Here is a 72089-nt window from a genome sequence, read left to right as displayed (position 1 = left end):
TTCAGGGTTTGTGCTGGGCTAAAAAGTGCAGCAATAAGGTCTCTCCTGATAACAGGTGTGTAAATCGGAATTTGTTGTTCAGCTGATTTTAGGTGAATATTTTAAAGTTCCAAAACTCCACACTTAGGAAAATTTCCAAGTGAAACCAGTCAATGTTAGCCTATGGAAGAAAAGTGAGTTGTCGGCTTTTAGGTAAGTACTTGACTGGCAGAGATAAGGTTCTGGGCATAGACTCAGGGGTCTCCTAGGGTCAGGTAGGTACAGTTGGTACCCCTTCAGCGGCACAGGGGCAGCCGGGTAGTTAGGCCCAATGTTATCCAATGAGAGGCAGGGGGCCTTCGGTTGGTGGCTGCTGGCTAGCAGGCCAAGCGGCTGTGGGAGCTGAGCTCTTGGTCACTTGCTCAGGGCAAATGAGGAAGTAGGATAGGACAAAGATTGCACTGCCAGGGGCACTCGGCGGCTGGGTGCAGGGTGCTTTTGAGCCGTCGGGCACTCAATGTTATTCAATAGAGATCTTGAAAAGGGAACAAAGGCTGCAGGCTCGGGGACTGAGGATCTTCTGGAGCGACCAACAATTCGAGGGTAAGTTGGGATTTTGGAGGGTATATAGGTAGGGTAGGTAGGCACCCCGGAGTTGGGCTCAGGAGGCCGGAGGACACCGGTGCAGGGGTGTCTTTGGACGTCAGGAAATCTTACCCTCTGCTGGTCGCTGTTAGAGGGGTCCCTGGTTCTGAGTGTGCAGGCGTCATCTGGGTCGTCGAGGAGGGTCCTTGTGCACTGGATTCCAGGTCAGAATTTCCGGGGGGAAGTCCTCAGGGTCTTTGTCCACTCGGACACAGGGCAGGTTCGCTGGGTGCAGAGTGGGCTGGATTCGCATTTCCTGGCTGGCACCAGGGGTATTGCTGTTTGAGCAGAGCCACTGCTCGTGGGAGTCCAAGTCTCTAAGAGGGTCAAGGCAGACTGGTCCTCCAGGGTTCTTGAGGTTGCTGTCCGCAGGAGATGCTGAGATTTAGCAAGAGTAGGTTCAAGGATCAATAGGCCTTTAGGGCTGGGGCCAAATCAGTTGGTGTTGTCCTCTTGTTAGCAGCTGCATGGCAGGTCTTCTTCTTGGTCTTCTTTCTTGTTTCGAAATCAGGATCTGAGGAAGGAAGGTTCAGGGTGCCCCTAAATACTAATTTTAGGGGCGTTACAGGTAGGGGAAAAGCAGGGACCAATAGGTCCCTCTCCTGGGGTGAGTACACACCCTATCCTGCTTCCTCTCCTGTGGGAGGGGGGCAGGAGCCTATCCCTGATTGGGCAGGGCTCCCCATCTTCAAGATGGCTGGGGCCCGGAGTTGAGCTTCACCTCGCCTCTCCCACCTGAGGGGTGGGGTTGGCACAGACTGGCACACCTCCCTTCTGGATGTAGGATATCCCACCAGTCTTCCCGCCAGAGTGGGGGTCAGAACTGGTGGGGACCAGTTGCTGAGTACAGCAAGTGGTCTGGAGAAGCTCACACAGGATGTATGCCTTTGAAGCTTCCCCCTGCCCATCCTGGGGTGGAGACCTAGCACCTCACCCAGTATGTGCATTGTTGCAGGCCCAGGAGAGCGGGGGGCTTTCCACCCAGGGGTCCAGCAAAATATCTGTTGTGTGGCAGCCTAGGCAGCCTCTCAGACCAGACGTGGATTGTAGGTTAGGTTTCAGGGGGCATCTCTAAGATGACTTCTGTAGTGCATTTAATATTGAATCCCACATTAGTATCATTGTGGGTTTAATGTGCTGAGAAGTTTGATATCAAACTTGTCAGTCTTCAGTGTAGCCATTATGGTGCTGTGGAGTTCGTAATGACAACCTCCCAGCACCATATACTCTTAATGGCATCACTGCACTTACAGTGCCCAGGAATGGTCCAGGCCACACTCAGTCAAAGCACATCAGTAATTCAGCAGAAAAGTAGGGGCATACCATGCAAGAAAGATGGCACTTCCTTATACAACCCCCCCCAAACGAAAGGTGATGATACTTACCCTAGGGAGTCTTCATTGTCTAAGTGGAAGAACCTTCAAAGTCCATTCCCTGTAGGGAGATGGGCCATCTTCGTAGTTTTGGATTTTCCCCTTTCATCTGCATTAGCCATCTGAGAGGTCTGTGGTCAGTTTGAACCAGGAAGTGAGTTCCAAACAGGTAGGACCTCAACTTCTTCGGGGACCAAACCACAGCAAATGCCTCCCTCTCAATGGCACTCCAACGCTGCTCTCTAGGGAGTAGCCTCCTGCTTATAAAAGCAACAGGTTGGGCTTGGCCTTCATCATTGGTCTGGGATAGGACCACTCCTATACCTAGCTCAGAGGCATCAGTCTGCACAATGAACTGCTTGGCCTAATCTGGCGCTTTTAGAATTGGTGCTGAGCACATTGCTTCTTTTAGGGTGTCAAAAGCCTTTTGGCAACTAACAGTCCAGTAGATTTTCTTGGGCATCTTTTTGGAGGTGAGTTCTGTGAGGGGAGTCACAATGGATCCATATCCCTTCACAAACCTCCTGTAGTACACAGTCAAGCCAAGGAATGCCATGACTTGGGTCTGGGTGGTTGGAGCTGACCAGTCCATGATATTCTGGATCCTGGGTTGTAAGGGCTGTACCTGGCCTCCACCAACAAAGTGTCCCAAGTACACCACAGTGCCGTGCCCTATCTGGCATTTGGATGCCTTAATAGTTAGGCCTGCAGATTGAAGGGCTGCTAAAACCTTCCCAAGGTGGATCAGGTGATCCTGCCAGGTGGAGCTAAAGGCAGCAATATCATCAAGATACCATGTACTAAAGGATTCCAACCTAGTCAGGACTTGATTCACCAACCTCTGGAAGGTGGCAGGGGCAGTCTTTAACCCAAAAAGCATTACAGTAAACTGATAGTGCCCATCAGGTGTGGAGAATGCTGTTTTCTCTTTTGCTCCTGGGGCCATGCCAGTTTGCCAGTACCCTTCAGTTAAGTCAAAGGTACTGAGAATTTTGTCTTCCCCCAATTATACAATCTTTAAACACTGTTTGTACAAGGGTGCTACACTATAATGGTGTGTTGGCTACACACTCTAATATACCAAATGCATGAACAGGAGTTACCCTGCTCTAGTGTGCACTGTACCTGTTGAACATCTCGTTCAAATTAATTTAGACCGTTTTTTACTATTTTCATAACCTCAACCGATGTTGTTCAAAATGTTAATACTTCACACATAACTCTTCACAAAATATTTTCTTTAGTCATAAGCACTTTTACTTCTTCATTTGTATGATTCATTAATATGTTGTATCATCACATTTAATGTATATTCCATCTATTGTACAAAAAATCTTTTCTTCATCCAAGCATCTTGTGCTTAATTATTCTTAATATTTCTTCAATACATCCACAGTTGATAATAAACCAAATTTAGACGATGGCCCAATGCATTTCGGAATGCATGTTCCTTCTTCAGGGGAATTATTCTGCAAATAAACATTTCACATTGCTTAACATGTATACACTGACATTAATCTTATATTAACCTTATATAAAAGTACGGGGTCACCATGTACTATGCAACTATTCATTTACAAAAAATTGCGAGTTACTAGAGGTAAAATCCAAGTCATTTGAACTTAAATTCCTTCTCCATAAAGCTGTCCATACATACATGATAAATGTTATTTTACATATAGCTTATTGTAAAGCTTTTATCTAAAAAACCAAGATGAGACTTTGTAATACACAATTCTTTCAAATGCTGTGTGCATGCTAGCCTCTGTGCTAAATTTCTCGGCATGCATTATACTAACTTATGTTACATTGGTCTAACATATTGCATTCTTACACTGTTTACCATGTTACGCTAACTATAAACACATGTGTTATCTTTACTTTGGAGTTATCATTTATTGTCTTAACTATACTACCGGTCTTTGATGCACTCACCAAAGGTGCTGTATTATAGTCTCTTCACCTCCTACGTACTGGTGTTATGTCTTGTAGAGAAAATGTAGCTCTGGTATCTGAAACTAAACACGTAATTTCCTTGAGTAAACGTACTTACTCTTACATTTTCATTGTTTCAAAATTCTGCACCCGAATTAACTCAGGTGCTGCGCACCCACAACACTCACCACTGATCCGTGTTAACAGGTAGCCTTCTTATCCCATCTGTAGAGTTTAAATCTTTTGTCCGTAATTCCCCATTTCTAAAAATAAACAGGAAGGTTTGCTTATTCTACCGCTTAGATTATTGCGGAACTGCTCCGTTAAATTACCGTAGCTTCTTTTGTTCTTACCTTCCCAACTGTGTGGCGTCTCCTCTCTAACTGTGGAGTCCTTCTCTTTCCAAACGCTACTGACTCCATTGATCACATAATTAACTTCCTATGAGGTCACGTGGACCAGGAAAGCTGGTAAATGTAGTTTAAACTCAAGACTATGCGATCCTTGTTTAACCTAACTTGTATCAATCCTATGTGTTTTGTCACACTGCCTTAATCAGCGTCTTTGATTGTATTACAACACATATTCCTTTGTGTGTTAAAAGAACTTCACTTTATCGAATTGAAAATTACATAAACATCGTTTATCTTATTTAGATAACTCCAATGCAATACATCATCGTGTTGTACACAAATAGATAATATTTACTCATAAACATTTTTTACGTGAATGATTTTCCAAGAAAATACATACATAAATCTTGTAGTTCCTCTGTTTTTGTACTATCCAATACATATTTTGTGGCAATTCTTCCATAGTTGCCTTTCTAATCCATTACCATCTATACTCAAACACTTCATACCGCCTGAATCTACTGGTAGTGTCACATCTTGAATAATACAGTTTACTTATTTGCTCCAAGGTCAACTTACTCAATTTTTCAAGATTTATCGGTCAAAATGTAATATAAATCGACGCGAAGTATATACTATTAACAAATATATTCAATGTAACTTCAACGTATTTATATTAAACATTCTATCGTCATTTCTGTACTCATTTCAATTACAAGATTTCAATGCCTACTGCTTACAGAAAACAACTCGTGTCTATTTTGTCATTTAATCCTTTCGGCTGCAGTGTCTGTAAAAACTCAATCCAAAACACCTCTCTCTGTAGAAGTTTTTTGCTGTTGTCAGTACCCTCATATTTCATAACCACTTCTACTATTTGTGCTCTTAATTGTGCTATTGTGTGTGTTGCTTCTGTCCAATGCACAGCTACACTCGATGTCATGTTCTTAAGTCTTATGGTACTTTTATGCTCTGATAACCTGAGTTTCAGTTTTCTTTCTGTCTTTCCTATGTATGCTTTACCGCATGGGCATTTTAAGCAGTAAACAATGTTAGCTGTGTTACAGTCCGAAGTATGTCTTAATTTAATGTTAACTCCTGTCACCCTATAGGGTTGAGGCACATAGGGAGTCGTTTGGGACCCACCCACCTGTACAGGTTTTTGGGGCCTCTTGGAAGACTCAGACTTTTTGTCTTGGGGATTCTCACCACCTTTCCCCTGGGGAGGTTTCGTGACCACCTTCTTTTTGTCACCCCAGTGGTTGTCCTTGTCACCCTAATCTTGACCCAATGGTCTGCCTTATTTCCCAATTCTTGGGTGAAATTAGACCTAGGTCTACCAAATGCTGGTCCAACGTTTCATTTGTGTAATTACTCAATATGTGTTCCTTCATAAACAAATTGTAAAGTGCAGTAAATTCATGCACATCATGTCCAGCTAACCAACCATCCAGTGTCTTCACTGAGTAGTCCACAAAATCAATCCAGGACTGGGTCTGGGTTTTGTGAGCCCCCTGAATTTAATTCTGTATTCCTCAGTGGTGAGCCCAAATCCCTCAATCAGAGTGCTCTTCATGAGATCATAGGACCCTGCCTCTGGCCCAGAGAGGGCCAGAAGCCTGTCTCTGCAGTTACCAGAGAACAGTTCACACAGGAGTTCCTCCCAGAGAGGTTTCTTTACTCTTCTCATTTCACAAGCCCTCTCAAAGGGTCTGTGTCTACTCTGGCACAGGTCAGGTTCGGCTGGTGCAGAGTGGGATGGATTTGCGGTTCCTGGCTGGCACCAGGAGTAATGCTGTTTGAGCAGAGCCACTGCTCGTGGGAGTCCCAGTCTCTAAGAGGGTCAAGGCAGGCAGGCCCTCCGGGGTTCTTAAAGTTACTGTCCGCAGGAGATGCCGGGATTTAGCAGGAGCAGGTTCAAGGATCAACAGGCCTGTAGGGCTGGGGCCAAGTCAGTTGTTGTCGTCCTCTTGTTAGCAGCTGCACGGCAGGTCTTCTTCTTCTTGGTCTTCTTTCTTGTTTTGAAATCGGGATCTGAGGAAGGAAGGTTCAGGGTGCCCCTAAATACTACTTTTACGGGCATTACAGGTAGAGGAAGGGCAGGGACCAATAGGTCCCTCTCCTGGGGTGAGTACACCCCCTATCCTGCGCCTCTCCTGTGGGAGGGGGTCAGGAGCCTATCTCTGATTGGGCAGGGCGCCCCATCTTCAAGATGGCCGGGGCCCGGAGTTGTGCTTCACCTCGCCTCTCCCACCTGAGGGGTGGGGTTGGCACAGGCTGGCACCCCCCTTCCTGACGTAGGATTTCCCGCCAGTCTTACCGCCAGAGTGGGGGTCAGAACTGGTGGGGGACAGTTGCTGAGTACAGTAAGTGGTCGGGAGAAGCTCACAAAGGCGGTATGCCTTTGAATATTCCCCCTGCCCATCCTGGGGGAGGAGACCTAGCACCTTGCCCCGGATGTGCATTGTAGCTGGCCCAGTAGAGGGGAGGGGTGTCCACCCAGGGGTCCAGCAACATGTCTGCTATATGGAAGCCTCGGAAGCCTCTCAGACCAGACGTGGATTGTAGGTTAGGTTTCAGGGGGCATCTCTAAGATGCCCTCTGTAGTGCATTTTACATTAAATCCCAAAATGGCATCAGTGTGGGTTTAATGTGCTGAGAAGTTTGATATCAAACTTGTCAGGCTTCAGTGTAGCCATTATGGTGCTGTGGAGTTCGTAATGACAACCTCCCAGCACCATATACTCTTAATGGCATCACTGCACTTACAGTGCCCAGGAATGGTCCTGGGTACTGTGGGGGCAGAGGGTTCATGCACCTGTGCCCACACCACTGGTATAGGGTACCCAGCTATAGGGGTGACTGATGTATGTCAGGGCAGTGGGTTTGAGGGCATGACACACAGGGTTGTGTGCCATGTCGACTCTTTGTTTAAGTCTGCACCAGGAAACTCAGTCTACAAAGGCAGGGTGTCGGTGTCAGGGCGCAGGGCCCCTAAAGGTGGCACAATAAGTGCTGCAGCCCTTAGGGGTCTTCTCTGGTCACAATGTCCTGGGTACCTAGGGTACCATTTACCAGGGGCTGACATGTGGTCAGTAATGCCAATTGGGTTTTATCTTCAATACAGTTTTAGGGAAGGAACACATTCCCTGGGCACCTGATTGGCAGGAGCCCAGGGTACACTCAGTCAAAGCACATCGGCAATTAAGCAAAACAGTGGGGGCATACCATGCAAGAAAGATGGCACTTTCTCACACAAGTCTCTCCTTGGTAAGAGGAGATTCTCGTTGCACTGTGAGCTAGCTGGTACAACAAGGCCATCATACCTAGTGGGGGTGTTCAGAATCAGTCTGACACCAATCCTACAGTGTATGCTGTCCGAACTTGCAGATCCTGTACAGATTCTATAGGAACTACACTGCAATTTAGGTGAGAAACATGTTGACCTTGTTTTAGACTAACTTACTCACTATGCCAACTAGAACCTTGATATCCTACATTTTTAATTAGGTCAGTGAGCTCAATCATTAAATAGTTTGACCCTGAGCATCACAACACCTATTTTAACTCACTCTTTATCCCCACTCTACACACACCACTTGAGCCCACACACCCCCACTTCACCAGACGGCTCTGACAATATCTCCAGCAAAGAGACCCCTAGTGGGTGCCAGTCGAGCATTGCAGTGCCAGACCAACGAGGAGTTTGCCCCATGATGTAGCATGACACCCATTCGGGATTGTGAGGGTCCGTCCTCCTATAGGAGCACATTTCTTCCCCTGGAACGCTAGTCTTTTAAATGTGTCCTGGTTTGAGGAACTACATACCTCTTTGCCTACTGGACCAAAAAAGCTCTGGGTTCCTTTTTTGTAGAGTTTCACTAACTCGTACAGTGTTATAGCAGGGCCTCGACATATCACACAGAGACATGGGAGTAACGAATCGGACTACCACACCAATCAAATGTTATCTGAAAGCGCTGTCTAACCACTATATAACGTCTTTTGTTTACCATAATATTACCTTAATGTCGATATGTTTTTTTCCATTGTGTGTCACATTTTCTTAGCATAATTTGTATTTTTTAATTGTATTTTTTATATTTTTTAATTTATATAGTATGAATGGTTTTAATATAAAATGTGATTTATTATTTTTTTGTTGTTAGGTATTTAAGTGTTTTTTCTACAAAATTACTATGAGTTTTAATGGTATATGTACTGCTTCCAAAGTTCAATACTTTCCCTACTGTTGCATAGATTGAAGTGTTAATAGTAAATTCAACCCTTCCAAAGTCCAACACTTCCCTACTGTCGCTTATATCGTAGTGAAAATAGTAAATATACCTCCTTCGTAATTCAACCCTATCTCTACTATTGATTAACTGGCCAAAGAATTGTAAACATAACCCTTTCGAAGTCCAAAACATTCCTGACTGTTGCTTAGACTCTGTCATGCACTCACCTGGTCCCAACCACGGAGACAACACTGGGCCTGATGCTGGACCTCTTATCCCACCTGAGGACAATGCAGATCCAAGAACCGAAACCTCAGAGTCCACAATTTCCCCTGCAGGGAAGGGGGGGTTGGGATAAAATAAGAAAAGAGAAACTTCCGGTACTGGAACTGATCAGCGGTTGCACAATACTGCATAACAGGATATATCACTTAAGAGACCTTCGATGCTTGCAAGGTATTCTATTCTGCAGTTCTTGTAAAGCGCTTAGCTACCTGGAGGCCTCACAGCACTAGAAGAGGTCCTCACAAAGCCAGCTTAACAACCAGACTAAGGGCCCGAATCCGATCTCGCTTGTAAAGCCCTCTGTACGACTCGTATCCGAAGGGCTTTACGAGCGAACCGTGCACCTGGAGTCCAAGCGAGCGAGTATGATGCATTCACAGGCTTACGGGCTCAGTTCGCTTGGACTCCCATTGAACTCAATGGTAGCCTGTATACTGGACGCGTAGACAGGCTCCATTAGCAAAAAGGGGTGGGTGAAAAAAGCGTACACCCTGTGGCGAGCACCCCATGGTGCCTGTGACACAGTGCATGCATGGGAAGGGGGGACCGATGGTTACCCCCACAGGTACAAATCTGAGGGCTCCAGGGGATGGGGTGCCTGCTACAGGCCCCAAAAGAATGATTCCGGCAGCTTTTTTGAGCCAGAGGCCCCGACCCGTTCCGGCTGATCAACTCATGCATCGTACTTGGTAGCTCGGAAATTTGACTCATTGCTCTGCACAAGTCAACCATGTTGTAGTCGTCTGGAGGGCTTTGCTGACCAGTACGGGTCGATCGAAGCAAGAGGCGTTATTCACATCGTACTTGCTCGCACATACAGCGGTGCAAGTCATTCAGAAACCGGGGCTATGAATTGGACTCGCTCGCTACGGATCCCATTCGGAGCCCTTCAGAGTAAGATCGGAATCGGGCCCTTAGGAAGTAAAAAGTCACGTTTTCACGACCTTAAGAAAGAATAACTTATTGAATAGCTGCTGTAGCTCTGGGGGAAGGGAACTTCAAAGTTTTGAGGCCTGATAGGAAAAGAACTGACCTCCCCAACAAGATCTTCTCAGTATGGGAACCTGCAGCAAATGGGTGGAGGAATAGTTGAGTGACCTTCCAGGAATGTATGGGTTAGTTAGCGATATTAACAGAGTAGGACCTCTCTTTTGACACCCCCTATGTAAAATGCATAGTTCCTTAAATTGAACACGCTCCTCCACAGGAAACCAGTGAAGATCTTTCAATGCCTCCCTATCAGATTAGTGCCTAGGAAGATTCATAGGAAGCCGAGCTGCAGCATTCCATGTGATCTGAAGCCTTTTCATCATATATAGAGGAGAGCCAAGATAAAGAGAATTGCCATAGTCCTGGCAAGACATGACAAGGGCCTGGACAATGAGACTTTTGGCTAAGAAGGGTAGCAGATTTAAGACCTTTCTAAGAAGTCTAAGAATGGCAAAGCAAATGACTGCCTGTTTGGGGCTCAGTGGTGAAAATAGAATCCAACCATACACCAAGACTCTTTATCACCTCTTTAGGAGTAAGCAATCCTAGCAGACAGTCAGGCACAGGAGCTGGAAAATTCTTACTAAGGGCCTGATTATGAGTTTGGCAGTGTCGGAGTGGGCCGCCACACCAGCTGCCACTTCCACACCGCCAAACTTGACCGCCGCCAACCCACCATATTAGGAGTTTTCTCCTGGTCTGGCGAGGTGGTCCTATGCAGTGAGCCTTAGAAAGGCACCGCAATGGGAACACCAAAGCCTGTTCCTGCATGGCATGGACTGGTGCAGTCCATGCTGTGCAGGACCTGGGGTGCATGCACACAGGAGGGCACACCATGTGCCCTCCTGCATGCACCCTATGACCATGAGGGAACAGGGGACCCTGTAGGGCCCCCTTAGTTTCCTCACCGCCACATTTTCATGGCAGGCTCACCATCATGAAATCTGTGGCGGTGAGGGAAACTCGTAATATGCTTGGCGATGCCACATAGGTACTGCCAAGCATATTGTGGGCCTCAGACTGCTGCAAGACCAACAGGAATTACGGATCCCTTGTGGTAGCAGTGTTCCCATGGCAGTCCGACTGCCAAACTCTAAATACGGCAGTTGGACTACCGGCGCGGCAGTGGTTGGACCACCGGTGCGGTGGTAGCCACACCACAACCATCCAGAAAACTCATAATCAGGCCCTAAGATTGTACCATGATTTCGGTCTTATCCCCAATGATCTTAAGCTTGCAATTGACCATCCAGCTGGCCACTTTCAAAAGACAGGGGGACAGACTAAGGTAGATGTGATAGATATGCACTGGACCAGAACCTCTGGCTTTGCAATGACATTCTTGGATGTATAATTTAATGGACAATAACTCTCATTTGGCAGCTGAATAATTCTTCACAGTCAGCAATAATTATTTACATAATGGGGAACTGGATGCATGTGTTCTGTTGTGCTATCGTTGTGACAATATATCACTCACAGCTTTCTGAGAGGCATCCACCTCCTCATGAGTAAACTGCATGGGGTCTAGTTGTCTGAATGCTGGGGTTGTGGTGCATCTCTCCTTAACTAAGTGAAAGGCATCGTTGGTCTCCTGGGACCGTTCAAAAAGTTCCTGCTTGCTAGCCAATTTGGCAAAAGGAGAATGTTCTTTCTCAGGCTCCAAGAGAGCGCTATTATAGCAATGCATCTGACAGTAACAGGATCTCAAGATGACTAGATGGAGTGACCACTCAATAGAAGGATTCTGTAACTGAAGCCAAAGGAGGTCTAAAATAACACTAAAGGTAGGTGTGTCAATGAGGTCAAAGGTCAAGGTCTCAGTACACCCTTTCTCACACACTAAGGATAGCGGAGTCGTTTGGTAAATACTCATCACAGAAGAGAGCTCAAAGCCATTTACAGCTCCAACAGGCTCTGGTTAATTTTTTTTAACCAGTGGAATATGTACAGAACTGGCCAAAGCTAGATCTAAGAAATTCTCTGTGGCCCTGGAATCTACAAGCATAGGTAAAACTTGCCTCTGTTGGTGTGCAACTAGTATCATTAAATGTCGTGGAACTTCATGTGAGGTATTAGCCAGGTAAATGACCCAAATGAGTGACTCCTATGTCAACTGTTCATGCAAACTATTTAAGCATAGTGTCAGAAATCAAGGCACCAGCCTTCTGAATTCCCTTCTGTTTGGCAGGACATTCTCATGCAAAATGCCCTGCTTCACTTCAATACAAACACAGATGTAATTTGTTTCTTCGTTCTTTTTCCTCGACGGTCAAAGGACTGCGCCAGCCCCCAACCTACATGCATTCTGTGTTATCCTGATTCTTAGATTCTGATTCTTTCTGCTCAGACAGCACAAATGGCAGTCTAGGCTCCTATCAGGGGTGTTCTATTAAACTATGGTCAATCCTGACAACTAAGTTAAGGAACTCTGAACAATCTGAGGGTATATCTTTACATGTTTGTGTATAACCCAATATGTGTCTCTAAAACATTGCTAAGAAAGTACGCACACACTTTTTCTAACTGCCTTTATTTGTAGAGCTAAATTGCTTCTGCCCTGTTATGTAGATATGCAGAAGTCATTGAGTTATGAGTTAAAACTTGCACTTTTATCAGTCACAGTAATCATTTATATGACGTTTGTATTTCTAATGAGCATGCTATGGTTAATAATTATCCCTTCAATGGTATTTTGTGTCATTTGTCCTGGTGGGTATCCGAATGTATTTCATTTTCATGTTTTATTATATTTTTTTAATCATAACAAGCCAGGAGTATATGTTATAAAACACTAATAGAAATGTGAAAATTGTTCTGTAAATCAAATTGAATTAAAACAATATTAAAGAATCGTGGTATAGGATAAAGATCTGTATTGTGCATGCAACTTCCCTGGCAAGGAGTTCACATAGCATGCTTTCATTCTATTCTCCGAAACAGCATGATACGAGGGACACTTCACCATGCTGTGTTTTGGGGAATTAAATGCAAAAAGAACATGTGATGGACAGAATGCTGAACAATGTCAAACATTCACCCCACTACAGAGATCTGGGCCTAAATCCATTGTTTTTTGCTCCCAGTGCCATTCCAGTTTAAACACAGTCATATGCAAATCAGTTTGATCCTGGTCCCCAAGAGCCCTAATTGCCAGGCCAGGTCCTCCCTGGAAAAGAAACAAGCATCTTGGGACCGGTTTCGGGGTTTCAGCCCTCATCAGCCAGGATAGCTTGACTCCAATGGCATGGAGTGTTTTTGGGATCCCATTAAGAATATTATTGAGGGCCTGTACTTTGATGCCCAGGATGAGTAGCAGACAAGGGACTGTAATAGGGCCCCAGTGATTCCCCAATTGCATCCCCGCATACCCTTGTGCTCGATTCTCCCACCCCCTCCACTTCTCTTACCACGGTCACGAATTTCCCTCTCACTTCCCAGCCGACCTCTTGACCACACTGATGGACTATTTTGGGTTACAAGTGTCTATGATGCGGCCGTCACACCCGACCGCTACCACACAGCGATGTATATACATTGGATTGCCTGAGTGGGGGAGATACACACTAGCACATCTGACATGGCATTGACCGCAATGGGCAACCAGGTTTAGAACCGAGACGTGATGTAACAATGCATTTCATGAATAACCCTGTGGAGATACCACACACTGTTATAATGTGAGTTAATGAATGATGCACGGTTCATGTTTTTTGTGAAAACAATAAAATATATTCAAAAAAGGGTTGCTATTGGAGCCTCTCCCCGAGAGGGCCATCTCCCTCACGTACTGTAAGCTATGTAATAATCTCCCCGATCCCTTTAAGTCTTTGCGGTCCAAATGGGAGGCTGACTTGGGCCCCTTGGACGAGGAGGATTGGCGCTTGGCCTTAATGTCCCCAAGGGAATCGGCTATATGCCATAGATTTAGGCTGATCCAATTGAAGGTGCTACACAGAGCATATATGTCTGCCCTTCCCTTGACTAGAATTGGACGGCGCCCTGATACCCTGTGTCTGCGGGGATGTGGCTTCCCCGGTACCTTCTACCATGTTTTGTGGGATTGTCCAGTGGTGCAGCAGTTCTAGAATGGAGCGATCCGAAAAATGAGCAGCTCCCTTGGTAAACCGCTCTTGCCGACACCCAAGGAATGTGTCCTTAACATCTGGGGGGCCAACGACCTGACTGACCCTGAGTTACAATGGGCGGCGCTAAGCTTCCTGTTGATCAAGCGCTCTATAGCGATGAAATGGGGCTCACCGGACAGAATATTGGTGGTGAGCTGGGTGGCTGAAATGGATCGCTGTATGATCGCTGAAAAGACAGTATACAAGACTTGAGGATGCCCCAAAATGTGGGACAAGAAATGGGGGCACTGGAATGCTTATCGGGGGGAGCTATGTGATTCTCCTACGGCGGAGCTGGCCATGTCCCGAGATGGCCCTGTGGGAGGACCTGTACTGTAACCATGTAACTTTATTTGGTTTGTGTATGACTCAATGTACAATGCAGTACCCGTGACTGTTTTCTGACTCTGCTTTCTTTGTTTCAGTTTAAAAAACAAAAAACCAAGTCGTCATTACATCCTTGTGGAAACTGATAGTTCTGTATGCACTTAACTCTGCTACGCCGCCGGACCCAAGGGTTGTCGGCTGAAGGGCTGAGTTGATTTAAGCTGGATTTGATGTGGATTTGATTAGATATGCCGGCCCCTGGGTTGTAGGCTTTGAGTTATGTTTTTACGGAACTGACTAATAAAACAAAAAAAAGAATGCAAGCGCTCCATTTCCATTGCGATCCCTACTTGGGTCCCCTCCCCCAAATTACTCCTTATGGCCACCGCAAGATATACCTCCAGACACTGAAACATGCTTGGTCGGCGTATGGGCTCTATGCTCCACAATGCGTCCACCCTCCCTCTTCGACACCTCCCACAGAGTCCAGCCATCCATGAACAAAAGGCACTCAAAAGGCACTCATCCAACAAGCCCTAAAAGGGCTCTCCAAATGGGGGGCTGCTACACTGAAAAAAGATTCAAACTGCAGGAAGAGTTCTTGGGCAATGCCATGCATACCCACCTTGACACTTTCCTGTATTACCGCATAAGAGGAGGCCTCAGAATGCACACCTTAAGTTTTCTAAGAGAACCGGCGACATGCCGAGTTCTGGAGTCCCTCGCGGCCACCTCCATGAAGCAGATAATTTTTAAACTCTTAGTAGGCCTCCTTGAAGGACACGCCGGCTTGAACATATACCGCACACATCCAATGGGAGCAAGGAACAGGACTGAAATTATCGGAAAAGGTGTGGTCCTTCTGTTGCACCCAGACAGGTCTGTGTCCACTAGCAGCAGGCTCCATATTATATACTATAAATTCCTGAAGGTGGCGTAGTACACTCCTTCACAATTGCTCAGACTGGGCCTGTGAAAAACATCTAATTGTGCCAGCTGTGGCTCCCCAGATGCATTGTTCTTACATCTGACATGGACCTGCGGTGATCGGTCATGAGTTTTTCATAGACCTGTGGGTTGTGGTACTAAGGTGGGTATAGGATATCTCTGTGACCAGCAGCAGATACACAGCTTTGGCATTGCTTTTGGCAAAGAGGGAGGCTGCATGCTGCTGCGACCTGTGAGATAGCCCAAATACAAGACGTGGTTGGACTTACTAATATATTGTAATGAACAGCTGAATGTTTATGCCACACTACTGCCTCTGTCCTCTAGACCCAGAGATATATCGGGACCAAAGTACTGGGGCGCCTTAGGGGAAACAAAGCCTTGACTAGGCTAACACTTGCTATATTGCTGATAAGTGGTGGTCTAACTCATACAGTGAACTGTAGGCAAAGGGGTGTACAGTTCCTCAAAACAGGAAACATATAAAACACTAGAGTTCCAGGGGAAGGAATGTGGTCCAATAGGAGCACAGGGCCTCACACACCCGAATGGGTGTCATGCTACATCATTGGGCTAGCTCCTCTTCGGGCCACAGATGCAATGCTCAACGGGAACCCACTAGGGGTCTCTTTGCCGGAGATCTTTTCATAGGCCTCTGGTGAAATGGTGGGTGTGTGGGCTCAAGTGGTGTGTGTAGAGAGGTGATGAAGAGTGAGCTAAAATAGGTTTTGTGATACTCTGGCTCAAACTATTTATAACTGGATTCAGTAAGTAAAGGTATTGTGTTTCTCTAAAGCAGAGCCGGGGTAGGTCTCACGCCAGACGCTACTTCGCATACCTCTGCCATCTTGGCATGGGGCTTTGACCAATTCCCTAACTGGGTTGTTGTGTTATATACAGGCTAGGGTACAATACTACTGTTTGACCTGTTATGTGGCTGGTTACTCTAACACAATACCTTTACTTACTGAATCCAGTCACACTGTAATGAAGGTTTTTTGCCTTAGGTCCTGAAGAATAGCCAAATGATCATTCTCAACATATTTTGTTATATTCCATATAGATACACTGATATAGGCCCAGGTAACATCGTAACCCATCACCTATATTCTTCCCTACATTTCATACATAACGGTTTACAGGAACTGACATTTTACCTAGATACGACACTGCATTCAGAACACCGGTTTTCCCTCATGCAAAATCTCATACATTATGCATGAGGATTCTTGGAAGCCCAGCAGGACTACCATCTCCTGTATAATATCTAGGTATAAAGTTCATGCCCAATGTCATCCTAAGTCCGACATAGTAATACAGTGAGGTAGGACCCCTGGGGAGACCTATGGGTATAAATACAACATATCTTGCTAAGATAGAGAGAAGAGACCAAGACTTCCCGGCGGACACATTGGCCAGAGATGCTGAGGTTCCTGCATGCAGACACTCCAGCTCGCAGTGGTCTGAAAACTTCCCTTGCGGGGTGACCAACTCGAGACCAGGACAGGGACCCACAGTCTCTCACTTCAGGTAAAGGGGTTGACTTTATCCTAGAGGGATTCTTGGTTTAACACCTACACACACACTAGGTACACTTAGGTAGATCTAGTTAGGGAGGCATCGTAGGAGTACGCATCTTTTATTGACATGTATTTTATATACTCGTATGTATTCGTGATTATTGCAAGATGGTAGATCTTTATCATCCTTTTACTTTTAATAGTGCTTTTAATCATTTATATCTGTTACTGTCTAGCGGTTGTTGCAGCTCATCTATTTTACACCAGAATAACAACTGTTCAATAAATACTTATTGAAAACATCCAGCCTGTTTATTCTGTGGATCTCTCTAAGGTAGACTAAGTAAGCACTAGTGACTGAGCGAAAGGTGGTACATTGTTTCCATGGTTCTGAGTGATCAGGGTTGTCATGTTCGATGGTTGCCAAGAACTATTTGTAGGAAAGAGGCTCTATATATACTGGACCAAAGTAAGGTAGAGTGTGTGTGTAGAGTCCCCAGTCCCCAGAGGTTTGGCAGAGGCTAAAGTTAGATATAACCTTACTCTCTAAAGTGGTAGCTTGGTCGACCAGTGAGTCAGTATCAGAGGACAGTGTAAAGCATTTGTTGTACACACTCAGTCAGCAAATAGTCTCACACACTCAAGAACTGAACTCTAGGCCAATTGTTTTGTATCAAAAGATATAGTTGTTTTATTTTAGAACCAACACGGTATCAAAATAAACTTTATCAGGAAGAGTTACTTTAGTTAAATACTTTTCAAATAGGCAATAGACTTTTTGAATGCAATAGTTACAGTTTATTGCAATAGGCAACACAATTTCAAACACAATGCTAACATTGAGCTCAATGGGAATTTCTAGTTGAATGCAATTAGTTACTTTGTAGATTACTTTTCTAATCACAGGACTGGATCCTAGATTCAGTCCATGGACACAAGCTGTATACAGTTAAGTGAAAGAATTTTGGTTACAGTAGTGATTTTTAAGGAATATTACTGTATTTTAAAAAGTTGACACTTGGAAACTTTTTTAGTTGAAATTACCAATGTTATCCTATGGAAATAAATTCAATTTGCAGGTAAAGTATGTTCACGTTACATTTGTAATCCAGTACTGGACTCCTAGGTTCAGCACTGGGACCTCTATCTAAAACAGGTAATTAATTACGTTTTGGTAGTTGGTACGATTTTTAAAGAATATTTGTAGTTTGCAAAAATCGACACAAAAGAAATTTCACAGAAAAACAGTCAATGGTTTCCTATGGAAGAAAATTCATGTTACTGGCAAGTACGGTTAAAATTAGTTTTCAGGGTTTGTGCTGGGCTAAAAGGTGCAGCACTGAGGTTTCTCCTGATAACAGGTTAGTAAATCGGAATTTGTTGTTCAGCGGATTTTAGATGAATATTTTAAAGTTCCAAAACTCCACACTTAGAAGAATTTCCAAGTGAAACCAGTCAATGTTAGCCTATGGAACAAAAGTGAGTTATCAGCTTTTAGGTAAGTACTCGACTGGCAGAGTTAAGGTTCTGGGCATAGACTCAGGGGTCTCCCAGGGTCAGGTAGGTACAGTTGGTACACCTTCAGTGGCACAGGGGCAGCCGGGTGCAGGGGTAATTAGGCCCAATGTTATCCAATGAGAGGCAGGGGGCCTTCGGTTGGTGGCTGCTGGCTAGCAGGCCAAGCGGCTGTGGGAGCTGGGCTCCTGGTCACTTGCTCAGGGCAAATGGGGAAGTAGGATAGGACAAAGATTGCACTGCCAGGGGCACTCGGGCGGCTGGGTGCAGGGTGATTTTGAGCCGTCGGGCACTCAATGTTATTCAATGGAGATCTTGAAAAGGGAACAAAGGCTGCAGGCTCGGGGACTGAAGCGACCAACACTTCGAGGGGTAAGTTGGGATTTTGAAGGGTAGGTAGGCACCCCAGAGTTGGGCACAGGAGGCCGGAGGATGCCGGGTGCAGGGGTGTCTTTGGATGTCGGGAAATCTTACCCTCTGTTGGTCGCGGTTGGAGGGGTCCCTGGTTCTGAGTCTGCAGGCGTCATCTGGGTCGTCGAGGAGGGTCCTTGTGCACTGGATTCCAGGTCAGAATTGCCGGGGGGAAGTCCTCGGGTCTTTGTCCACTCGGGCACAGGCCGGGTTCGGTGGGTGCAGAGTGGACTGGATTCGCAGTTCCTGGCTGGCACCAGGGGTATTGCTGTTTGAGCAGAGGGTCAAGGCAGACTGGTCCTCCGGGATTCTTGAGGTTGCTGTCCGCAGGAGATGCTGGGATTTAGCAAGAGCAGGTTCAACGATCAACACGCATGTAGGGCTGGAGCCAAGTCAGTTGGTGTTGTCCTCTTGTTAGCAGCTGCATGGCAGGTCTTCTTCTTGGTCTTCTTTCTTGTTTCGAAATCGGGGTCTGAGGAAGGAAGGTTCAGGGTGCCCCTAAATACTAATTTTAGGGGTGTTACAGGTAGGGGAAGAGCAGGGACCAATAGCTCCCTCTCCTGGAGTGAGTACACCCCCTATCCTGCTCCTCTCCTGTGGGAGGGAGGCAGGGGCCTATCCCTGATTAGGCAGGGCTCCCCGTCTTCAAGATGGCCGGGGTCCGGAGTTGTGCTTCACCTCGCCTCTCCCACCTGAGGGGTAGAGTTGGCACAGGATGGCACACCCCCTTCTGGATGTAGGATATCCCACCAGTCTTCCCGCCAGAGTGGTGGTCAGAACTGGTGGGGGCCAGTTGCTGAGTACAGCAAGTGGTCTGGAGAAGCTAACACAGGCTGTATGCCTTTGAAGCTTCCCCCTGTCCATCCTGGGGAGGAGACCTAGCACCTCACCCAGGATGTGCATTGTTGCAGGCCCAGGAGAGCTGGAGGCTCTCCACCCAGGGGTCCAGCAAAATGTCTGTTGTGTGACAGCCTAGGCAGCCTCTCAGACCAGATGTGGATTGTAGGTTAGGTTTCAGGGGGCATCTCTAAGATGACTTCTGTAGTGCATTTAATATTAAATCCCACACTAGCATCATTGTGGGTTTAATGTGCTGAGAAGTTTGATATCAAACTTGTCAGTTTTCAGTGTAGCCATTATGGTGCTGTGGAGTTCGTAAAGACAACCTCCCAGCACCATATACTCTTAATGGCATCACTGCACTTACAGTGCCCAGGAATGGTCCTGGGTACTGTAGGGGCACAGGGCTCATGCACCTGTGCCCACACCACTGGCATAGCGCACCCAGCTATAGGGGTGACTGATGTATGCCAGGGCAGTGGATTTGTGGGCATGGCACACTGGGATGTGTGTCATGTTGACTCTTTGTTTAGGTCTGCACCAGGACACTCAGTCTGCAAAGGCAGGGTGTGGGTGTCAGGGTACAGCGCCCCTAAGACTGGCACAATAAGTGTTGCAGACCTTAGGGGTCCTCTCTGGTCACAATGCCCTGGGTACCTAGGGTACCATTTACCAGGGTCTGACATGTGGCCAGGGATGCCAATTGGGTTGTAGCTTCAATACAGTTTTAGGGAAGGAACACAGGCCCTGGGCACCAGATTGGCAGGATCCCAGGGCACACTCAGTCAAAGCACATCAGCAATTCAGCAAAAAAGTAGGGGCATACCATGCAAGAAAGATGGCACTTTCTCACACAACCCCGCCCCCCAAACAAAAAGTGATGAGACTTACCCTAGGGAGTCTTCATTGTCTAAGTGGAAGAACCTGGAAAGTTCATCTGCATTGGCATGGGCAGTCCCTGGTCGGTGTTCCACTTCAAAGTCCAATCCCTGTAGGGAGATGGACCATTTTAGTAGTTTTGGATTTTCCCATTTCATCTGCATTAGCCATCTGAGAGGTCTGTGGTCAGTTTGAACCAGGAAGTGAGTTCCAAACAGGTAGGGCCTCAACTTCTTCAGGGACCAAACCACAGCAAAAGGCCTCCCTCTCAATGGCACTCCAACGCTGCTCTCTGGGGAGTAGCCTCCTGCTTATAAAAGCAGCAGGTTGGGCTTGGCCTTCATCATTGGTCTGGGATAGGACCGCTCCTATACCTAGCTCAGAGGCGTCAGTCTGCACAATGAACTGCTTGGCATAATCTGGCGCTTTTAGAATTGGTGCTGAGCACATTGCTTCTTTTAGGGTGTCAAAAGCCTTTTGGCAACTAACACTCCAGTTGATTTTCTTGGGCATATTTTTGGAGGTGAGTTCTGTGAGGGGAGTCACAATGGATCCATATCCCTTCACAAACCTACTCTAGTACCCAGTCAAGCCAAGGAATGCCCTGACTTTGGTCTGGGTGGTTGGAGCTGACCAGTCCATGATATTCTGGATCTTGGGTTGTAAGGGCTGTACCTGGCCTCCACCAACAAGGTGTCCCAAGTACACCACAGTGCTGTGCCCTATCTGGCATTTGGATGCCTTAATAGTTAGGCCTGCAGATTGAAGGGCTGGGAAAACCTTCCCAAGGTGGATCAGGTGATCCTGCCAGGTGGAGCTAAAGGCAGCAATATCACGCTGTACTAAAGGATTTCAACCTAGTCAGGACTTGATTCACCAACTTCTGGAAGGTGGCAGGGGCAGTCTTTAACCCAAAAAGCATTACAGTAAACTGATAGTGCCCATCAGGTGTAGAGAATGCTGTTTTCTCTTTTGCTCCTGGGGCCATGCCAATCTGCCAGTACCCTTCAGTTAAGTCAAAGGTACTGAGAATTTTGGCTGCCCCCAATTTGTCTATCAGCTCATCTGCTCTTGGAATAGGGTGAGAATCTGTCTTGGTGACAGAGTTGGGCCCTCTATAGTCCACACAGAACCTCATCTCTCTCTTTTCACCCTGTTGATGAGGTTTAGGGACCAGAACCACTGGGCTAACCCAGGGGCTCTCAGACGGTTCAATAACCCCTAACTCCAGCCTCTTGCTGACTTCAGCCTTGATTCTTTCCTTGACTTGGTCTGACTGGTGATACATCTTGTTTTTGACAGGAGAACTGTCACCAGTGTCCACATCATGGGTACACCAGTGAGTCAGGCCAGGGGTCAGGGAAAGAGGCTGGCATACTGTTGCAAGATTTGCTTGCAGTCAGTCTGCTGCTGGGCAGAGAGAGTGTCTGAAAAGCCAACCCCATCTACTGACCCATCTTTTGGACTGCAGGAGAGGAGATAAGGGAGAGGTTCACTTTCTTCTTCCTGTTCCTCATCAGTCACCATTAGCATGGTGATGTCAGCCCTGTCATTGCAGAGCTTTAGGCGGTTCACATGGATGACCCTTTTGGGAGTCCTGCTTGTGCCCAGGTAAACTAAGTAGGTGACCTCACTCTTTTTCTATACGATAGGTTAAGGGCCCCTCCATCTGTCTTGGAGAGCCCTTGGTGCCACTGGCTCCAAAACCACACCTGATGCCTAGGTTGAAATTCAACCAGTGCAGCTCTTTGGTCATACCAGTGCTTCTGAAGCTCCTGGCTGGCCTCAAGATTCTTGGATGCTTTTTCCATGTACTCAGCCATTCTGGACCTTAGGCCAAGTACATAGTCCACAATGTCTTGCTTGGGTTCTTGGAGAGGCCTCTAACAACCCATTTCACAAGACAAAGTGGTCCCCTTACAGGATGGCCAAACAGAAGTTCAAAGGGGGAAAACCCTACTCCCTTCTGTGGCACTTCCCTATAAGCGAAAAGCAGGCATGGTAAAAGGACATCCCATCTCCTCTTGAGTTTTTCAGGGAGCCCCATGATCATACCTTTCAATGTCTTGTTGAACCTCTCAACAAGTGCATTGGTTTGTGGATGATATGGGGTAGTAAACTTGTACTGCACTCCACACTCCTTCCACATGTGCTTTAGGTAAGCAGACATGAAGTTAGAACCTCTGTCTGAAACCACCTCCTTAGGAAACCCAGGGGGACTCCCAGGAGGGCCTTGGCTACTGCAGGAGCTGTAGTAGTCCTAAGTGGAATTGCATCAGGGTACCTAGTGGCATGATCCACTACCACTATAATGAATGTGTTCCCTGAGGCTGTGGGAGGTTCAAGTGGACCCACAATATCTACACCTACTCTTTGAAAGGGAACCCCCACCACTGGCAGTGGTATCAGGGGGGCCTTGGGGTAGCCACCTGTCTTGCTACTGACTTGACAGGTAACCCAGGAGCTAACAAACTCCTTCACCTATTGGTGCATCTGGGACCAGCAGAAGTGACTCACTAGCCTTTCCCAAGTTTTGGTTTGCCCCAGATGTCCAGCTAGGGGGATGTCATGAGCCAATGTTAGGAGGAACTCCCTGTACTTCTGTGGCACCACCACACTTCTGGTGGTTCCAGGAGTGGGGTTTCTTGCCTCAGCATACAGTAAGCACTCTTCCCAATAAGCTTGGTGGGTACCACTGACATCTCCCTGTGCTTCTGAAACAGCTTGCTGCCTCAGGCTTTCACGAGTGGGACAGTCTTGCTGACCCTGGCACAGTTCTTCCCTAGTGGGTCCCCCTGGGGATAGGAGTTCAACCTGGTAAGGCTTAAGCTCGATGGGCTCAGTTCCCTCTAGGAGAGGGGTTCTGTGAGGTTTTATGTGCAGAAGCTGGTCCCCCAGTCTTCTTGCTTTTTCTCTTGGTTGGTTGGGCCATACTTTCATGCTTCAAACCTACTTGTTCACCCTTCGTTTTGCTCGGTGCTCTTGTTTGCACTCACACCAATTCAGGGATACACAGCAGGGCTGCATGGGTTTTCAACTCAATTTCAGTCCAGGCTGAGGTTTCTAGGTCATTTCCAAGCAGGCAGTCAGCTGGTAATTTCTGAGAGACTGCTACCTGTTTCAGGCCGGTAACCGCCCCCCAGCCTAGTGTCACCATAGCCATAGGATGAATGGTGGTGACACTGTCAGCATTGGTGACTGGAAACGTTTTTCCAACTAGGTATTGCTCAGGGGAAACCAGTGTGTCTCTCACCATAGTGACACTGGCACCTGTATCCCTCAGAGCTTGTATTCTGTTCCCATTCATCCAGGGGTACTGCAAATACTTCTTTAAGTTGGGTGGCCACACAGCTGCATTGGCAAACTCAACCTCCCCCTTGGAAACTAAACTTGCTTAAGTGTATGTCCAGATTTGCTCTGGGCACTTCTCTGATCCCAGTTGTAGACTTACTGCCCCTGGAGTAGCTGTACTGGGTGCCTTAGGGGCTTCGTTATGGGGCAATTTTTGTCTACAGTTAAATGTCCCAATTTCTTACAGTTGTTGGAGGGATCAACGTTCTCCCCCCTATAGGGTTGAGGCACATAGGGAGTAATTTGGGACCCACCCACTTGTACAGGTTTTTGGGGCCCTTTGGAAGACTCAGACGTTTTATCTTGGGGATTCTCACCACCTTTCCCCTGGGGAGGTTTTGTGACCACCTTCTTTTTGGCACCCCCAGTGGTTGTCCTTGTCACCCTAATCTTGACCCAATGGTCTGCCTTCTTTCCCAATTCTTGGGGCGAAATTAGACCTAGGTCTACCAAATGCTGGTGCAACTTTTCATTTGTGCAATTACTCGATATGTGTTCCTTCATAAATAAATTGTAAAGTGCAGTAAATTCATGCACATCATGTCCAGCTAACCAACCATCCAGTGTCTTCACTTAGTCCACAAAATCAATCTAGGACTGGGTCTGGGTTTTGTGAGCCCCCTGAATCTAATTCTGTATTCCTCAGTGGTGAGCCCAAATCCCTCAATCAGAGTGCTCTTCATGAGATCATAGGACCCTGCCTCTGGCCCAGAGAGGGACAGAAGCCTGTCTCTGCAGTTACCAGAGAACAGTTCCCACAGGAGTGTCCCCCAGAGAGGTTTCTTTACTCTTCTCATTTCACAAGCCCTCTCAAAGGGTCCTCAGGGTCTTTGTCCACTCTGGCACAGGTCGGGTTCGGCTGGTGCAGAGTGGGCTGGATTTGCGGTTCCTGGCTGGCACCAGGGGTATTGCTGTTTGAGCAGAGCCACTGCTCGTGGGAGTCCCAGTCTCTAAGATGGTCAAGGCAGGCAGGTCCTCCGGGGTTCTTAAAGTTACTGTCCGCAGGAGACGCCGGAATTTAGCAGGAGCAGGTTCAAGGATCAACAGGCCTGCAGGGCTGGGGCCAAGTCAGTTGGTGTCGTCCTGTTGTTAGCAGCTGCACGGCAGGTCTTATTCTTGGTCTTCTTTCTTGTTTTGAAATCGGGATCTGAGGAAGGAAGGTTCAGGGTGCCCCTAAATACAAATATTAGGGGCATTACAGGTAGGGGAAGGGCAGGGACCAATAGGTCCCTCTCCTGGGGTGAGTACACCCCTATCCTGCTCCTCTTCTGTGGGAGGGGGGCAGGAGCCTATCCCTGATTGGGCAGGGCTCCCCATCTTCAAGATGGCCGGGGCCCGGAGTTGTGCTTCACCTCACCTCTCCCACCTGAGGGGTGGGGTTGGCACAGGCTGGCACCCCCCCTTCCTGATGTAGGATTTTCCGCCAGTCTTCCCACCAGAGTGGGGGTCAGAACTGGTGGGGACCAGTTGCTGAGTACAGTAAGTGGTCTGGAGAAGCTCACAAAGGCGGTATGCTTTTGAAGATTCCCCCTGCCCATCCTGGGGGAGGAGACCTAGCACCTTGCCCAGGATGTGCATTGTTGCAGGCCCAGGAGAGTGGAGGGGTCTCCACCCAGGGGTCCAGAAACATGTCTGCTGTGTGGAAGCCTCAGAAGCCTCTCAGACCAGACGTGGATTGTAGGTTAGGTTTCAGGGGGCATCTCTAAGATGCCCTCTGTAGTGCATTTTACATTAAATCCCAAAATGGCATCAGTGTGGGTTTAATGTGCTGAGAAGTTTGATATCAAACTTGTCAGTCTTCAGTGTAGCCATTATGGTGCTGTGGAGTTCGTAATGACAACCTCCCAGCACCATATACTCTTAATGGCATCACTGCACTTACAGTGCGCGGGAATGGTCCTGGGTTCTGTAGGGGCAGAGGGTTCATGCACGTGTGCACACATCAATGGTATAGGGTACCCAGCTATAGGGGTGACTGATGTATGCCAGGGCAGTGTGTTTGAGGGCATGGCACACAGGGTTGTGTGCCATGTCGACTCTTGGTTTAAGTCTGCACCAGGACACTCAGTCTGCAAAGGCAGGGTGTGGGTGTCAGGCTGCAGGGCCCCCTAAAGATGGCACAATAAGTGCTGCAGCCCTTAGGAGTCTTCTCTGGTCACAATGCCCTGGGTACCTAGGGTACCCTTTACCAGGGGCTGACATGTGGGCAGGAATGCCAATTGGGTTTTATCTTCAATACAGTTTTAGGGAAGGAACACATGCCCTGGGCACCTGATTGGCAGGAGCCCAGGGCACACTCAGTCAAAGCACATCGGCAATTAAGCAAAAAAGTGGGGGCATACCATGCAAGAAAGATCACACTTCTCACACAATTCTCTCCTTGGTAAGAGGAGATTGTCGTGGCACTGTGAGCTAGCTGGTACAACAAGGCCATCATACCTGGTGGGGGTGTTCAGAATCAGTCTGACACCAATCCTACAGTGTATGCTGTCCAAACGTGCAGATCCGGTACAGATTCTATAGGAACTACACTGCAATTTAAGTGAGAAACATGTTGACCTTGTTTTAGACTAACTTACTCACTATGCCAACTAGAACCATGATATCCTACATTTTTAATTAGGTCAGTGAGCTCAATTATTAAATAGTTTGACCCTGAGCATCACTACACCTATTTTAACTCACTCTTTATCCCCACTCTACACACACCACTTGAGCCCACACACCCCCACTTCACCAGACGGCTAGGAAAAGATCTCCAGCAAAGAGACCCCTAGTGGGTGCCCGTCGGACATTGCAGCGCCAGACCAACGAGGAGCTTGCCCAATGATGTAGCATGACACCCATTCGGGAGTGTGAGGGTCCGTGCTCCTATAGGAGCACATTTCTTCCCCTGGAACTCTAGTCTTTTTAAATGTGTCCTGTTTTGAGGAACTGCATACCCCTTTGCCTACTGTTCATTGATACAATGAGCATCTGTGCTGGACCAAAAAAGCTCCTGGTTCCTATTTTGTAGAGTTTCACTAACTCGTACAGTGTTATAGCAGGGCCTCGACATATCACACAGAGACATGGGAGTAACAAATCTGACTACCACACCAATCAAATGTTATCTGAAAGCGCTGTCTAACCACTATATAACGCCTTTTGTTTACCATAATATTACCTTAATGTTGATATGTTTTTTTCCATTGTATATCACATTTTCTTAGCATAATTTGTATTTTTTAATTGTATTTTTTAAAATATTTTTTAATTTATATAGTATGAATGTTTTTAATATAAAATGTGATTTAATAATTTTTTGTTGTTAGGTATTTAAGTGTTTTCTCAACAAAATTACTATGAGTTTTAATGGTATATGTACTGCTTCCAAAGTTCATTACTTTCCCTACTGTTGCATAGATTGAAGTGTTAATAGTAAATTCAACCCTTCCAAAGTCCAACACTTCCCTACTGTTGCTTATATCGTAGTGAAAATAGTAAATGTACCTCCTCCGTAATCCAACCCTTTCTCTACTATTGATTAACTGGCCAAAGAATTGTAAACATAACCCTTTTGAAGTCCAAAACATTCCCGGCTGTTGCTTAGACTTTGTCATGCACTCACCTGGTCCCAACCACGGAGACAACACTGGACCTGATGCTGGACCTCTTATCCCACCTGAGGACAATGCAGATCCAAGAACCGAAACCTCTGAGTTCACAATTTCCCCTGCAGGGAAGGGGGGTTGGGATAAAATAAGAAAAGAGAAACTTCCGGTAATGGAACTGCTCAGCGGTTGCACAATACTGCATAACAGGATATATCACTTCAGAGACCTTCGATGCTTGCAAGGTATTCTATTCTGCAGTTCACGTAAAGCGCATAGCTACCTGGAGACCTCACAGCACTAGAAGAGGTCCTCACAAAGCCAGCTTAACAACCAGACTAAGGGCCCGATTCCGATCTCGCTTGTAAAGCCATCCGTACGACTCGGATCCGTAGGGCTTTACGAGCGAACCGTGCACCTGGAGTCCAAGCGAGCGAGTATGATGCATTCACATGCCTACGGACACAGTTCGCTTGGACTCCCATTGAACTCGATGGTTACCCCCACGGGTCCAAATCTGAGGGCTCCAGGGGACGACGTGCCTGCTACAGGCCCCAAAAGAATGATTCCGGCAGCTTTTTTGAGTCAGAGGCTCCGACCCGTTCTAGCTGATCAACGCATGCATCGTACTTGGTAGCTCGGAAATTGGACTCATTGCGCTGCACGAGTCAACCATGTTGCTGACCAGTACGAGTCGATCGGAGCAAGAGGTGTTATTCACATCGTACTTGCTCGCACATACAGCTGTGCAAGTCATTCGGAAACCGGGGCTATGAAATGGACTCGCTCGCTACGGATCCCATTCGGAGCACTTCCGAGCAAGATCGGAATCGGGCCCTTAAGAAGCAAAAAGTCACGTTTTCACGACCTTAAGAAAGAATAACTAATTGAATAGCTGCTGTAGCTCTGGGGGAAGGGAACTTCAAAGTTTTGAGGCCTGATAGGAAAAGAACTGGCCTCCCCAACAAGATTTTCTCAGTATGGGAACCTGCAGCCAATGGGTGGAGGAAGAGTTGAGTGACCTTCCAGGAATGTATGGGTTAGTTAGCGATATTAACAGAGTAGGACCTCTCTTTTGACACCCCCTATGTAAAATGCATAGTGCCTTAAATTGAACACGCTCCTCCACAGGAAACCAGTTAAGATCTTTCAATGCCTCCCTAGCAGATTAGTGCCTAGGAAGATTCATAAGAAGCCGAGCGGCAGCATTCTATGTTATCTGGAGCCTTTTCATCATATATAAAGGAGAGCCAAGATAAAGAGAATTGCCATAGTCCAGGCAAGACATAACAAGGGCCTGGACAATGAGACTTTTGGCTAAGAAGGGTAGCAGATTTAAGACCTTTCTAAGAAGTCTAAGAATGGCAAATGACTGCCTGTTTGGGGCTCTGTGGTGAAAATAGAATCCAACCCTACACCAAGACTCTTTATCACCTCTTTAGGAGTAAGCAATCCTACCAGACAGTCAGGTACCGGAGCTAGAAAATTCTTACTAAGGGCCTGATTATGAGTTTGGCAGTGGGCCACAACACCAGCTGCCGCTTCCACACTGCCAAACTCGACCGCCGCCAACCCATCAGATTAGGAGTTTTCTCCTGGTCTGGCGGTTGGTCCTATGCAGTGAGCCTTAGAAAGGCACCGCAATGGGAACTCCAGAGCCTGTTCCTACATGGCATAGACTGTGCAGTCCATGCTGTGCAGGACCTGGGGTGCATGCACACAGGAGGTGCCCTCCTGCATGCACCCTATGACCATGTAGGGCCCCCTTAGTTTCCTCACCACCACATTTTCATGGCAGGCTTACCATCATGAAATCTTTAGCGGTGAGGGAAACTCGTAATATGCTTGGCGATGTCACATCGGCACTGCCAAGCATATTGTGGGCCTCAGACTGCTGCAAGGCCAACAGGAATTACGGATCCCTTGTGGTAGCAGCGGCCCTATGGCAGTCCGACTGCCAAACTCTAAATACGGCAGTTGGACTACCGGCGCGGCAGTGGTTGGACCACCGGTGCGGTGGTAGCCACACCACAACCATCCAGCAAACTCATAATCAGGCCCTAAGATTGTGCCATGATTTCGGTCTTATCCCCAATGAGCTTAAGTTTGCAATTGACCATCCAGCTGGCCACTTTCAAAAGACAGGGGGGCAGACTAAGGTAGATGTGATAGATATGCACTGGACCAGTATCTCTGGCTTTGCAATGACATTCTTGGATGTATAATTTAATGGACAATAACTCTCATTTGGCAGCTGAATAATTCTTCACAGTCGGCAATATTTATTTACATAATGGGGAACTGAATGCATGAGTTCTGTTGTGCTATCGTTGTGACAATATATCACTCACAGCTTTCTGGGAGGCATCCACCTCCTCATGAGTAAACTGCATGGGGTCTAGTTGTCTGAATGCTGGGGTTGTGGTGCATCTCTCCTTAACTAAGTGTAAGGCATTGTTGGTCTCCTGGGACCGTTCAAAAAGTTCCTGTTTGCTAGCCAATTTGGCAAAAAGAGAATGTTCTTTCTCAGGCTCCAAGAGAGCGCTATTATAGCAATGAATCTGACAGTAACAGGATCTCAAGGTGACTAGATGGAGTGACCACTCAATAGAAGGATTCTGCAACTGAAGCCAAGGGAGGTCTAAAATAGCACCAAAGGTAGGTGTGTCAATGAGGTCAAAGGTCAAGGTCTCAGTACACCCTTTCTCACACAATAAGGATAGCGGAGTTGTTTGGTAAATACTCATCACAGGAGAGAGCTCAAAGCCATTTACAGCTCCAACAGGCTCTGGTTAACTTTTTTAACCAGTGGAATATGTACAGAACTGGCCAAAGCTAGATCTAAGAAATTCCCTGTGGCCCCGGAATCTACAAGCATAGGTAAAACCTGCCTCTGTTGGTCTGCAACTAGTATCATTAAATGTCGTGGAACTTCATGTGAGGTATTAGCCAGGTAAATGACCCAACTGAGTGACCCCTATGTCAACTGTTCATGCAAACTATTTAGGCATAGTGTCAGAAATCAAGGCACCAGCCTTCTGAATTCCCTTCGGTTTGGCAGGACATTCTCATGCAAAATGCCCTGCTTCACTTCAATACAAACACAGATGTAATTTCTTTCTTCGTTCTTTTTCCTCGACGGTCAAAGGACTGCGCCAGCCCCCAACCTACATGCATTCTGTGTTATCCTGATTCTTAGATTCTGATTCTTTCTGCTCAGACAGCACAAATGGCAGTCTAGGCTCCTATCAGGGGTGTTCTATTAAACTATGGTCAATCCTGACAACTAAGTTAAGGAACTCTGAACAATCTGAGGGTATATCTTTACATGTTTGTGTATAACCCAATATGTGTCTCTAAAACATTGCTAAGAAAGTACGCACACACTTTTTCTAACTGCCTTTATTTGTAGAGCTAAATTGCTTCTGCCCTGTTATGTAGATATGCAGAAGTCATTGAGTTATGAGTTAAAACTTGCACTTTTATCAGTCACAGTAATCATTTATATGACGTTTGTATTTCTAATGAGCATGCTATGGTTAATAATTATACCTTCAATGGTATTTTGTGTCATTTGTCCTGGTGGGTATCCGAATGTATTTCATTTTCATGTTTTATTATATTTTTTTAATCATAACAAGCCAGGAGTATATGTTATAAAACACTAATAGAAATGTGAAAATTGTTCTGTAAATCAAATTGAATTAAAACAATATTAAAGAATCGTGGTATAGGATAAAGATCTGTATTGTGCATGCAACTTCCCTGGCAAGGAGTTCACATAGCATTCTTTCATTCTATTCTCCGAAACAGCATGATACGAGGGACACTTCACCATGCTGTGTTTTGGGGAATTAAATGCAAAAAGAACATGTGATGGACAGAATGCTGAACAATGTCAAACATTCACCCCACTACAGAGTTCTGGGCCTAAATCCATTGTTTTTTGATCCCAATGCCATTCCAGTTTAAACAAAGTCATATGCAAATCAGTTTGATCCTGGTCCCCAAGAGCCCTAATTGCCAGGCCAGGTCCTCCCTGGAAAAGAAACAAGCATCCTGGGACCGGTTTCAGGGTTTCACCCCTCATCAGCCAGGATAGCTTGACTCCAATGGCATGGAGTGTTTTTGGGATCCCATTAGGAATATTATTTAGGGCCTGTACTTTGATGCCCAGGATGAGTAGCAGACAAGGGACTGTAATAGGGCCCCAGTGATTGCCAGTGGCAGAGATTAATTCAAGTATTTCCTCCATCACCTTGTTGTTGTTGCAGTTGAGCCCTAAGTCCGACGAGTATGCCCAGACTTGGGTCCTGTCCTCACTGTGCCACTGGAACCAAGCTATACCTGGCTGATGAGCCCTAATCAGGACAAAACCGTCCAAGTTTGCTTGTATTCTGGTTCATAGAGGACCAGGCCTGGCAGCTCGGTCTGGACTGTTCCCATGAGGAGCAGGGTCAAGACTGATTTGCATATGACTGTGTCCAAACTGAGATGGCATAGTGGGGTAAACGGTGGACTGGAATGCAAGTCTGAGAGACTGGCAGTTGCTGAGATTAATGAAAGCATTCCATATTTCACCTGGTTGTTTGAGCAGCAGGCAGAACAGTCCTCAGTGACAAGTTATGGACTTAGATACACGTTTGTGGTAAATACTGACTTCTACGCAGAAGCACAGAGAGGCGAAGTAAAAAGACTCATTCATTCTAAAGTAAACTCACAAACCGTGCCTTAAATGTACATTTAGATGTTTATTAACTACTAAAAACACTACACGTGGATATAACCAGAACAGACAGACTCTCACAAGTGCCACAAAAGGCCAATATTTGTCTCTACAAAGGGAGGAGAGTAGGGGCCTCCGCAAAACACCTATCTCACTGGAATGGTTTGACACCTTGGGGGTATTCGAGGCTGGCAATGACAATGATGAGGAGGATATTAGTGAATAGCCAATGGGGGTGCTGTTATGCCCCTACTTATTCTCCTATACGCTGCCGCGACCAATACCTACGGTGCACCATGAGGGGACACGGGTAGCTCGGACCCGTCTGTCACATTACCCACCCAATCTGTGTATTAACCTCAACTATGTGTAAATGACTAGAGTGTGACCCACATAGCGATATTTCAATCATGTGCCTATTTAGAGAGTGGAGGGTGGGAACTCACAGGGGCGGAGGGTGGGATCCGAAATGAACGGGGTTTGTTAGTTTGTTACAAAATGAAAAAATCGAACTTACCATGTTTATATATATGCTTTGGGCGAACGTATACATGTGACACGGAGTTTAACGCTAGTATTGTATATACGCACCTGTATACTGTTATTGCTCTCAAACTTTGCTAATAAAAAGATTTAAAAAAAAAAAACAGTGTCTGTCATCAAAACCAGGTAAGACCCAGACTTGCATGGAGCATGCTTGACAGTATCTAGCTATTTTAGTTAACAAGTCAGGAAACACTTCCATACCACTCAAAAGAGTTATAATGCCATTCTATTGTTGAATACATGTAATAAATGAGTTGACATAAGGTTTATCAAGATCTGAACCACAGAAACATGACATAATGTGCATGAAAGATAATTCAAATTGATCAGAATCAGGTCAGGTCATGAACGATGCTGGGAAATTGTTCTTGATCCAGTCTGCATAGAGATGATTTTCTTTTTTTAAATGTTATTATTTTTTGCACTTCTTCATTTCCAGTATGATGGTGTTATGACTGCAGTTGTGCTGAGAGCCACTGGAGGTAGAGAGCTTGTTAGCCACATAGGTGGGGTTGATCGTTGTGATGGATTTGTAGATGATGCAGATGGTTTTCAAGATGAAGTGGACTGGCAAGAGGAGTCAGTGGAGTGTCATCCAGATGGACGAGATGTGGTGATATTTCTTAAGGTCCTTGATGAGGTGCATTGCAGCATGTAGGATGGGCACCAGTGTGGAGCCTGGGAGGTGGCAGAGGAGTACATTCACAGCATCCAGATGCAAGAGTACACAGACTTACATAGCAAGTCTGAAGTTGCTTTCTGAGAAAAATGGGTTCATTTTCTTTAGTAAGCAGAGCTGGTAAGAGGCAAATTTGATTTTCTTCGTGATGTGCTTCTTGTAAGTTAATTCAGTGTCCAAGGTGAATCTGACAGACTTGTTCTTGGGTGAAAGTTGGGGACCAAACCCACCCTCATTTATGTCATTTAACCAGATGTGCACGAGTTGTTGCTTGTCGTTCTTGGCAAGAAGCAGGAAATTTATTTTGGTAGGGCAGTGCTTCAGGTAGGTGCTGGACATCAACATCTGGTTGAGATACAGGCATTGGATGTTTGAAGCAAAGTAGGCTCATCAGTCAGTCAGTAAAGTCCCACAGCACTCTAGGTACAGTCAAAAACATGTTAGGTTCTAACGGACCGTTTTAAGATGCAAGAACAACAGGAACAATGGGTCAGACCTTTGATGATGGGAAGATATGGAAGTCACCCAAATGCAAAAAGCTATCTTAGATGATTTTCTTGTGTACATATGTTTACTTTAATTGCTGGAGCTGTACTGTTTCACCTGAGAATGAAATCTGTGGATTATTAACCCAGAATATACCACGTATCCTGACACAGAGGTTTAATCTTTCTATAATGGCCAGTGAAGAGAGCACACACGATATGTGCTAAGAAGCTTGATGCACCTTTTCTCTTCTTTGTGCTACAGTGCTGAGCCATTTTAACTTCAGACTATGTCAATTGTCATTGAAATGATTGTCCTCGGATTTACTAACTGCAGCTGAATTCAGTCCAGAACAGCTCTAGATCATGCGAGAATCTTTGAAACACTTCCTTTCTGTTCTGCAGCACAGTTGTAAGCAAAGGCAACTGTAAACCAGATCTTGAAGACACTAGAGAAAGAAACTCTACTCTAAACAATCAGAGGAGTTAAGTTGAAAATTGTTCCCGCATACGTTATCTAACCCTGCCACTCTTCAGGTTCGAAGATGACATGATGACAGGAAGCAGTACTGAAGACACTACTGCCTACTTAGTGTGGCTTGCAAGTTAGAACGATACTCTGAACCCGCTTGCTCTAGTTCCTTTAGACAAAGCGAAGTATGGGCATCATAACAGCGTGTCAACAATAAGAGGACTGATATTGAGAATGCACTGCAAGGGAGAATACGGGCAATGAACTACAATTCCCAACAGGCCACAAACTTGCATATTCTTAAAATATGGTGGCCATCTTGGATTATCAGGTATAGCTTTCCTTATCGTTCATGGTCTCATTTGCTAGGCAGTCGTAACACCTTGCTGTTGCAGCCAAGACCGCGCTACATGGATCGCAGAGTGATTGGACAAAATAATTGGAAAAAAATATATTGTGATACAAAAATATAGTTTCAAAGATATCTGAATATCCAAAAAATAATGGAATATTGAAGGTAAAATTATCGTTTTTAGTGTTGTTTTTCATATCATTGTAAAAATATTGGTGTATGTAATATTGTTTGTGTTAATTAGTATGTAATTTATTGTTTGGTGTTTTATTGTGTAAGTGCCTTAATTTCTGTATTTGTATTTTTAGTTAATTGTAGTTAATGAACTACAATTCCCAACAGGCCACAAACTTGCATATTCTTAAAATATGGTGGCCATCTTGGATTATCAGGTATAGCTTTCCTTATGGTTCATGGACTCATTTGCTAGGCAGTCGTAACACCTTGCTGTTGCAGCTAAGACCGCGCTACATGGATCGTAGAGTGATTGGACAAAATAATTGGAAAAAAAAATATTGGGATACAAAAATATAGTTTCAAAGATATCTGAATATCCAAAATATAATGGAATATTGAAGGTAAAATTATCGTTTTTAGTGTTGTTTTTCATATCATTGTAAAAAATATTGGTGTATGTAATATTGTTTGTAAGTGTTAATCAGTATGTAATTTATTGTTTGGTGTTTTATTGTGTAAGTGCCTTAATTTTTGTATTTGTATTTTTAGTTAGATAATATTTTAGTTAGGAAATTGCTGAAATGAGTTTAGTTGTATGAATGTATGCAATTAATTGTTGAATTTGTTTTCAGTAGCAGGATATTGGGGTTTTAGAGGATAAGGAGATTTTTAAAAATGTATGGTTTAAATTTGAAGTAAATTAACTTTTTATGATATGCAAATTAATAATTTAGAATGTTTAATTTTATTTCATTATATTATTATCTTTTAATTTGATGTTAATAAAATGATATATTAATGGAAATATTTAAAAAAATATATAAAATGTTAAAACATAAACATTTGAATTCTTGGAGTTTACATTTTTGTTTTAAAGGAAATCAGTTTTGGTTTATAATAAACCAAAGGTTAGTATTTTGATTTCCTTTTTTTTTTTTTTTAGTTTCCTGTAGGATTTCTTTAAAAAATACTTTTTCAGGTTGTTTCATAGATCCTACATACGTTGGATTGCTTCAAGGGATTTCTTTTTGATTTGTTATAGTTTAGCATTTTTGGAGGGTGTTGGATTTTATTTACTTCATTTTTGATGGATTAGTATTTTTAATTACATGGATAAAGAGAAAGATCTGCAACAAGAGAACAGTAAGTTTTCGTTCTTTTATTGGTTAAAGTTGTTTATAGTTTTATTTTATTGGTTGATTTAGTTTGAATTGTTTTGATCAGTTTAGTCCTTCTATGGTTACTTCTGATTTAGGTTTTATATTTGAGGTATGATAAATAGTTTGATATTTTTGGATATAAATTCATTTATATATACATATATATTTATTACTATTTAGGATGGTGTTTAAGTGTTTGTGGTTAGTTAAAATTGTTTTGGGGTTGCATTGTTAGTATTTTAGATATATAATTTTTTGGGGTGAATTGTAAATATGTTCTTGATGTGATATATTTTTATTTAATTTAAATATGTGTATAACATGTTTTGGGTGTATTTGAAGTAACTTTGTTGTGTAAAAAGTGTTTTTTTATATATCTATGTATTAATAATTATTTAATTATTTTGACAATAATACTGTAGTTTATATTGTTTGATTCAATATTTTTGATATATTATATGTTTATATAAAGGTAACGATATTTTTGTTAATGATAATTTTGTTTTCGATAGAAGAAAAAATCAAAATATTTGACAACGATATTTGTGCTCTCAATACTTGGGTTTTTTATAGTTAAGTATAGGAAGAAAATATTTTTGTAACTGATATTTAATTTCTGATATTTTTGTGTTACAATATTATATATGTCAAAATTATATCGGTGATTAGATGTTGGATTTTCCTTGCCAAGACCTATTGCTGCCTAGAGATTGTTTTGGATGGACATTGTGAAAGCAGAGAAAGTGGTTTTGTTGATGAAAGCTAACTTATTTATTTAAACTCTTTAAGACTGTGTATGTTACATTATACTAAGGATTACTTTGTGATGAAAAAAGGAAGTATTCGTGGATTGGACTTCATTAGAAGCACAAGTAAGGTAGACACTATAAGACATCTTAAACACAAGAATACATCCTAGTGTGCATATAGTGAGATATTCATTCTTTGTATGTTAGTTTTTAGGAATCACCAATTCCACATCAAAGTACAGAGACACAGATATCCCTAAGGTATATCCATTCACAATTACAGTAAAGCTTAGAACGCTTAATTACAAATATTTCAAAATACCTATTTTTTTGTAGAGATCCACTACACCCTTAGAACTCCTTGACCAACCGAAGTGACAAAGCAGAGTGCTATAGTTCTGTGACTCTGTTTTCTCTTTTATCCCTTTCCCCCTTTCCTGCTTCTGCCAATGGCCCTCATCTTCTTCTGTATGTGGTCACCGATGGAGGTTGTGAAAGAGTGAAAAGAGCATTGCTCCTGTTGGATTCTACACACAAGGTTAGTGCATTCTGACATATGATGCTTCTCCAGGGATTTATTAACTGTCCACTATTCAATTATCTTCTATTGCTAGCAAGTACCTATATTTGGTATTTTCCTATGCATTGTAAGCCACAGCTATTTGTTTCAAATGCACATGGGGCTTCCAAATCACTTTAGGACAGCACTGTCACCTCAATGGCACATGTAGCACCCCTATCAAATAATAATTATATGTTAAAATGTACATATGATAATGATGGTTATAACACAACTGATCTGGCAATGACCAAATGGAAAAAGCAATAAGGCACTGAAGTAGCACAAAGGGTTAGGTTGAATTAATTTGATAAAATTATCATGAAAGCATTCATTGACATATTATTCTGATTTACTTTAAAAAATACAATGGAAAGTTATTTAAATAAATGTGCAAAAATACAAGAAATACTGATACACTTGATGTCTCAATGATCTAGAAAAGAGAGGGTTTTCATCTCCCAGTGGTATAAAGAAGAGATGGTTTTCATCTACGTGTTTCGACACTTTATGTGTGTCTTCATCAAGACAATACCATCTTGTTTCTTCAGATCGAGGAGACAGAATAATGAAGGTAGGTTCAACCAGGATAAATCAGTTAGACCTCTATAACTGAAATATTGCTGTGAGGTAGATATCCTTGGTTATTAAGAGCGGATCCTGTAAGGTGTTCAAGTCAGTTGATAGTTCATAAAGATAAAAACTTCACCGATATCTAAGTCCGAATGGGTCTCGTGATATTTTGAAATTCAATCTTTTTCGCATATATGTAGTTGTTGGTTGTGTCTGTTTGAACCGGTTTGGAACTGTGGACCCAAAAACCGAGTCCTAGGTGTGGTTTTAGCCCGGGTCTGAGCGCTACCAGATATATTGATGCCGGGAAATTCTCGCGGTTAGGATTAAAATGGAGGGACGAGGTTTGTATACATACAAAGTGATGCCAGATCTCTGTCTCAAAATGCGAGCTGTTCGTGATGACGGCGTCTCGTCACTGATCCAGTAATGGGGGTGAGTGAGAGTTCCCGTAGTTTAAAATATTGGCGGGGAGCGAGGCTCGTCTGTGTGCTGGTCTGCTCGGTTCGTAACGGTGGCGTCTCGACACTAATTCAGCGATAAAGATCACTTTGTATGTATACAAACCTCGTCCCTTTCGGTCATTGCCAGATTTTGTGTTTTGCCTGGGTGTGTTTATTTGTCATAAATTGTTTTACCCTGACCCAGGAATTTTATTCCATTCAGGGGTCCCTGTTATTTACATATTTATAAACAACTGATTACAGTATAAGAATTCAATGGTGTTGGCACATTACTGCTCTTTTTTTAAGCATTCATTCTTAAATGATTGATGTGACTTGGCTATACATGTTCAAAGATAAAGTATTCACTGTTTATTAATAAACATGATCATGCAGCAAGACATACCTACTCATATTGGATATAAATAACTAAAAGGGTCCTGACTCACAGAGGTAAATTTACAAGTGTAGACCTACTCCTACATCTAGGTGTACCTCAACACTTTTTTAATATTCACCATTTCCGAATGGAGATTTACACCAAGCTGTAGGCTTTCATGTTTCAACTATTTAAATTAGGTGGTGGAGTCTCCCACAACTGAACCTATGAGTCTAAACACAGGGGGCCTCATTTATGAGGCCTTGCGTCAGTTTTGCGCTGTGGATGCGTCACTTTTTGTGACGCATCTGCGGCGTAAAACATGCGCCTTGTTGCGCCATATTTAAAAAGTGACGCATCTAGGTAGATGCGTCACTTTTTAAACTCCTGTGCCACATTATACCTGCGTCAGGTATAATGTATGCAGAGGGGGCGTTCCCCCGCAAAAAGCCTCATAATAGTGACGCAGTGAAATCTATGAGATTTCACTGCGTCACTTTTAGGATGCTGTTGCGTCAAAATCTTGCGCCTGCCTCACAGCAGGCGTAAGACTGACGCAAGCCCTTTCACATGGGGCTTTCCCCATGTGAAAGGACGCATTGCTGGAGATGCGTCACTTTTGTGACACACTCCAGCAATGCGTCACTTTTGCGCTTACAGATGCGTCAGAAATACTGACGTATCTGTAAGTCCTTGCGACATGATGCGTCATACATTAAATATGACACATCATTGGTGTCGCAAGGAGTGCGCAGTGAAAAGTGACGCATCGCTGTTTTCACGCAGCGATGCGTCACTTTTCATAAATGAGGCCCCCGGTTAGTAACTTTCTATCGGTTGGTGGAGACCTCTGCCACTGGTGCAGGGATCTCCCTATAGACAATTATGGGGAAATGTAATGAATTAATTAAAGAAACATATATATATATATATATATATATATATATATATATATATATATATATATATATATATATATATATATATATATATATATATATATTCAATGAAAAAACCATTGGTTTTAGGCCATATATAGTTAGGGGTTTGCATTTACAAAACCTTATTTTACTCGCATAAAACCATTGAAATTCCATATATAGTTATAAGCGCTAACTATATATCGCGCACCCGCAATCCACTGCTGATGATGTCACATATTACATCATTCATGACATGGTTAGTGACATCACTGATGACATCACTGATGACATCTCAAATGACATCACTGATGACATCACTGATGACAACATCCAGTGACTGTATGTTTCTGTAAAGTTAAAATATGTCTTACATATTGAAGAATGAGTGGATGTATAAGTGTCTGGATGAAGGATTTAGTAGGTGCATGACTGACTGTATGAGTGAGTGATTAAATGTGTCTCACTGAGTGCATGGGTTAGTGACTAAACTGTTTTAATTTGTGCATCATTATGTCTGTTGTTCTGTAAACTGCTGCATGTGTTGATCAGTAGCTATATGAGTAACTGTATGGGTTATTCATTGGTTGTCCAAGTATTTGTATGGGAAACTGAGTGTGTGTGTATGGGTGGCTGGGAGGTGTGTGACTGTACATAGATGTGTGAGTAGTTGATTCACTATATGTATGGATTCAAAAGTGTATGTGGAAACAGCTGTATGGGCCGTTGACTGTGCATGAGTGTATTAGTGAGTGAATGGATATCTCAGTGCTACATGTCAAATTAAGTACATATGTAAAACACAGTACATGTGAGAGTTGACATCTATAAATAACTGTGCATAAGAGCCAGTGAATGTGTGAGTGGCTGTATGGATCATTGTGAACATGTATCAGAGATTGTATAAGAGAGTAAAGTAAATATGTGTTAGTATATGTTTGAATAAGTAAGGTGTGTATAACTGTATAGTTGAGAAAATGGAGGTGTGATTGATTTTTGGCATAACTGACTAGGTGTGTGAGTAACTCCATGGATGAGTGACAGTCTGTGACTGTCTGTTTACACTGATTGTATCTAAGGTTATATTAGAGTCTGAAGAGGTTCATGATATTATCACATGAATGATATCATCAGTGATGTTATCAGTCATGTCAAATGAGATGTTTTCAGTGATGTCATCAGTGATGTCACTAACCATGTCATGAATGATGTAATATGTGACATCATCAGCAGTGGATTGCGGGTGCGCGATATATAGTTAGCGCTTATAACTATATATGGAATTTCAATGGTTTTATGCGAGTAAAATAAGGTTTTGTAAATGCAAATCCCTAACTATATATGGCCTAAAACCAATGGTTTTTTCATTGAATTTTCAAGGTTTTGTAAATGCAAATTCCTAACTATATATCCACTATAACCTATGGTTTTTTCTGTGAATTTCACTGGTTTTTTAATAGCAAATATGAAAAGCTTTAAAATGTCAAGTACGTGATAAGTAAAAACATTTTCGTATTTATGCACGCTGATGTGCTTTGAACGCTGCCCCCCCCCTCCCCTCTTTTCTCTTAGTAGTACTCTCTCTTTGCAGATACTGAACGGTAGTTAACGCAGGCCTTTGCCCCCGTTGTAATCCGTCGTGCCTGCTTGTCTCTCCATTTGATTGATTGTTATCCAAGCATTTACTGTTTTAGAATTGGTTCTCTTTGGATCATTCTCTATTTACAAACAAGCACAAAGTCGCAATACTCTGTTTAGTCTTTGCAGATAGTGAAAAATCGTGTAAAAAAAAAAAAGTAATCGAGCAAAATCAGTAGGCCACTAATTGGATCTCTTTTTGACCTCGCTAAAATAGAAATATTAGGAACAACCCTTCTTGAGAAATACGAAAATAGTGAGATGAACTGAGCTCCACACCATGAGGGCTGCAAGACAGCTCGACTCCGTCACCCACCCCGCCCAAAATAACGACAAACCCTATGCAAATATTAAAAATATAGACAACACACCAGCAAAGAAACAGGGTAAAACATTTTATTAAATAACTATTTACATAACTATTTTATACTTTTTATTGCCCGATCCGGCTAGCTCAATCGATCGAGCATGAAATTCATGCACTCTGATAGCAAGCGTTGCTACTGATGCTATGCAGACCAAAACTGGTTTTCAGTTTGTACATTTTTCTAGATTTTTCAATCCAAGGTTGGTTGACTTTGTAGAACGATGGCTTCAGATTTTCAACATACGGTGTGGTGGCGCGGACTTGGAGGGGGCGCTTCGCTCCTGCCCCCTCCCCAAGTAAGTTTTTCATACGTGAAAGTACGTTAATGGTTTTGGTCCCTGAGTTGCTTCAATGTCACTGCCATTCTCAAATGGCATAAGTTCTGGATGTTGGGTGCCATAGTTAAGAGTTCTGAGCAGTGCTTGTAACACTGTCTGAAGCTTATTTCCACCTACTGCAGCTTCACTATTCTCAAAGTAAGTGAGTGTCGTTTGTGGACCTGACTGCATTAGAAAACAATGTGATATGTTACCTTCCTAAACAGCTTGACGGAGGCCCCTGAGGGGCGGTGTGATGGCCATGGACTCGGAGAAGACGCTTGGCTCCGACACCCTCCCCAAGTCTTATAGCACTGGTGTAGCCTGAGATCGCCCCGACATAAGCGGCCGGCTCCCGGGGTCCGGCGGAACTTTTTGCCTTTTGATGACTCTTCAATTCTGGACCTTGTCCCACAATCCGTTTGACCTGAAGACACGCTGTAGTGGGGCGCCCCTTTACCGTTTCAGTTGCCATTCCGCCCGCTTTTGCTACACTGTGCCTCTTCCGCCATTCTGCTGTTTACCGCCCGCTCTTGCGACTACAGCGTCTCGCTCATCATGTAGTTGAGTTGCTCCCGCTCTTGCGGTGCAGCGATAGGCGGCTGCCACAGGACTCTCAAAATGGCGGCCGGCTCTTCGGTTTTGGGCCTGGTCCACTAAAATGGCCCTGGGACACCTTTGAACTCGGACGCTTCCCTGATAGGGCTTGGGTCCCATTCTCGAAAGCGTCCCCTCAGCCGTGAAGATTCTACAAAAGTCTTGGGGGCCTCCGACTCCAGCAGGCTTCTGGTGGGGAGCGGCTGCCATGATTGCTCGTGGAATGGCCACGACGGAGCTACGAGATGGTAGTGCTCTCATGCTGACGCCAGGTTAAGTCTGAAAAATCCAGAAAGACTGTAGACTACCAATTCGATCAGTTCCGGTAGCGCCCCAACATGACCCGGAAGAGAAGAACTTGCCCTCCCCTCTTTGACTGATGGTTCTTCTTGCCTGTCCCCTCTGTTGTCATTTAACAGAACTTTTTGGACTGCTGAAAGGAGTTGTGTTCCGAACGCTGGTTGGTGGAGACATTTTGACTATATTCTTGACCTACGTTGTCGCGTAATGCGTTATATGACACGCCGCGTTAGCGCACCCGGAAGTGATCCGAGGCGCGGCGCGCAGCGCGTAACGTAAGCATAACAGGTCATGTGACTTGTTAATAAAACTTTTCATTGGTTCATTTTGCTTTTGTTATTTTAATGATGAAAAGCTTGGTCATATGACCTAAAAATTACGCTTTTTATTGTTTTCGAACATTATTTTTTTTAAAACATATATGTTATAATATTCCAGGCTAATGTACTTTCCCGGAAAATTTACAACTGTCCTGCAAGTAAAATATATTCCTTTTTCGAGAAAAAGGGCGTTTCTTCGTTCCATGACGGAGCCGTTGAGTAAAAGAGACTCGGCCTGCTGTCTTAGTCGCCGATACGCCTGATTATCAGATTCTTATCGATCACTTTATGTTGCAGAAATGAAAAACACAACTGCCCTTGACCATTTATCTTTACTGCGTTCCTACATATTATACCTTTTATCCGTCATGTAATTGGACTGCTTTATTTCACTTGCCTTTTACTGATTCGAAAACAGTGACTAAAAGTAAAAACTTTACCAATGTAAATACTACTACCGTGTTTTGTTTTAAAAACCTTTATTGTGAAAATGTCAGTATACAAATACGGGCCTATAACCACGTGGGCCGGCCACGGAGCAAACTGAAATCGTATATGATGAGGAGACATTTACACTGAAGAGGAACGTAACGAGCGGGCCATTAGGTTGCAAGAACAAAGGTGTCTAACAGTTGCGGAATCGGTGGACGTACATTTTGTAATTAAAATACGACAGGGCCACTTACAATAACATTTTCTAGATATACATTTGCGGGCAAGGAGTTACGAGTCCCATTTATACCGGCGCCATTTTGTGCGAGGCCGGGCAGGTCCAAGATATAGTCAAAATGTCTCCACCAACCATCGGCCAGACCAGAACCCCTTTCGGCCCTTTATGCTACAAGATGGTGTCTTCCATTCAGAAAATATTGTTGGCAGCATTTTGAAAGGAAACAGAAACAGCCGTTCTCCTAGTGAGTTTCACATTGTTACATTTAGGAAGAATGTTGAAGAGTAGTATGTGGAAAATCTGAAGCAATTTTTCTACAAACTCTCAATCAGACTTGGATAGAAAAAAAAATCCTGAAGAATGTACAAACTGAAAACCAATTTTTGTCTGTATAGCATCAACAGCAACGCTTGAGTCAGCTTTGTGTCAAGCCGCCATTTTCATTCAATCAATAGCGTCCCCCTGCACACATTCAGGGACCTGGTCGTGTCTTCAGATGAAACGGATTGTAGGAAAAGAAGCAGAAAGGAAAAGGAAAAAAGTTCCGCCGGACCTCGGGAGCCGGCCGCCTATGTCATGTGCGACCTTTGGCCACACCAGGGCAATAGTGAAGCTGCAGCAGGTGCAAATAAGCTTCAGACAGTCTTACAAGCACTGCTCAGAAATCTCAACTGAGGCACTCAACATCCAGGACTTGCCATTCGGATCTTGGCGCCTTGTGCTGGTTCCGACCTATTCACACATCGGTCCACTACTGACATCACCTTATAAGCCAACGGGGCACCCCACGCCGACTTTCGGCGCAGCATTGTAGGATGGCCACACCAGTGCGGCAAATTGCTGGACACAACCTCGGTGCCATCCGGATCTCGGCGCGTTCGAATCACTGTACCGCAAGAGTGACCGCAACTCAGCTGGACACGCCGTCTTTCGGCGCAGCATTGTAGGATGGCCACACCAGTGCGGCAATTTGCTGGACACCACCTCGGTGCCATCCGGATCTCGGCGCGTTCGAGTCACTGTACCGCAAGAGTGACCGCAACTCAGCTGGACACGCCGTCTTTCGGCGCAGCATTGTAGGATGGCCACACCAGTGCGGCAATTTGCTGGACACCACCTCGGTGCCATCCGGATCTCGACGCGTTGTGCTGCCTTCGGCCTATTCGCACATCGGTCCGCTACTGACGCCGCCTCACGTGCCAACGGATTTTCTACGCTTTTTGTAGCCCTATGCCGCATCACAGGTCATGTGACTTGTTTATAAAACTTTTCATTGGATCATTTTACTTTTGGTTTCCGAAAGATGGAAGGCTTGGTCATATGACCTAAAAATAACACTTTTCATTGGTTTAGAACATTTTTTTTTCCCAAACGATGAAAGCCCCACCTTGTTTCTGGATCATTCAGACTGAAGCTGGCGTCAGCATGAGAGCACCACCATCTCGTGGCTCCGTCGTGGTCATTCCGCGAGCAAACATGGCAGCCGCTCCCCACCGGAAGCCTGCGGGAGTCGGGGGCCCCCAAGACTTTTGTAGAATCTTCACGGCTGAGGGGACGCTTTTCGAGAATGGAGCCCAAGCCCTAGCAGGCAAGCGTCCGAGTTCCAAGGTGTCCCAGGGCCATTTCAGTGCACCAGGCCCAAAACCGAAGAGCCGTCCGCCATTTTAAGAGTCATGTGGCAGGCACCTATCGCTGCACTGCAAGAGTGGGAGCAACTCAACAACATGGTGAGCGAGACGCTGTAGCCGCAAGAGCGGGCGCAACTCAGCTGGATGGCCGCCACCTAGGGAGGCCCGTTTACGCCGCCTCCCCCACGCCCCCGTCCCCCCCCCCCCCCCCCCCCCCCGGGCCGCCGCATGCAAATTTTCGGAGCAGCATTGTAGGATACCAAAACCAGTGCGGCAGTTTACTGGACATCACCTGGGTGCCATCAACATCTCAGCGCGTTCTGCTGCCTTGGGACTATTCGCACAACAGACCGCTACTGACGAGGCCTCCCCCCGCCCCACCCGGGACGCCCCACGCCAATTTTCGGAGCAGCATTGTAGGATCCCAAAACCAGTGCGGCACCCAGGCGACATCACCTGGGTGCCGTCCAGAACTCTGCACGTTGTGCTGCCTTGGGACTATTCGCACAAAAGACAGCTTCTGACCATTGTTGCTTTTTTGGGTGAAAAATGTTTAAATGTTTTTACAGTTTTAGTTCCGTTCATTATAGTTAAATGTTAATAAAGTTTTAAAATCTAACTTTGTTGGAGTGCTATATATGTTTAAAAAATCGGGTGAATGGAGCCTTGAATCGGGTTATTGTCATGTGTGGGCTTTGCAAGTGTACTGCTACAAGATCGGACATTTCAAACTCAAATGCACGTTCTTTTTCTTACCTTTCCGAAGCATGGAGCGCAATAGCAGGCAGAGAAAGTGTGATGCACGTGTTGAACACTGCCTGGCCTGGCAAGTTGCTGGCAGTGCCCCCCCCGCCCGCTCCTGAAAGAGGGCACACACACACCGCCGCCCCGAGTACTTCACAAATCTTTAAAAGACCATGCGCTTGTTCATGAGGCTTAAATGGTTTATCACCCCTTCTAGAACCCCTGCATCGGCCCTCTGACGTTTCCTGGAAGAATTAGCACGTAACACAATAACAACCCCTGTCAGCTGAAACCCCCGAGAAATCATGGGGCATATTATCAAGGGGGTTTATTTCCGCTTTTTGGGCTTTAAAAGCCAAAAAAAAAAGAGATACAATTATCTCCCTATTACCAAGCTGTCGCTAACACCAGTTAGTGACAGCTAAAAGGTGATAGCGACCATCTTGGGCCCCGCTTTGCATATCAGTGATATTTATCACTAATGACATGCAAAGTGGGCGTGCCAAGATTTTAGCGACTGGAAACAGTCCCTAACCATCGCTATCTCCTATTACCAACTTTTGGAGATATTCGCGCTAAGCGCGAATATCTCCAAAAGCTAACACCTGCCCTGAGCAGTTTTAGCCATGTTATCCAATGGGAAGTGGATAACATGGCTAAGAGCATTTGCTGGATAATGCATGAATATCGCTGACTTTTCAACGATATTCATGCATTGCGGCCGTTTTTTATCGCATTTGCGATAAACCTTGCTAATAGCAAGGTTTATGTGCGATAGAATTCGCCGATGTGCGGCGATAATTTTTGTCTCTAAACAAGTTAGAGACAAAAATTATCGCTAGTTGTTGGTAATATGCCCCCGGGTTTTTGCTTGCAGGAATCGGGAGGCGGGAGACTAGCACTGAAATCAGTAGTCTCACGCCTGAATCGGGAGGGTTGGCATGTCTGGATACTCTACAGCTGGGGCCATAAACTACATCCGCAGGGCTAGGTGATAGCCTAGGTCCGGCCTGGACAATCGGACACAGAGGAAGAGGAGTGTCAGAGGGTGCGGTAGTGAATAGGGTGAAAGGGAGGTGTCGGGCGGGCACAGGGTGTGATTCTCAGAGAAGAGCAGCGCAGATGGGGGGAAGTACATGGCCCATGCATGAGAGAAACAGCGGGGGTGACCAGTGCGTGGGGGAGATGCTTGCGAGGGTGGGGAGCCATGCTGAGGATCGGCGGCGTGCAGAGAGTGGCCCTGGTCAAGGCATCTAAAATGGCTGCCGTGCACGACAAAATTGTGGCATTGGACAAAAACGCAAGATGGCGCAGACAATGGTTATCAATAAGGATTCATTTATAACAAAATATTTACTCGCAGTGACAAAATGGTGGTCAACACTTCCTGATTTCCATCGAATCGAACGTTAACAAACGTCACGCAGCAAAAAAAAAAAAAAAAAAGCTCACGCACAGAGCAGTTTTTAGCCATGTTATCCAATGGAAGGTGGATAACATGGCTAAGAGCATTTGCTGGATAATGCATGAATATCGCTGACTTTTCAGCGATATTCATGCATTGTGGCCGATGTGCGGCGATAATTTTTGTCTCTAAACAATTAAAACGAAGCACAAAATGGCGAATTCCCGTTTCGCTACCAGTTTGCGGCCCAGTTCGCGGCCCGTGAAGCGCTTCTACCGTGAAAAATCATTTTTTTTTTATTTTCCCCACGGGACCCTTTAATAACCCCAACAACATTCCTAGGGGGTCAAGAGGGGTATACCTTGCCCCCTTTCATTAAATTCCCCCTTCGTTTTTCACCTCTTCTTCTCTCTCGATCCTACCGAGAGATAAGATGGCGGCCGCTCCGGACTGTTTACAATGTTGACAGACACCGGAGAGCCAATCAGCTTTCTGTTATCCAATGGAAGGTGGATAACATGGCTAAGAGCATTTGCTGGATAATGCATGAATATCGCTGACTTTTCAGCGATATTCATGCATTGTGGCCGATGTGCGGCGATAATTTTTGTCTCTAAACAATTAAAACGAAGCACAAAATGGCGAATTCCCGTTTCGCTACCAGTTTGCAGCCCAGTTCGCGGCCCGTGAAGCGCTTCTACCGTGAAAAATCATTTTTTTTTTATTTTCCCCACGGGACCCTTTAATAACCCCAACAACATTCCTAGGGGGTCAAGAGGGGTATACCTTGCCCCCTTTCATTAAATTCCCCCTTCGTTTTTCACCTCTTCTTCTCTCTCGATCCTACCGAGAGATAAGATGGCGGCCGCTCCGGACTGTTTAGAATGTTGACAGACACCGGAGAGCCAATCAGCTTTCTGCGCGCAAAGTTCCGTTTCGCGAAAAGTAAGCGGACCGGATCGCTGCCCGGAGCGCTGTTACAGATATATATCTGGTTTTGAACGTTAATTTCCCAAAAACTACTGGAGCACATATATTGAGACCTAGCAAAGGCACATCGGGCTAACAGTCCCTACAATTTTGCCAAGTTTCGTGCAAATCCATTCAGCCGTTCGAGCTAAAAGTGAGTCCAACCGCCCTATGGAAAAATGAATGGGAAAAACGCGTTTTGGGACCCCCCTTTTTTCTCGGCCCCCCCTTGACGAAACCCCACCAAATTTTCAGGGGCTGCTCAGAAACAAAATGTGCCATTTTCCTGAAAATTTCAGCCGATTCCGTCCACAAACGCCAAAGTTATTAGACATAGAATTTTCAAAAATCCCATAGGGAAAAAATCCTAACTATATATACCTACTGGCGATAACAATATATATATATATATATATATATATATATATATATATATATATATATATATATATATATATATATATATATATTGTTTTTATTAAGTGGATTATCAAATTGTTTAAAAAATAGTCACAAATTATTCTCAACTTTCATCACAAAAAGACACAATAAATGCATACAATTTAAATTTAGAAATACTTTAATTAAGCTGACATTAATTCCAGTTGTGTCTTAGTTTAATTCCCTGCCTTTCTGCCTGATATCAATGGCAGTGTGTTGCAGTTCCTGTGGCTGGTCATATATGGTGCTTGACTTACTCTAAGGGTGGAGCACATGTAAGCTTGTTTTTACACTATTAAGGGTGTAGCAAGTCTATAAGTATATTTTGTGAAATACAATGTAGTATGTTTTGAATCTTTAAAGGAGTTTACATTCCGCCCCCTCGCTTTCCTGGCCTTTCATTGGTTCATGTGCTTGCCTCTTACTTTTCCTCCATTTCTATTGGCTGTAGCATATTTTCCTGCATTTACCGATGACTGTTCATTGTCTGCTTCTCTTATCAGTTTCCCGTAGCCAAAATACTGTTAACATTCACCTTGGTGGAACTAGTTTTTCATAAAGTTTTGCCTCTTTCTGCTTTTTTGTCTTGCAGCAGATTTAGATAGAGGAACGTATTACCTGGAGAGATTAAAGGGGAAATGTACCAAATTTCCACGCAATGCAGAGCAGCCTTCTGCGAGGTTGCACTGCATTGCGTGACAGGAAAGGACCAGGAGAGTGCCATATTTTCAAAGATATGACTCTCTCCTCCAATTTCCCTTGCACCGGCGCTGATTACAGCTGCTGTGCGTCACACACCACCTTAGTGCCATAGCGTTAGGGTGGGTGTGTGTGAGTGTAGCATAGGTTTTGTACAGGAAGGATACCCTTCATGTAAAAAATAGTATGCCTAGACACGAGGGAAAGCTTTTCCCACTTTGTAGGCGGGCTGCACAGTGTAGCACGCATGCAAAGTCAGAAAAGGAAGGAGAAATTAACCTAGTTTAAAAGGGTGCAGTTTTCACACGCTAAACCCCATCTACTGTGTTTAGTAACTTGGGTTAGCATGAGAAACCTTGGGTAGTGCTATGCGCTGCTTCGCCTTACTTTTATGTCATTTCCAGCACTAAACAAGTTTTTGTGCCGTTTTGCGTCACTTTTGTGATGCAAGCACAGCGCAAAAACGTAGTAAATCTCCCCCTATGTGATTTGACCAGAACCACATGATGTTGACAGCCGAGAGTCAACCCAGGATCCCCAGCTCTCGAGTCAGCTGCCTTTCCTGCTGCGCCACATCCTCTTCACTCCCATGATACTTGTCAAGGAGCTCTTTCCTTTGTTTCAGATGGTGATTGATAAAAACAGCTTAGTATTCATCACATAGGCAATACCGATGCATTACCAATGCTTGTTTAGTGGGTAAGTAGTGGAACAGAAGTACTACTTTACATACTCCAGAATGCAGTTTATAAATCAGCCCCAGTGTGTGTAGAAACTTACTTGTCTGTCGCTTGGTACACAGGGCAGTCGCCTACATGAACAGTATTACTAGTCAGATAACAGCAATTGTTTGTGCTCTTGTGGACACCAAAGGGTAGTGTATGAGTTAGGGAGTGATGTCTCTGAAGCCACACTAGGGCAAAGTGATGAATTGAATACTCAGAATGTTTTCCTCTTCACTACATGTGTTCTGTCTCAGGGTCCAACCTCTTTTCCTCCAATACCGCATCCCATTTCCCTTTCCTTTCTTCACCAGAGAATCTGTTTACCAACTTTGGTCTATGTTACATAGGCCCACCAGAAATATCAAGCTGGTCACATATGCATGGTTCCTCCATGCTAAATTCATGCACATCTGCTCCATCTCTGCCATGAACGATTCCAGACCGACAATTCATAATCTGCTTGAGTTAACGCTGTGCGGATAGTCACAATTTTGCAACCACTTGGATGCACTCCTAATCCACAGTACAACTCTAAACACTGCTCTGAAAATCACGAAAGCAACTAACAGCATTTATATGTATGGTTTTGAGCTCACAGGATAAGGAATTGTTAAATAAGGACTTTTCTAGCGAGTGCTAAATTTATAGAATAAAGTATGGGACTCTCAACTTCAAAGTATTGCTTCCTTCGGAGAACTGGAGGTACAGTCCATGAACATGAAAGAGTGTGGTTAATCTGAACCTTCAGCGTTATCCCACTGGACGAAGTGGAAAGGAAGTAAACACCATTAATTTGATTTAATGAAGAGAGAAAGCACAAAAAAATAATTGTACTTTGAAAAGCAGAAAGGGAAGTTACACAAAGAAAATGTTTTTTTCTCAAAATTGTTGGAAGATATTTTTGCATTTGACACTAAAAGTTTTTATCAATTTACAATTATGCTGCAGGCTTAACATTTACCAAAGAAGTCCTGAGCACGTTAAGAGGCCCACTCAGTCAAAGATAGATACAGATCATCTAGTGGGGAGTTCTGTTTTGGAAGGTGCATCAGCTTCCCTCTAGTTTCTCTCTATGCCTAGATTCTTAGAGCAGACTTTCTCTAAATGGCTTCTGGGTGAGCGATATGTCCTTGCAGAGTGCTGCATGAGTCCATGACATCCCATCATACCTGTGAAGTTAAGGGGTGCACCGCTGGCATCCGTATAACCTCTCTCTTCTGTTGCAGTCTGTGTCCATTTTGGGCCTGTCTATAGCACACAACTTCAAGCACACAAAAGGAGAGGAATGACTGTAAATAGTATTAACCACTGCCACTGGTGTATCGACTGCACCATTCTAAGGTGAGCCTTTTGCAAATCAATACCAACGCTGCTCCTGGAGCAGCGTAATTTGGGCTCCACCCTTTGTCATAATTATTGCAATATGTACTCATGCATGACACTTAGCTCACCGTATCTTTTAACTTCCTGTACATGTGTGATGGCTTTAATGTATTAATGAAATGTAATCACCATACAGATTAGAGATTTATATATGAGTGCACTAATGTTCAATTGAAACATGCAATCATGTCTTCTGTTGTTCACATTTGCATTTATTCTTATAGTTATATGTGTTCATGTATAATCAAGTATTCAAAGTTCATGTGGATTGCTGAGTTAACGAAGCCTGTCTACAGGCCTCAAATGAAATGCATTTAGCCTTGCCAGTATGTTATTTATTTCCTTTTGCAGGTGTAGTATTATTTTTCTCGTTAGCTATAAAAAGGCTTATTTTTTGTATTAGACTTTCGATAGTGAGGCCTGAAGTGGAAACTTGGAGATGACGTGGACAAATAATGGTCGAGAAAGACCTTCTGCTCATTGTGTACCAGAACGATGGGAGGTTCAAGGTAGCGCTCTACAGTTTCAGTTTTGATGTGATGGTAAAATGAAGGGAGGTTGCAAATGCTCCTCTCAACTAACAAATTGGTTGGTTACTGGTGGTGTGAGGAAAGATAAGGTTGTTGTGGAGATCTTTGTTACTTAATTGGTGTTTCCACAGTAGTTAGGCAGATTCTTTTGAGACTTGGAAAGGAACAGATCTCTCTGCTTACCTTTCCTGTGAGTGTGAAGCTTTATGCTAAACACTTACTCCTTTTTTCCTAGACTTCTCCAGAAGTCTAGATTATGCTGACACTTTCTAAGCTCCCTAAATAGAAACCGTGATTAGATGATCCTGTAGAAGATTTATGTTTTGAAGAGATAAGGGATGTTTCTTTATGGAACACCTATTTACTATATTTTGTTTCTATATTGTAGTGGTGGTTGCTATTCTGTATATCAGCTTCTTACAGCTAAACCTACTAAGATATTTCAGCTGACCAGCTGTATTGCTGTACCTTTTAACCTTGTTTTTATTCTGCGTACATACTAGATAGATTAGTATCTTAAAATAAAACCCAGGAACCATAATTGGTGATTCCTGGTCCTTATTGTGTAGTCACATTGATTTCACAAGTTCAAAATGTAATGCTGATTTACTCTCCCTTACAGAACTTCAAATCAGCCAACAAAGGTCCATATAACCAATGGGGAAAAATCTTTAATGACTTTACTAAAAGACTGCGGTGTAAGTATCAGCGTACTGTTACTCCTCATAGGTACAGCCCATCCTAAGCTGCCAGGAGATGCCCCCTCAAAGGAGTCGCATCTGACCATCGGAAAATACTTCAAAAATATTGTTGCTAATTGTTTCTCCCCATTAAAAAAATGTGTTAGGAGAGAGCCGCATCCTCCCCAAAGTTCTCTTAGACAAGGTGGGCCGCGTTGTTGCAATCAGGTCCTTAGTGTTAATATGCACCTCGAATTTAAATATTTGGTAGGGTTGATTTTCCCTAATAGACCAGTTCGGCCATTACGACCAGGACCTTCAGTTTTCTCTTTTTCCATTCATCAGTGGCCGGTGTCAAAACATGTACCTCCCAAGTGACGTAGGAAGGGCATCCTTACAGCATCAATGATAAGGTTAAGGAAAAGGTAGGTTCCAACAACAGGAGCAAATCTAATTCAAATGTGCAAAATATACTTTCCTGCATGCACACAGAAATCCCCCTGAACACTTGTACAGGTACCATGCTGTTCCTGCCTGTGTTCTGTACCCTGTATTTATTGTAATACAGGAGAGTGAGAAGTCCTTACATTAAAAGAGACCTGTAGGGAACCTTTGCAGTAAAGAAGGCATTAACACCCACAAACCCCAAGCAAAGCCTGCCATGTATCCACTCTGTGCTGTATTTTGGCCAGGCCATGTGTCCAGTCATCTTCAGGTGGTGTAGCAGGGGTTGGTTGCAAGCCTTGTCTGTCCTTGCATCAGGCATAATTTGCTAGCTGCCAAATTCAAAGCAGATTAATTTAACAGGGGCAAAGTTATTAGTGAATGAAACTTTAATTTCCTTCCCATTTATCTTTGCTTCACCAACAGACCATCTCAAAACTTGACACAACCAACAATAAGCTAAAACCGCAAAAGTCTGGGAAATTTTGTAAGGATTCATCAAACAGTGCCATATTTATTAGTAGATGGGCACTTCTTAGCTCCTCCACTGGAAATCTCCCGCTTTGGTGTGCCTACCTCAAATTAAGAAAACCAAGAGCAAATTATACATGCTAAGGCCCTGACAAATGTAATGAGATCCGTGAGACAGTACAAAAGTTAGTATTATTCATACATGTATTGAACTCCTCGCTCATTGGATTTACACAAAACGTGAAATACCTGCACTAGGTGTAATTTGCTAATTGCCTGCCAGATTTGATGCAGGTTCATCAATGAGTGCTAGTACATAGGCCAGTGTTTCCTCAACTGTGAGCCAATTTTTAGTGTGTCGTGAAAGTCCAAACAATAAACAAAGATTACTTCAAATTCCCAGCCTTATACTCTAATGCTGCCGATCCTGCTACAACTGACAATCCCACTAAGGGAGCAAGTTCCCGGGTAGGTAATTGGCATGGACTAAACAGCACTCCCTATTTCACCTTAGACAATACGATGGCAGCAAAAAAACGGTCAAGCCAGGAAAGCCCCAAGCCCGATAAGATCCCAGGAGACCTGTTGAGGCAAGACAAAATGGTCTGGGCACCTTATGTAAATCTACTCTGCAATGCTCTGGCCGCAAGAGCACCAATACCTGAATCATGGAATGGGGCTGAAATAATTCCCATTTTAAGAAGGGGAATCACCAAGATCCTGCCAACTATAGGCCAATAAGCTTAATAGATACTCTACAGAAGATCTATGCAAAAGAGATGCTATTCAAGCTTAACAATTGGCTACAGGAAAATATCAAGCCGGGTTTAGAGTCAGAACAAGCACAAAAGACTAAGGGCTACATATAGGTAAATTGGATTTACCGATTCTAAAATACCAAATTTTACCGATTCGGTATTTTAGAATCGGTAAATCCTATGTAGGTAAAAAAATACCGAATCGGTAAGATTCGGTATTTACCAAATCAGTATTTACCGATTCGGTATTTGCCATTGATTCCTATGGGCCTGGAGGCCCATAGGAATGAATGTCAATTACCGAATAGGTAAATACCGAATCAACATTTACCGATTCAGAATTTACCGAATCGGTAAAAAAGCCTCCTACATAGGAAAAGACTTTTAGCGGTCGGTAACAGCCGATTTCAGCCGTTACCGACAGGTAAAAGCCTACCTACATCTGGCCCCAAGTTTTTTAGATTATTGTGTATAGCATGGAAGTATACTAAATTCAAGGGAGGTCATATGTACATAGCCTTCATAGATCTGAAGGCTGCTTTTGATCTCATCCCTGGGAGCTCACTGTGGAACTCCCTAAAAATCCAGGGAGTCCCTGATGACCTTCTGACAGAAATAGTACGACTTCACAAAGATAATTGCGCAAAAGTCAGATGGGGACCCAGGAGCGAACTTACTGAGCCAATTCCAATAAAAAGACGAGCAAGACAGGGATGTATCCTGGCACCCACCCTCTTCTTACTATATATTAATGATGTCGTACTACATCTTCAGGGTTGATACACGATTCGCCAAGGCTGGGGGCGTGCCAGTGCCGGCCCTACTCTTTGCAGATGACACAATTCTGATATCACAAACAACCAAGAGATTGCAAAATCTTTTAGACTGCTTTAGTGATTTCTGTTTGAAAAAAGGTCTTGAAATAAACTCAAATAAACCTAAATATATGGCCTTAAATCTGCACAAATTCTTCAAGAAAAATATAATTGTTGGAAAACAAAAACTGGAATATGTGGCCAATTTCAACTATATGGGTATTACTCTTGACACTATATTGTCATGAAACCTTACATATTTAGATGTAGTCTACTTTGTTTCAAAATGTCATGGCAATTGTCAAAAAGCAACAGAAAAGCACATCTAAAGCAGTGTCACCCGTCTTGGAAGTTTATAAATGTAGAGGGCAAACAGAAACCCTTTAAGGTGCAGAACTTTGGGGTGCTGATAGACAGAATATGCTTACTGTGGAGGAGAATAAATTCATAAGGATGTTTTTGCAGCTCCCAGTACGCACACCCATGATCCCTGTTATCCAAGATATAAAGATCAGGCGAATTGAGCCCCAAGCCACATTAAGACCCATGCTGTTCTGGGTCAGCCTGTGGACCATACAAGCGCTCAAAAGTTATAAAGGTTGGTTAATTGGGATAGTGAGACTTGATTACAATGTTATGCTTACATGGCTCCGGCATGTGCGTAGTTGGCTTTATATACTAGGTTTAAATAGTTTTTGGGATTACCCTTACTTATAAAACACATGTTTCAAAAGAATCTTGAAAAACATCTCCTGGACATATATGCAGAGTAGTATGCACCACAGATCAAAAACAGGAAGGTTGACCCCACTGTTTTTATCAACAAAATCAGTCTGCTCTTTTGAAGTATATATGGATAAAATGCAACCTCAACTGGTTAAGTCCCTGTACATGAAGTTCCATTTGAAGTTCTACAGACCAAATCCAATACACCTCAGTGGTCGTGCAATAATACAGATGACAGAGATGCTATATGAACCTTATGTACACAAAATGCTGTAGAACTCAATCCTCATATATTATTCTTTTTGCCAGCGTATGCCATCCTTGGAAAAAATGGATAAAACCAATCTGTTGTAATATGGGAATCATATCATACTTAGGAGCGCTAAGAAACTTAAAAACAGACACGTCTCAGAAAATTGTTTTTAGCTTTATAGATTCTTATTCGCTATAAACGTAGTAAGCAAGAGTAAGGGACTGACATTTTAATATATTAATACCCACTGCTAACTATTAATTTTAGTATTGTAAGTTTTATGTAGTCTCTTGTTCCTAAACTTGAAAGTGGATAATGTGACTGATGCAATTGCACTTTATCAATTTTACGAATGATTTTGCACTTTATTGTTTTGAATTGAGCGGGCATCTAGTTTCCCTCATAAGTAATGTTTTACCTGAAAGTGGAGAATGGGACTGAATTATTTTCATTTTATCAATTTCATGAATAAACACATACCTTAAGCTATTAAAACTGAATGGGTATTATAAGATTACTAGTCATAAGCGATGCCCCTCACATCTATAACTGATCTTTACAAATCTTAAAATAGGTGTGTGGTAATTTGTTAGGAATCAATATGTACAGGATTGTAAGATTATATTGTACTGCATATTCGACTTGATCTGTGCTCAACATGCACAAAATGTACAAACCACAGATACGTATCTGTATCGAATAAATAATTTGAAATGGACTTAAAATTTTGCATATATTTTGTCAGTCAAAATCTGCTTATTCCGGATTCATGACATATAAAAACATTTAAAATACACAATCTCTTAAATAGTTAAAACTTTGCATAGTTTTGGATCACACATAAGTAGCCAGTTGTTAAGATCAGCGATAAAGTGCAGTAAACTGGGCATCGGTGTAATGTGCAAATCATTAAAATGCAGTGCCTCCAAAAGCTGTAGTAGGTAAATAACCAAGTGAGAGCCTAGCAACATAAAACACCTAAAACAAGATCAAATTTCAATGTTAGATAACATATTAGATAAAAACACACAACATTGGCAAGTGTTATTATCAAAGCTACCCACATTGCTAGCAAGGTATCTTTTGCATGTAAGCCATGCAGCGTGTAAGAATTTAGCAATGCTAATAGCGATCACATCTCTAGTGTCAGAACTCAGAATTCTTAGTGCAACTTCATATTGTTTGTTACCAAACAGTTGACACATGAGTTTGATCCTCTTCTTGCGTGGGATTGTATACCAACTGCAGAAAAAAGAAAAAAATGAGGGATGGTGCATTATTTCAGACTCCAATTTACACGATGGGCATGAAGTGATTGTGCAGAAGTTAGTATTTATCTTATCACAATTGCTGCACTAAAAAAAGGCACACCAAGACACTTACCTTGGTGATGCACAGATACAAAATATTCACTGACACCTGATTTCCACACATTATCATTTGTGTGCAACATAGTTTTATCATTAAAACTGTATGTCTGAGTTTAGTGACATTTCAATAGAAAATGTGCTGTCCGTAAATGGTAATGCGCTGGTTACTTTAAAAAATATCCCACCTCATGCCCATTAACGATAGGTGGGTCATGACAGTTTGTCATTCTAGAAAGTGGGTACTTGTTCTGAAAAAGCTTGGAAAGCGCTGTTATAAGCAATTGAAAATGTTATTGCCCTCCCAGGTTCCTTTAATATTGCCCCCCATTGGATTTGTACATAACTTAACATACCATTCAAAAACTAAATCTTGCAAACGTCTGCCAAAGTTAGCGCAGATTCTTCACACAGCACAAGTTGTATTAGCAAATTAACACTTTTGTGCCCCTCAGCACTTTTTGAACTTGACCTCCCCATCTTAGTGGATCTGGACAAACTTAAAAATCCTAAAAGAAGATTAAACCTACTAAGTACCTGCCAAATTTGGTATAGATCCATCAAACTATCAATTTTTAAAAGTAAATCAAAAATATTGTTGACCTCCCCCTTTTGACTTTGCTTCTCATTGGAACTTCATGAAACCTAATATGCCTGCCCTGAGTATTAATTGCTAAATACTTTCCACATTCGACTCAAATGGATTCCCATCCAGCCTTTATGTATTCAATGACGAAAGTAATCTGAATGAACTAAGGGCCTGATTCACTATTTAAACTTACACTTTTGTGTAAGTTTAATGCTGTCTAGTATTCACAAACTAAATGAGGAGTTTTACGACTCTGCACTCCCTATATTAATGTGTGCGGAGTTATCCCCCTGATTGAGGAGTCTCCAGGTGTGGAGAACTCGACACACTTATGTATAGGGAGTTCAGAGACGTAAAACCCTGTAGGGAGTTTGTAAAACCTAAAAGTAGTAAACTTACATAAAAGTAGAAACTTACCTTTGTGAATAAGGCCCTTAAGTGTCTTCCAAATCTCAGGCATATTTCTGAAATGGAGCAAAAGTTATACGTAAATTAAAAAGTGGTGTATCAACTGGCAAGATAGACAAAGTGTTAACTCAATCAAGCTCCCCTGGCACTGTTTTCACGTTTATATCGCAAACACTACTGAATGGATTTATTTACTTCAAACAAAAAAGGACACTTTCTGAATAAAATTCCACTTCCCTGCCAAGTTTGGTGTAAATCCATTAAGCCGTTCAGGCTGTAGGTGAAAGAAAAACTACTTATGGGAGCTCACACATTTTTTCACCCCCCACCCCTTAACTTATTTCCCATGGACGAATCTTAAAGAAACATGGCATGATTAAATTTAGCTGTCTGAATGCACAAAATGTCATGTTTCATGCAAGTTCTGTCTACAGGGTCAGAAGTTATAAGGTAAATCAAAAAACACCTTTTCAATGGAAAGTGTATCTCATACATACCTACAAGCAAAAATACCAGGTAAATATAATAACTCAGGTGCAGCACAGCTATATGGGTAAAAGACTTTATATAGGTATGCATGTACTAATACATGCTGTTATGAATCCCCAGGCAGAATTACCAGAAACAACCACTTTAAGTTGTGAACTTTATGAGCAGTTGGCCCCCACAAGACAAAGAAATAATGTACTAACCAACATGTATTTCTTCATGATTCTCAACCACACACCCACTGACGTATTAGTTCAAATAGAGTTTAAACAATGACATTCTTCTTTTCAGATACAGCCATCAATTGGATATACTGAGTCCCTTTAAAAGTCTAAACAGCAGGGTAACTGGGACCCTTTGCTAGTATCAAATAGAGGTAATGCCTGACACCTGCACTAAACCTCCCCCCTCTTTACCACGATTCACCTGCAACAAACTAAAAAATCTTTTTTTTTTTTAAAACCTGCCTTATACCTTTCCTTTTAAAGATTTTCTGGTGTAAATTCTCTGACAACCTCCATAACTCTTTCTTTCGTCACCTCTACCAATTCCAACCTGTAAAAACACAACACTGGGTGTTCTAATGCTCCCCATTCTGGGTCTTCGCTCCCCACTATGACCTTTTGCAGAACCTACCTTAGTAATTTCTTTAGAGTACTAACACTATAGCATGCCAAATAATTTAAAAATATCACGATCCGGTAGGACGTTTTTCCCATAGGATGCAGAAAAAGAAATGTAAATTTTGTACTATGTAATGTTAATATATTTATAAATGTTTTCTCACTTTTCAGAAATTGAAGAACCCCCGTATTTTAGTTGTTGGTGTATTGTAATTGTTTTCTGTCCACTTGTTTTCCTTATTGCTGGCCCTGGAAAAGGTTATTTCAGGTTCAGGTTTTCAGGTTTTAAAGTCTTTATTTCGATTATTAGCAATCATAAAAGACATATTAAAATACAAAAGAATATAACTGGTTCATTTAAAATATCCAAAGGAAATCAATGAACATAATTATTATTTAGACACTCACAAAAATACATAAGTGCACAAACAAAAGAGCATTTCTTAACAAGTGAATAAAACAGGATTAAATTTCAATTAGTGAATAAAAAAAACCTGAATATTTTATGTAGAATTAAAAAAATAGGAAAAGACAAAAAATATTTAAAAAGTTAGGATTACAGTTCTAGATCGCGAACAATGAATGCAGTTAATAGGACATAGTCGTAGGGTGGTTTAACAGGTGTATACTTAAACTAAACAGATTATGGCAAATAGCAGAACGACTTTTGCACTTGGCGCTAAGACGAGCGCTTTTTTAACCTAAGGAGCCAAGCCCAGCCCAAGTACTTTGCCAAGGCTACCACAAAGACCTCTGAGGTGTTAGTCCTGAGCACCTGTATGGCTTCCATTGCTGTTTTATATGGCAAATTTTGGAACAGAGGTTTTAGCCATTTTTTCTGAGGTGCTCCATACCTAGGACAGGCAAAAAGGAAGTGACCTTCTGACTCAATATGACCTAAGCAGCACATACAATAAGGTGATATCCCTGTGGACCATTTGTTCAGAAAGATGTTTAATGGCAAAGCGCCCACTCTAAACTGATGGTACAATTTCTTATCTAGCGGTCGGGAAATAACATCCCAGTATGGCTCTCTCAATAGGTCAATTTTGAATGTTAGAAACCTGCCTGTGAGGTCATTTTTATTGGACAGCATCACTCTTTTTAGGCGGGTAGTGGCCCAATATAGAGATTTAAATTCATCTTTAGGTGGGAAGGGATTAGATTGTGGGGATGACCAAAGATGTTCCAAGCCCATGTCTATCAGAATTGTTTTTACAGCAATGAGCCATGGTATTTTCCCTGAACCCCTGATGGACCTAACTTCTGACAATTCCTTTGCAAAAAGGAATAAGTCTGGGGATGTCCATATTCGTCTCCACAATGCCACTAACCTAAATCTTGCCATTTCATTTATGGGGGGGGTGCCAAGATCTAGGCAGAGAGGGAGCGAGGGTGTAGACTGTGGAAGGCCCACTAGGTTTCGGAGGAATCTACATTGAGTTTTATACAGATTAGACAAGTCCATATGACCCCATAGATCTGCGCCATATAAGATGGCTGTAGAGATTTTAACATCATAGATCTTAAGGGCCGGCAGGACCCGTCTAGTGATTGATTCCTTCTGCTCTTTAACGAGACAGCCAGTAAGCCTGGCAAGTTTGAGTTGTTGCATATTGATCTGATCCTTCCATCTCAGACGGCTATCAAGGGTGACCCCTAGATAGGTCATGGTATCAACCTGTTCAATGTTTACTCCATTCATCTTCACTGAACTTCGGACTGGGTGGTTTTTTGTGAAGACCATAAATTTTGTTTTCCCCACGTTGACTACCAGGTTGTTGATGGCACAAAACTCCTCAAAGCGGTCCAAAGCCCGCTGTAGTCTGCTGCGTGTTTTAGAGAGGATTAGAGTGTCATCTGCAAAGATGAGTAGCGGGAACCTCATCCCTGCCAACATTGGGGCATCAGTGGGAGTATCCAAGAAAAATTTAACAACTTGGTTGATAAAAAGAGGAACAGGGTAGGGGCCAGGACACACCCCTGGCGGACGCCTCGGGTTACGGGGAAAGTTTCTGTGACTTGTCCCTGACCCCCCCACCTCACCCTCGCAAAGTTGTCCTCGTGGAGTCTTATAATAAGGTCCAATAATTTGGGTGGGCATCCCAAAGTTACCAGCACACCCCACAACCTGTCCCTGGGCACCAGATCGAAGGCGGACTTCAGATCAATGAATGCAGCATAGATGTTACCACCACCTAACCAAACCTCCTTCCAATAGATCAGGCAGAATCTAAAAACCTGATCTATGGTGCTCATTCCCGATCTGAAGCCCACCTGCATGGGGGACAGGATGTTCTCCATTTCTATCCAACCCTGGACCCTTCCCAAAACCATACGCGCCACTATCTTTTGAATCGAGTCGATTAAACTGATAGGGCGGTAGTTTGCTGGAATAGATTTATCACCCTTTTTATAGACTGGAACTATTTCTGCCCCTTTCCAGGATTTCGGGACTGTAGCTCCAAGTGCCAAAGTATTAGCTATTCTAGTGATATACGGGAGCCACAAAGTGGGATTAGATTTAAAAAGATCCGCCGGGATTAGGTCCATACCGGGGGCTTTGCCTCGGGGAGTAAGTGCCAATGCCAGCTCAACCTCAGCAACCGTAAAGGTGAGTTTCCCGCTTTCTGGGGTCTGCGTGAGTGGATTGCCTGAGGGATTTGAAGTATCATCGTCCCCAGCTCTAAATTGGGCCGAGTAAAATGATACCCAATCCTCGAGTGGCACATTATTTCCGGGTGTAGAAGAGTCGATGTTTTTGCCCCATTTAACCAACTCCCAAAACCTTTTCTGGTTATTAGAGGATGATGCCTCTAAAAGATCTGACCAGAACTCATCCTCCCACTCCCTTTTGGCTTTGCTAAGGGTTTTTTTGTAATGGAGTCTAGCAGCTCTCACTTTAACCATGTCCCGAGATTTAATGGCAGAGATGAGAGCTGTATGTGCCTCTCTACAGTCCTTGTTATACCATTTTTGGGGCAAGGGATTAGTTTTAGTAACAACTTTCCTAAATGGTTTGGATAGCATTGATTTTAAGCTGTCAAAGCACTTAATATGAACACCCATCACACTATTTGCAGCTCCAATCTCCACCCCCGACATATCTATTTGCAACATTTCATTAAATGCATTTCCTACTACAACATTGATATTATTTAATAAGCATTCATCTTCTATAACCTGTGACCACTTCAATCTCCTCCTATCATTGGTAAGTAGGACATCCCCTGTATAGGTTGCAGATGGTTCCTCCCTTCTATTTAAATCCGGTGTCTTCATCGATAGGGACAGTGGGTTATGATCGCTTCCGGGCGCTCTAAAACTACCATATCAATTAAGAGAGCCCAATGCTCCATGTCCAGTAAAATATAATCAATGCGGCTTTGCCTATGGCCATTATCAAAAGTGCTTTTTCCCTTCGCATCAGAGGCACATTACATGCCCTGAACCCATTTTGTAAGCAAAAGGCCGTCCAGGACACTGCAGCCTCTGTAGCTTTAGCCATCTTCTCCACTTGTAAGTCTGGAATACCCCAAGCAGAATCATCTGCCATAGTCCATGTGTCTCCCATATCTAGCACAGGTTCTATAGTACAATTTAGGTCCCCAGCAATGATGGTAGTAATACCTCTGACCATTTTCGTTATCATGTGATCAACAAGGTTCAACAGGGGTGGGCATCGACCGCCAGGAAGGCCTCTAGCATAGATGTTAATAATATTCATAGCTTGCTTGTTCCCTTTGTTTAAAACAATGGATAACAGATCCTGATTCTCCACTGGGAACTCTGTTGGGTAAAAGCCCAGGGATTGTTTCACCCAGATTAACAAGCCACCTGCGGCCCGCCCTTTACCTCCTTTAGTTGCGGGTTTGAAAAAGTTAGTATAGCCCAGCTTATGGACAGGTTCCGTTGCCCATGTTTCCTGCAACAGGATAATATCGTAGTTGTCCATAAAACTTGACCAATCCGCAGACACAAGGCGTGCCTTAATACCCGCTATGTTCCAGGACAAAAGTTTTAGATGGTCATTCAAATTGCCTGGCAACAAAGAGTGTAAGGGCTGTACAGATCCATGAGCAGCCCCTATATCATCATTATCCACTAGATGCTTAACACAGTCTACCGGGGCAGTGATTTTCTCCTCGATCTGGGACCCCTGGGTAACTACGTGTGGTCTAGGGCTGTTTGGCAGGTATGTTCGGCCTCCCTCCCCGTCAACTAGATTGGTCAGTTGAATTGGGCATACCACGTTATAATCACTGGGGACTTGGGCTATCACACTACCAGTCGGAGACTCGCTAAAGGGATTGTTAAGTCAATCTATAGCTTCCAAGCCAGAAAGGGGGCCAAAATGATTAAAGAGAAAGGGGCACTGGCAGTCAATCGGGGTCAGTACCATGGGATGTCTTGCAGCAGGACCTTTACGGAACAGAGGATAGGATTGGAAGGGTATATGCCTGCGCGGGTAGAAGTAGGATAAATCTAGTGTTTGTAAATCCCCCTGCCTTGCAAATCTGGGTACTCGTTTAATAGCATCTACCCATGAGTCTTTGAACGATATAAGGATACAGTCTCCTTCTAGATCTTTAGCCTCAGGCCCCACCCAATCTACTCTCCTCACATACAATATCTCCGTAGGAGTGGAGGGGGGTAGCGGGCGATTTTTGTTCAGCCAAAAGGTGACTTTATTACGAAGGTCACCATATGATTCCCTAGATCCTGGTTTTAATGGTGCTACGCCTGTCAAAACGATGGTGTGTAAGGCCGCTTCGGGTGGAAGATCAACACTGGGGATGTTTGGCCTTTTACGCCCCCCCTCCCTGCGACTGGTAGAAGCAGTATTTTGAGTTCTTGAAGAAATTGGTGAAGGACGATTTATATTAGATTGTATTTGAGGATCCATGTGTTGGCGCCCAACCATATTTTGTTTAGCCTCTGTTTTCGTTTGGGGCTTTAGTATCTGAGTCTGAGAACTAACACCTGCTTTAGAAGAGATGGTAGAAGAGGTATTGGTTTTTTGACCCCCTTTAGCTATGGTGTTATTTATTCCTGTCGTTTTCTTGAGGGAATTTTTGCCGTTTTCCATATTCTTACTAGTAACCTTATTAGGTGCCTTACTTGGTGCTGGTGCATTAACAGTGCCCTTATTATTTAAGCCACACAATGCTTGCAACATTGCGTGGTTTGATTGGATCAGACCCTCCATACTATCGATCTTTGAGGTCATGAGCCTAGTCCGCTCCAGGACTGGTAAAAGTAGTGTTTTAAACATGGCCTCCATTTTTGCCAGCAGAGCCTCATCACTATTGAGGCACATGGGACATGTAGTGGAGGAACCCAAAGCCAAAAGTGAGGGGCATAGCATATTATTATTGTTAGGCACCGAGTGTTTTAGCAGGTTTAATTGGGGCTCGGGCCCCTGGCGCCATTCCCCTTGGACTGTATTTGCTTTATTGGGTGTCATATTTCTTTCCCCTGACATTCTAGAATCCCGTTTTCTCTTTTTGGTATTGGGGGCAGAGTTGGATATAGGTGAATTAGCCTTTACAACAGGATTAGAGATATTGGATTGATTAAGAAGAGGAGTTCCGGATAATTGGCTAAAATCCTGCTCCTCATTAATCACAGAGTCATTATCCACCATCCCAATCTCCTGCGTATCTTTAGAGTCGTTAATACTAAGTCTTTTTTCCATTATTTTGTCTCTTGTGGACAGGCTACCCCCAATATTTTCTATATGGACTATTGCGTCCGTAGAGGTGGTATGGACACAATTGAAGGCAGCATGGGGTACAGATGGTGCAGGGGAGACAGATGTAGCTAAAGCCCCCAGCGAGGATCGTTTTCCACTAATCAGGTCTATTGAGAGCCTTTTCTCAACCATGGCAATTTCCTTTTCTAAGATGCCAGTGGCCCGGGTGATAAAAGCGTCCAAGGGGCCAGAGACGACGCCATTAGATGTGTTGATTTGTACAGTACGTTCCTTCCCTGATCTTAATGGCATTTTGGGTGGTCTTCACGTTTCGGTGACTGTCAATATTTAAATAACCTTCCTGCAAAGAAGCGCTGTTCCTGTGTTGTTGCTGTCTGGCCATTTGTTTTTGGAATGTTATTTAATTGCAAAAGTTACCTGTTTATTTTTCCCTTTTACTGTTTTCTTTTTAGAAAAACACCTTAAAAACTACAAAATTGTTAAAAAAATACAAAATAACAAAAGAAGAAAAAAAAGTTCTTATCTCTGGTTAAAAAAAAGAATTAAAATTGTATGATAATGTCTGAAAGTTTGGTTGAATATATGTGTAGAGCATGATTGACTGAAAGAATGCATTAGTAGTGCATGGTGAATTTATAGGTGAATATTTATGAGGAAGTACTGCAGCGTGACACTGCAAGCTCTTTAGCTGCACTGCGCTGTGGCACTTCCAAAGCACAGGGATGTGACATATGTACATGAATATGTTGCAACTCTGTGCTTTCCTCTGCACCGCTGCACAAAGTGCAGCCATGCAGTGACACAGGCATCCTTGCACCAGGGTGCAAGGATGTCTGTGTCGTGGGGAGATTGTTTTTGTGCAGGAAGGGACAATTTTCTAAACAAAAACAATCAATAAAGGCATTTTCCTCTTTCAATGTATGCTATGGAATGCAGCATGCATTGAAAAAGAAAGAAATGAGGAGAAATGAAAACAATTCTCCTTGTTGTGCCTTGCTACACCAACTCAAAAACTCTAGCATGCGGCAGCATGCACACAATCTCCAGATTTACGATTTCTCATAAATCTGGAGATGTGTCTTGTTCTATGAGTGTTGGTTGGGAACACCCACAACAACACTTATGGAACGCCTCTTCAACTCAAAGTGCTGTGTATGAAGGGGTTGTATTTACAAGGAGAAGAAAGCCACGCATGGTGGCTTTTCCTCTCCTTGTAAATATGAAGGAGTGTGTGGCGCCATCACTATGTTACAAAAAGTGATGTACTGGTGGTGCAGGGTGCTTGTAAATATGCCCATAAGTGCTTAGGTATTGGCAGACTAATACAATAAGAACATAGTGCTGGATGGGTGATTGAAGAATTGCATAAGAGTGACACGAGGTGTCCTACGCTGCATGGGTACTACTTCAGTATTTAATGGAGTGGACCAATAGTATGTATCTGCTTAGAGATTTGTAGGGTTTATGCACAGTAAATTGTATGTGTACTTGTGTTGGTGCCTAAAACATTTTATAAGAATACCACTAGTAATTGGAATGATAACAGTGTCGCAAACAGAGTGAAAACTTAATTTATAGGTACTTACATATTGGTGGAGTGATAGGATAAGTAGATACTGGTAGATAAGTGATTAAACAAGTGCATGGGACAGACTGGACAATTCCTACACTGTATAAGTACTAACTGGGTATTTATAAGAGTGTATCAATAATATGTAGCTGCTTAGAGGTCTGCATGGATATACACACAATATTGTAGCTGTAGTTGTGTTAGTGGCTAGGCCATTCCATAAGTACATGACTACTAACTACGTCACCGGACATCGCCTTCCTTACAGAAACATGGATGAACACTTCATCAGCACCCGACATCGCCATAGCCATACCGGACACTTACAAGATTATCCAGAAAGACCGCACCAATCAAACAGGAGGAGGCATTGCCATCATCCATAGGAACACCATCAAAATCTCGACCAGCTCCGACGATAACCTTGCAACCGCCGAACACCTTCATTTCCAGATCCACACCGACCCTAGGACCACACTTAGAGGCACCCTCATCTACAGACCTCCAGGTACCCGCACTCAATTCAGCAATGACATCACGGACTTCATCAGCCCACATGCCCTCCCCTCCGAGAACTACATTCTTTTAGGAGACCTCAACTATCACCTTGAAAACAAACACAACAGCAACACCACCACCCTCCTGGACAACCTGGCCAATCTCGGACTCAAACAACTTGTTGACACCCCCACCCATGCAGCCGGACACATGCTCGACCCTATCTTCACCTCCAACAAGCACATCTCCTTCGAATGCACCACAGCTCTCCATTGGACGGACCACAGCTGTGTTCACTTCAGTTACAAAACCTCCCTGACCCACAACCGCCCACAACCTATTCCTCGGAGAAACTGGAACAAAATCACCTCCGACCAACTCCTCACATCACTTAACCAAAACCCTCCCACCCTCTCATTGGACCCAAACCAAGCGGCCACCAATCTCAAGCAATGGATCACCCACAGTGCTGACGAATTAGCACCCCTGAAAAAGCACCAGATCAAATCAGCCAGCAATAAGGCTCCTTGGTTCAATGACGACCTTAAAAAATCCAAGAAGCTATGCCGCACCCTGGAGAAAACATGGAGAAAAAACCCAACCACCGACAACATGGCCACCCTCAAGGCAGCCACCCGCAAACAGCACCAACTGATTCGATCCGCCAAGAAATCAGCACTCAAGGATCGTCTCGACAATAACACTCACAACAGCAAGGAGCTCTTCAACATCGTCAAAGAATTCACCATCCCCACCGCAGCATCTAACGACATCACTCCCTCCCAAGACCTCTGCGATGCATTATCCTCCTTCTTCTACAACAATATTGCCGACATCCACAACAGCTTCGAGAATACTCCCAGCGATCAACACTCCCCACCCCCCTCAGATCCTACTCTGCCAACCAACAACCTTAGCGCCTGGAACCTAATCACCACTGAAGACACCATCCGCCTAATGAACTCAATCCACTCTGGCTCGCCAACCGACCCCTGCCCCCACCACATCTTCAACAAAGCTGACTACCTCATCGCACCCCATCTCCGTGATGTCATCAACTGCTCGTTCAACTCTGCCACCTTTCCAGAAAGCTGGAAACACGCCGAACTCAGCGCCCTTCTGAAGAAACCCACAGCAGACCCCTCTGAACTTAAAAACTACCGACCCATATCCCTCCTCCCATTCCCGGCCAAAGTCATTGAGAAAGCCGTCAACAGCCAGCTCGCCGCCTTCCTTGAATCCAACAACTCGCTCGATCCATCTCAATCCGGTTTTTGAGCCAAGCACAGCACCGAAACCGCCCTCATTGCAGCGACTGACGACATCCGAACACTACTGGACAACGGAGAAACAGTGGCCCTCATTCTACTCGACCTCTCCGCCGCTTTCAACACAGTCTGCCACAGCACCCTTATACAATGCCTCAGTAACATCGGCATACAAGGAAAAACCTTGGACTGGATCAGATCATTCCTCGCTGGGAGAACTCAAAGAGTCCGACTTCCCCCATTCAAATCAAAGGCCACTGAAGTCATCTGTGGTGTACCACAAGGATCTTCTCTCAGTTCCACCCTCTTCAACGTCTACATGAGTCCACTCGCCTCCATCGCGCGTCAACACAACCTTAACATCATCTCTTACGCCGACGACACCCAGTTAATCCTTTCCCTCACCAAAGACCCTAACACCGCCAAAACCAATCTTCACGAAGGCATGAAAGAAGTAGCCGATTGGATGAAACATAGCCGCCTAAAACTCAACTCAGACAAAACGGAGGTGCTCATCCTAGGATCCTCTCCCTCTGCCTGGGACGACTCTTGGTGGCCTCCCGCCCTGGGCTCAGCACCCACACCCACAGACCATGCACGTAACCTTGGCTTCATCCTAGACTCCTCTCTCTCGATGTCCAGACAAGTCAACGCAGTCTCATCCTCCTGTTTCAACGTACTTCGCATTCTCAAAAAGATCTTCCGCTGGATCCCCCTCGAGACAAGAAAGACTGTCGCCCACGCATTGGTCACGAGTCGACTGGATTATGGCAACACACTATACGACGGAATCACAGCAAAATTGCAGAAAAAACTGCAACGTATCCAAAACGCATCAGCGAGACTCATATTAGACATCCCTCGCCAAGATCACATCACCGGACACCTAAAAAACCTCCACTGGCTTCCCGTCAACAAAAGAATCACATTCCGCCTTCTCACCCATGCACACAAGGCCCTCTACAATCTAGGACCCAAATGCCTCAACACTTGACTGTCCTTCTACAAACCCACCCGCCAACTAAGATCGTCCAATCAAGCCCTCGCCGCAATCCCGCGCATCCGAAAAACCACCATGGGTGGCAGATCCTTCTCCTTCCTTGCTGCCAAGACCTGGAACTCACTCCCCACTCACCTCCGTCTTACTCATAACCACATCTCCTTCAGAAAAGAACTCAAAACCTGGCTATTCTACAAATAATGAACCCCTTCCCCAAGCGCCTTGAGACCCTCTGGGTGAGCAGTGCACTCTATAAATGACCGAACTTGAACTTGAACTAACTGCAATAATTACAGTATTGCAAACAGAGAGTATAGTGAATTTATAAGTGCTTAGGTATTGGTGGAGTGATAGGATAAGTAGATAGTGCTGGATGGGTGATTGGAGAAATGCATGGGACAGACAGGAGGATTCCTACACTGCATAAGTACTAACTGGGTATTTATAAGAGCAAATCAATAGTTTGTAGCTGGTTAGAGGTGTGCATGCATAGTGTACAAAATATTGTACCTGCACTTGTGTTAATGACTACGCCATTCCTTAAGTATACGAATAATAACCGGAGTCATTTCAGTGTTGCAAAGAAAGTGCGTGCTGAATTTATAAATGCTTGGGTATTGGTGGAGTGATAAGATACGTAGATAGTGCTGGATGGGTGAATGGAAAAGTGCATGGGACAGACAGAAAAATTCCTAGACTGGATGTGTACTAGGTATTTAAAAGAGTGTATCAATAGTATATAGCTGGTTAGAGGTCTGCATGATTGTAGGACCTCATAATTGTGCACTGTGGTGGCAATGACCTAGGCACTTTGACTGGAGTAGGTCTGGAAATTCTAATGAAGGACACCTTTGCAGAATTGATGTTACTGTTCCCCAAAATTGCCTTTGTCTACGCTAACATATGCCAAAGACAGAAATGGAACTGGTCCAATCAATTTTGTCCACAGATTGAGAAAGCTAGGAAACATGTCAATAAAGCTGTTTCCGCTTATCTCAGAGATTATAGTATGGGGACAATATACAACAACAATATGAATGGCATCTACAGAAGAGATGGTGTACATTTCACAGATGAGGGTAAAAGAGTCTTTCTCAACAACTTTAGACTCTGCATAGGCACTTACTTGTAGGTACCAAAATCTCCCAATAAGCACAAGGGCTCTTTTTAGAGCCACCCAAGATCCAAGCATATAACCTAGATTTATATTACATTTGCGTTTTGGAGTCGCGCACCCAGTGCGTTCACACTAGGGGGACCCGCTGGGAGTCGCGCACCCTGCGCGTTCACACCAGCGGTCGCGCTGAGAGCCGCGCTGTGGTCACGACTCCAAATTTTCTCGTTAAAAAAACCTGCCTCCTACCACTAATTTCTATTTGCCCCGGGGACCCCATCCCCCGGGGCCTATGCAGTTAGATGGGGACCGTGGGGGGAGCCCAATGGGCCCACGGTACCGCCGGCTCCCCCCGTCCTCCGGGAGACGGAATTGCTTTTCCACATCAGGAGCTGCAAAAATGCAGCTCCCCATGTGGAAAAGGAATTCTGCTTTGAATTTTGGAAGAGAGAGCAGATTTCCCTGCTCTCTCTTCCAAAATTCAAAGCAGACTTTCCTACAGTAGCGCGGGACACATGCTTCCGCCCTACCGTAGCAAACAACAGTGTCCCGGGGTGGGCACCCCAGGACACTGCAGGAGCCGGCCCTGGGGGGTGGCAGGCCCCAGGGCCATCAAAGGCTCCAGGATGGGGAGCCCGCGGCCCCCTCATAACATTTGAAAAGCCCCAGGGAGGTGGTGGTCCCTGGGGCTAGGGGGTCCGTAACAGACCCCCCAATTTGAATACTTAGTGCCCCAGGGGGGTGGCGGTCCCCGGGGTTGGGGGGGCTGTGTGCCCCCCAAATATTTTTAGAAAACCCCGGGGGTGGCGGTCCCCGGAGCTGCGGGGGTCCCGCTGGGCCTCCGCACATATTTTTTTGACATGCCCCCGGGACTTGGCCTACTCGGGGGCTAATTAATAATGAAGCATGGGAGTTCGCACTTCGTTTTTCATTTTCGCATCTGGATCCACACACCCAACGCGCATCTTGGCCTTTTTAAAAAAAAAATGTTTTTTAATACCCTGGAGGTCCTTGTGGGACCCCCTAAGCAGGCCTAGG

Source organism: Lissotriton vulgaris, chromosome 3_1 (genome assembly GCF_964263255.1).
Source record: "Lissotriton vulgaris chromosome 3_1, aLisVul1.2, whole genome shotgun sequence".
In the NCBI taxonomy this organism is placed as follows: Eukaryota; Metazoa; Chordata; class Amphibia; order Caudata; family Salamandridae; genus Lissotriton; species Lissotriton vulgaris.
The sequence above is the reverse complement of the archived record's forward strand: the minus strand, read 5'-3'. Positions refer to the sequence as shown.